General features: G+C 43.6%; 3 protein-coding genes and 3 long non-coding RNA genes across 8 annotated transcripts; 2 read left to right on the top strand and 4 right to left on the bottom strand.

Annotated features, from left to right (window-relative positions):
- Window positions 1-24,915: 24,915 nt before the first annotated feature.
- On the top strand, window positions 24,916-27,040 carry LOC127332545 (uncharacterized). Of its 2 annotated transcripts, XR_011743421.1 has the most exons (4): window positions 24,916-25,055; window positions 25,136-25,218; window positions 26,292-26,341; window positions 26,431-27,040. It is a non-coding gene; the product is annotated as an uncharacterized lncRNA (long non-coding RNA). The 2 variants fall into 2 exon arrangements; XR_007870527.2 differs by having other exon boundaries at window positions 25,136-26,341.
- A 1,091-nt stretch (window positions 27,041-28,131) lies between these two features.
- On the bottom strand, window positions 28,132-28,999 carry LOC139838935 (uncharacterized). The gene is made up of 3 exons (XR_011756740.1): window positions 28,864-28,999; window positions 28,629-28,719; window positions 28,132-28,433 (listed from the first exon to the last, which is right to left on the bottom strand). It is a non-coding gene; the product is annotated as an uncharacterized lncRNA (long non-coding RNA).
- A 2,240-nt stretch (window positions 29,000-31,239) lies between these two features.
- Window positions 31,240-34,111, bottom strand: LOC139838936 (uncharacterized). Of its 2 annotated transcripts, none has more exons than XR_011756742.1 (11): window positions 33,932-34,111; window positions 33,665-33,790; window positions 33,525-33,585; window positions 32,989-33,052; window positions 32,730-32,866; window positions 32,520-32,552; window positions 32,345-32,438; window positions 32,091-32,124; window positions 31,947-31,991; window positions 31,712-31,802; window positions 31,240-31,516 (listed from the first exon to the last, which is right to left on the bottom strand). It is a non-coding gene; the product is annotated as an uncharacterized lncRNA (long non-coding RNA). The 2 variants fall into 2 exon arrangements; XR_011756741.1 differs by having other exon boundaries at window positions 32,520-32,643.
- Window positions 34,112-35,022: 911 nt separating this feature from the next.
- LOC127332539 (fruit bromelain-like) lies at window positions 35,023-36,432 on the bottom strand. The gene is made up of 2 exons (XM_051358849.2): window positions 35,875-36,432; window positions 35,023-35,767 (listed from the first exon to the last, which is right to left on the bottom strand). The coding sequence occupies exons 1-2, from the start codon at window positions 36,392-36,394 to the stop codon at window positions 35,187-35,189; spliced, it is 1,101 nt and encodes a 366-aa protein (XP_051214809.2). The 5' UTR covers window positions 36,395-36,432; the 3' UTR covers window positions 35,023-35,186.
- Window positions 36,433-52,957: 16,525 nt separating this feature from the next.
- LOC127332544 (uncharacterized) lies at window positions 52,958-54,268 on the top strand. The gene is made up of 2 exons (XM_051358854.2): window positions 52,958-53,223; window positions 53,813-54,268. Exons 1-2 carry the CDS (start codon window positions 52,965-52,967, stop codon window positions 53,890-53,892), a joined length of 339 nt encoding a protein of 112 aa, XP_051214814.2. The 5' UTR covers window positions 52,958-52,964; the 3' UTR covers window positions 53,893-54,268.
- A 594-nt stretch (window positions 54,269-54,862) lies between these two features.
- LOC139838937 (uncharacterized) lies at window positions 54,863-60,344 on the bottom strand. The gene is made up of 7 exons (XM_071828950.1): window positions 60,325-60,344; window positions 60,208-60,293; window positions 59,906-60,121; window positions 59,397-59,797; window positions 59,072-59,293; window positions 58,587-58,980; window positions 54,863-56,187 (listed from the first exon to the last, which is right to left on the bottom strand). Exons 1-7 carry the CDS (start codon window positions 60,342-60,344, stop codon window positions 54,863-54,865), a joined length of 2,664 nt encoding a protein of 887 aa, XP_071685051.1.
- Window positions 60,345-72,089: the final 11,745 nt, after the last annotated feature.

The raw sequence follows: 72,089 nt of genomic DNA on the forward strand, positions 1-72,089 counted from the left end.
AGATTTAACGAAAAACCAGCTCATAAATTCCTTAAAATGAAATCCAAATCCATGCTACAGTGCAACCTCTGAAAAACATAAACGATGGTGCACCCCACCGCACACGGCTCGCTGGGAAACGATCTCCACAATGAAACGAAAGAGAAGGAATCTAGGGTGCGTTTGATTTGGGAACCAAGTACAATGTAATATCATGTTCGTTCCAGAGGAACATGTTGATTCCATCTTCGTGTTTTGTTTGAGCTGAAATATATAATGGGTTGGTTCCATTTACGTGTTTGGTTGGAGAGTGCACATGCGACCGGTATTAGTAGTCGGGTGCAAAAAACACGCACGGCACGGGTACACGCATAATAATATGGTAGCGAAGGGTAGCGCACGCGACTAGTATGTGAGGTTCGGCTGTACTCAGGTCCAGAAAGTACTTGCGGCGTGCTCCCACGGGTGCACGCGACTGCTATCTCCATACCGATCGTGTGTGCCTTTGTCCGCTCGCTGACAAGATATCGACTTGTCAATACCTACAGATTGTAGACTAGTGTTTTCGTAGAAGTAGAGGGCAAGTAGATCTCGAGGGTTCAGCTGGAAAAGTATTCGACTACTAGAAAACTAGGGTTATATTGACAATGAAATCGATCCTCTCTTCGTCCATCGACTCCCCCTTATATAGGAGGCGGAGCCGAGGGTTTCGTATTACACAAGTTTACAGATTCCGGGAGAATCTTTGAGTTCGACCCGTAAAGTTACAAATCTCTTTATTCCTAATACAATTCTATTTTTCCATATCATCAGCTAATTGGGCTTCCGAACTTCATAGTCGTAGACTCATGGGCCTTCAGTAAACTCCGGGTACCATCTTCGGCAGGCCCATTGAGAATGCCTATATCACTCGCTGCCAATATATTAGACCGACAGGCGCGAATCAGGTAAAATACTAGTCGCGTGCCTTATTTTGGACACGTTGCTACTATCAACTTAGTGATTGGGTGCCCTATTTTGGGCACCATGCTAGTAATCTCAGGATTTGCACCCTCTGCATCGATATTGCCTTTTCAGTTTTCAAAAAAAAATCATAGAAAATGGTAGAAAATAAAAAAAATATGTTATGTCATCTGGTTTTAAGAAAAATTAACAAACGTGAATTTTAATATATTATGCAAAATAGGATCATGTCTCGGTAAAACGGTTTTTCTAATCGCATACGATCACTTATGAAAATCTTTAATATATGAAAATGTATCTACACCCAAAATTTTACATCCAATTTCAACCCTCTTTGGGTGTTTCGCAATATTTTAGATTCCCAAAAATTGAAAAGGAAAACAGAGTTTTTTTAGGTTTTAGATTTCGGTGCAAAAAAATTTCAAATCTGAAAACTTCCAAAAAAATCCCCACTCTCTAGTTTATACTTTTCCCTCCTCATCTACCCCTTCTCCACCTTATCCCCTCCTACTCTTCTACTTCTCCACTGTCTCCTCCCTCCTCTCCTCCTCTTCCACTTCTTCACCTTCTCTTCTCCTCCTCTTCCACCTTCTCCTCTCCGCCTCTTCCACTTCTCCTCCTTCTCCTCAAAGACGAGCACCACAACCGGCCTCCTCCGCCCACATCCGGCGCCCTGCTCCGCCTCCTCCTCCGGACGACCTCCCGCGATGCCGACCGCCTCATTCTCTGCACCACCTCCCGCGGTAGCGACCACCTCCTCCTCCGCACCACCTCCAACGACGACAACCACCTCCTCAACCGCACAACCTACGACGACGGCAATCGCCTCCTCCGCACCATCTCCTCTCGTTAATGCCACAAGAATACGACATTGACTCGATTGCTTTTTTTTAGTTTTTAGGGTGCTTTGTGTAAAATCACGTGGACAGCTGGGCAATGGTCCTAGATTTTTTAAAATAGCAAAAAATGACATTAGCAACAGACCTAACTAGCGCACGTGACTAGTACTTTAGTGGCAGCGTGCCAGGCCCACACGCGACTAGTACCTGCCATACAAGTCGCGTGTTAGGTTCATACATGACTAGTAAGACTTACCAGTGGTGAGGTACCCGTGGCAGGCCAGCACACGCAACTAGTAGCAAAAATGACACGCGACTGGTAGGCTTTTTCCTACTAGTGGTGGAATGGGACAGATTCTAGGAATAGAATATGTGAGCATCAGAGAAAGTTGTAAGATAAGAGAGGTGGTGGGTGATCATGGGGTGACTTTAGCATAGAGGAACAAAGAGAGATTCCACCAATTTTAAGGTATGGGTACATCCCGGATCTAGAGGGTATATTCTCTTTGACTCTTTGAGGAACCACCTCGTTTCCATTCCATTTCTCAACTAAACACTGAAACGAGCGGTAGGTGTGGAACCATTCCATTACATTCCACTTCGCGACTTAACCAGACACACCCCTAATAAATATGGCAATCATCCGGAAAATAGAAGGGAGATATATTAAGATTTTTCACGTAGGATAACCCAATGGCCAGGCCCATTAGCTACTCGCTAGCTATTTTTCCTTTTCGCCCGATTTAACCGAATTGGCACATATGAACAGAAAAACAATAATGTAGTTTACAAGAAAATTAATTTAAATAGTTTACAACCAAATAAATAACATTGTTCAGAAATAAATGTAGTTTAGAATCAAATTAAAATATGATATTAGATGGCTACGGGCTCCTAGTGAGTCCACATATTCCCAGTCAAATCCACTTGAAGTTGAGCGTGAGCACGGCGATCAAGCATCTGATGATGCATATGGTGGAACTGTGCAAATGTTGTTGCCCCAGACTTCGGCTCCACCAATTCACCATGAAATTACCACCTTGATCATGGAGGCTATCATCACACTCATCATGATCTTGTTGTGCACGATCACACAATTAGTCATCATCTCCCACATGGTCTCAGGCTCCATATTGTAGCAGGGTGCCAAACAATAGCCAACCGAGATTACAGCACACCAAATGTTCGCTCCACATCCTCTTGTCGTTTGGAAAACCTTTGACATTTCTCTTCTGTAGGGTTGTGGATTGTCCTCGCAATTGTTGACCAGTTAGGATTGATGCCACCAGCTAGCTAGTACTCCTTGTTGTATGCATGATCATTGATCTCATATTTGAACATTGGACCATTGCCTTTCGCAATCGTAGAGAACACCGGAGAGTGCTAGAAGACGTTGATGGCATTGTGAGAATCTGCTATATGCCGAAGAAAGAGTGAAAAGTCCAAAGATCTTGTGACGAAATGGCCTCAAGAAAGATAATGCAACCATCCACATGCCCTCTATGTTGCCTTGCAAGCAAAAGAACGATTCCCCAACAGCCAGACACTGTTGATAACATTTGTCTCTGTAAGGTAAACATCATCGAACGATGCAAACACTTCTATGCAGGACCTGTAGATCGATTCAAGGCATGTGGTCTCACAAATGTGCATGTACTCATCAGTAATATCACCAATAACTCCATATTTGATCATGTTAAATAGTTGCAGAACATTTTTGGTATAAAGTTGCAGAACATTTCGGTCTTAATTTGTAAAAACAACTTTCGTGAAATTCGAAAGCGGTGCCAAAATATGTGCCCGGGAAGAGTGGGTTAGTAAAATGGAAGTAGTTTTTGAAGAGATGGTTCCGGCTGGCTTCTCGATTAGGCTTGATATTTCCCCTGGGTGGCCTCGTCGAGCTCCTGAACTGTGTAAATTTTCTCTCGTTGTGCTCATGGATAAGGGTTGCCATGATCATCATCAGTTCGGTATCACCATCAAAGTCATTGTCCAATGATGTATCGATGATATTCTTGTAGAAAAACTCATTCGGTCTACTTTTCATCTATCTACAACGTGACACAATGGTCATATAATGACCACTATGTCAATGTCTATGTCGGCTCATTTCGGCATATATGAAATATAGGTTGAGTTTGTACCTCAAATTTGCCCTAGCAAATATGTATGATAGGTCCCCGGCGACCCGGTAGGTTGGCTGCTCTTAGCTGACGGACAACATAGTGGACCTGTCTAGTGACGTAAAGTTCGTACTATAACAGCGAGCAACGGCCGAATACATGGCACCCAACAAACACAACGGACGACGCAGACGGCAACATTTAGGTAATTTCCCGATACACATCATCAAATCTTCAGATGTACCCGGGTCGTCTCCTCTAGGCGACTCAGGGGCGGAACCCTAACCCCCGCCGCCACCTTCCCCACCCCTCTCCCCTCTCCTCGCCGTCCCCTGAGGCTGCCGCAGGCGAAGCCTGGCACAATCGATGACGGGGGTGGCGGGGATCTGCGCGCGGTCCCCTGGGGCGGCGGTATGGAGGCATGCCTCCGCGATGGGGGATGGCCCCGACACCTAGCGCTGGCGGTGCGGCCCTCTCCTCCCTTCGTCGCCTCGGCCTCGCCGGGCGGGCGGTGATGGGGGCCGATCTCGTGCTCCTCCTCCTCCAGGTCTGGGACCACGGCACCAAGGGCGGCGGCCCTGGATTGCTGTGATGGCGTCGACCTGGTGGCAGGTGGCGGGTGTCCGGTGCTACTGACCGTGGCACCACAGCGGTGGTCTTCTGTAATATCCCAGAACATATGAACAACGAAGGGTAGATTTAGAAATGGGATGTACATTTCATCGCAAAACGAGGGAAATTTCCGCACTTGTTGCATAAAAACCTAAGAGGGGTCAAGGTTTGTCTCTCGTTGCTATTAGGGTTAGAGCAATGTGAGTGTTATGAATTTCGACATGACCTCTTTTGGAACTTAGAGATTTTGGGGGAATATTTGATTTGGCATTTCATAATTGATTTCAAACAAAAGAAGTAATAAGTAAACAATATATAAATGAATTATGAATTCATAATTCAAATCACATCACACATGCACACATAATGAAAAAGTGAATATTAAATTTACACAAAAGCTCACAATCAAAACCTTGAGCTTTATTGATCATACACACAAATTTACATTATATTTACAATATTCATCATACAAGAATGGATAGAATAATAAATAAAAGGAAATAAAAATTACAAGAATTGTATCATATACAAAAGTCCTAAACTATTTGTCCTAGAATCTTTGTCTCTGGATGCAATGAAGCTTGACACCTGCAAATAGAAGCACTGTTCAAAAAATCGGCCGAGATACCGATTTATCAGCCGATTTATCGTGAATCGGGTGGTAACCGATAAGATTTCATCATATTGGCTAATTTATCGCTGCACCGATATTTCGGCCGATTTTCCGTCTGAGGGCCGATATTTCGCACGATTTTCACTCTAGTGACAGATATTTTGGCTGATTGTCCGTGAAATTTCACTGAAATTTTGTATGGCAGTCGTTAATTTCTTCCTATGGTCTTGTACAACTTTGCATTAGCTCAAAATTTTCATTTTGATTGATTCAAATGCAAATAATCAAGGTAATACTTCTGCTTAATGCTCCAATATTATTTTTACATAGCATATTATACAAAATTGAGTGCTGCAAATTAGAATATACAAAAAATTAAGCTGATAAATGGGCAGCCGATAAAATCGATTAATCGTACGATAAGCGATTTATCTTCATTTTGAGGCTGGCCGATAAGTTAAGATTAACGATTTCTTGAACATTGAATAGAAGAGAAACTAGCCAGGGGTAATACAAGTGTCAAAGACACTTCTCATTGTCCAAAAATCTTGCCAGAAGCAAGATAGACATCAACAGACCAAGAATTTAAGCAATCATGAGCTCAAGTTCCACCACAAGCACACACACAGCTGACCAGCTGCTGTGCATGCTCAACAACAAGCCAACCATTGCATAGTCACCAAAAGGGCACAGGTTGTGTGTCACAACCAGAGAGAACTACCAGATAGTATAAAAGGGTAGAACCAGCTGAAATAATTCACCAAGTTGACCAGATAAGCATCCATCAGCAACCAACAATGAATAGTAACTAGTTCATCCATGTTCTTGCTCAAGAACACCAAGATCAACCACAGAAACCATTCAAACCAACCAACCAAAACAGCCAGAAACATGGGAACTTAAGGAAGATCATCCAGGAGCTAGGAGGAGTAGGGCAAGTGATCAAAACCATCAAGCAGAAGCTCAACAACAAATAAGCATAACCATCTAGGAGCTGGAACAAGGTATAACTGATACCTGGAGTGGATCCAATGGATCCAATCCATATCATAGCATGACACAAGGCATAAGCAGGAGCAGATGCTCATGGGGGTTATCATTACTTGGTGTTGACCAAGTATTACTGGCAGAAATGGAGCAGCTAGATCCCAATATCATTTCGACGCTATTCATGTGCAAATAGACAAGTATAGATGCACAAATAGCAACCAGTAGAGTGATACATAGGTGCTAGAAGCTACAAAGACCACCCAGCAAGATCTTAGCCAAGAAACCATCAGATTATACATTTCATTTCTTCACAGGCAAACACAGTGGCATTCATATTAATTATGATTCCCTACTGTGCAAGCAAAGATGAGTAGCCAACAAGAGTTAAGCCAACAATGAGAGCAACCCAAGCAGTAGCAAGGCTACTGTGGTCACATCAACCAAAATCCATCCAATAAGCCAAATTTATAAGTCAACATTATCCAGAAATGGATTCAGACTTCATTTATCTTCCAAATTGATCATGAAGATATCATTTCATACAAATCAATACATATAATCAACACTTCATAAGCAGTTCATATATTAATAATTCACCAAGGCATGAATACAAAGTAATCCATCCATTAACAAGCAATATCATCACTAAGAGGCAACCAGTAGCATGACCAATTGCATCCTAGCCATTGGATCTTGTACAATGTGCTATGGACAACAACAACATCACACCCACACACATCACAACCATAGCAGTAGCTAGGGCAAGCACACCAATTAGACAAGAATTAACCTAGTAACCTAACCGCTAGCATATGTTGATCAAATGGATCAATTAGATCAAGCACAAGACACAAAAAAGCACCACAAGCAGGTATTGAACCAAATTGATCGAGCACAGGGCACAAGAGAGCATCACTGGCACCACAAGTGTCAGCAATGCTAGTCTCTGTCAACAGCAAGGCCACCAATAAACATTTGGGATAGCACAGAAGCATGAATAGATACAATAGGATGAATACAAGCACCAGTAAGCATATGAACAACACAAGGGCATGAACATATAGGGCAATTCTAGCATAATTGACTAGTAGGAATCACATAGGCATCAGCATAGCATCAGTAGGTATAGATATGCAAGAGCAAAGCACCAGTAGGCATAGGCAGAGCATCAAGCAAGCACAACAAGCACAACAGCAGCAGCATACGCATGAGAGGATCCAGTAGACAGAGCTCGAGCAGATGGAGCAGATGGAGTAGAGAGAGGTAGAAGAGGGGAGCAGAGTTACCTGGCGATGTCCATGGCGGCGTCTGATACGCGTACAGCACGCGTCCGTTGGGAACCCCAAGAGGAAGGTGTGATGTGTACAGCGGCAAGGTTTCCCTTAGTATGAAACCAAGGTTTATCGAGACAGTAGGAGCCAAGAAGCACGTTGAAGATTGATGGCGGCGAGATGTAGTGCGGCGCAACACCAGGGATTCCGGCGCCAACGTGGAACCTGCACAACACAAACCAAGTACTTTGCCCCAACGAAACAGTGAGGTTGTCAATCTCACAGGCTTGCTGTAACAAAGGATTAGATGTATAGTGTGGATGATGATTGTTTGCAGAAAACAGTAGAACAAGTATTGCAGTAGATTGTATTTCAGTATAGAGAATTGGACCGGGGTCCACAGTTCACTAGAGGTGTCTCTCCCATAAGATAAACAGCATGTTGGGTGAACAAATTACAGTTGGGCAATTGACAAATAGAGAGGGCATGACCATGCACATACATATTATGATGAGTATAGTGAGATTTAATTGGGCATTACGACAAAGTACATAGACCGCTATCCAGCATGCATCTATGCCTAAAAAGTCCACCTTCAGGTTATCATCCGAACCCCTTCCAGTATTAAGTTGAAAACAACAGACAATTGCATTAAGTATTGTGCGTAATGTAATCAATAACTACATCCTCGGACATAGCATCAATGTTTTATCCCTAGTGGCAACAGCACATCCATAACCTTAGAGGTTTCTCTCACTCCCCCAGATTCACGGAGACATGAACCCACTATCGAGCATAAATACTCCCTCTTGGAGTTACTAGCATCAACTTGGCCAGAGCATCTACTAATAACGGAGAGCATGCAAGATCATAAACAACACATAGATATAAATTGATAATCAACATAACATAGTATTCTCTATTCATCGGATCCCAACAAACACAACATATAGAATTACAGATAGATGATCTTGATCATGTTCGGAAGCTCACAAGACCCGACAATTAAGCACAATGAGGAGAAGACAACCATCTAGCTACTGCTATGGACCCATAGTCCAGGGGTATACTACTCACTCATCACTCCGGAGGCGACCATGGCGGCGTAGAGTCCTCCGGGAGATGATTCCCCTCTCCGGCAGGGTGCCGGAGGCGATCTCCTGAATCCCCCGAGATGGGATTGGCGGCGGCGGCGTCTCTGGAAGGTTTTCCGTATCGTGGTTCTCGGTACTGGGGGTTTCGCGACGAAGGCTATTTGTAGGCGGAATGGTAGGTCAGGGGGCGTCGCGAGGGGCCCAGGAGACAGGTCGGCGCGGCCAAGGGTGGGGCCGCGCCGCCCTACCCCCTGGCCACCTCGTGGCCCCACTTCGTTGACTCTTCGGTCTTCTGGAAGCTTTGTGGCAAAATAGGCCCCTGGGCGTTGATTTCGTCCAATTCCGAGAATATTTCCTTACTAGGATTTCTGAAACCAAAAACAGCAGAAAACAACAACTGGCACTTCGGCATCTTGTTAATAGGTTAGTTCCAGAAAATGCATAAATATGACATAAAGTATGCATAAAACATGTAGATATCATCAATAATGTGGCATGGAACATAAGAAATTATCGATACGTCGGAGACGTATCAGCATCCCCAAGCTTAGTTTCTGCTCGTCCCGAGCAGGTAAACGATAAACAAAGATAATTTCTGGAGTGACATGCCATCATAACCTTGATCATACTATTGTAAGCATATGTAATGAATGCAGCGATCAAAACAATGTAAATGACATGAGTAAACAACTGAATCATATAGCAAAGACTTTTCATGAATAGTACTTTCAAGACAAGCATCAATAAGTCTTGCATAAGATTTAACTCATAAAGCAATAATTCATAGTAGAGGTATTGAAGCAACACAAAGGAAGATGAAGTTTCAGCGGTTGCTTTCAACTTATAACATGTATATCTCATGGGTATTGTCAATGTAAAGTAATATAACAAGTGCAATATGCAAGTATGTAGGAATCAATGCACAGTTCACACAAGTGTTTGCTTCTTGAGGTGGAGAGAAATAGGTGAACTGACTCAACAATAAAAGTAAAAGAATGGTCCTTCAAAGAGGAAAGCATCGATTGCTATATTTGTGCTAGAGCTTTGGTTTTGAAAACAAGAAACAATTTTGTCAACGGTAGTAATAAAGCATATGTGTTATGTAAATTATATCTTACAAGTTGCAAGCCTCATGCATAGTATACTAATAGTGCCCGCACCTTGTCCTAATTAGCTCGGATTACCTGGATTATCATCGCAATGCACATGTTTTAACCAAGTGTCACAAAGGGGTACCTCTATGCCGCCTGTACAAAGGTCTAAGGAGAAAGCTCGCATCGGATTTCTCGCTATTGATTATTCTCAACTTAGACATCCATACCGGGACAACATAGACAACAGATAATGGACTCCTCTTTTATGCACAAGCATTCAACAACAATTAATTTTCTCATATGAGATTGAGGATATATGTCCAAAACTGAAACTTCCACCATGGATCATGGCTTTAGTTAGCGGCCCAATGTTCTTCTCTAACATTATGCAATGCTCTAACCATTTTAGCGGTAAATCTCCCTTACTTCAGACAAGACGAACATGCATAGCAACTCACATGATATTCAACAAAGAGTAGTTGATGGCGTCCCCAGGAACATGGTTATCGCACAACAAGCAACTTAATAAGAGATAAAGTGCATAAGTACATATTCAATACCACAATAGTTTTTAGGCTATTTGTCCCATGAGCTATATATTGTAAAGGTAGAGGATAGAAATTTAAAGGTAGCACTCAAGCAATTTACTTTGGAATGGCGTAGAAATACCATGTAGTAGGTAGGTATGGTGGACACAAATGGCATAGTGGTTGGCTCAAGTATTTGGATGCATGAGAAGTATTCCCTCTCGATACAAGGTTTAGGCTAGCAAGGCTATTTGAAACAAACACAAGGATGAACCGGTGCAGCAAAACTCACATAAAAGACATATTGAAAACATTATAAGACTCTACACCGTCTTCCTTGTTGTTCGAACTCAATACTAGAAATTATCTAGACCTTAGAGAGACCAATTATGCAAACCAAATTTTAGCATGCTCTATGTATTTCTTCATTAATAGGTGAAAAGTATATGATGCAAGAGCTTAAACATGAGCACAACAATTGCCAAGTATCACATTTATCCAAGACATTATAGCAATTACTACATGTATCATTTTCCAATTCCAACCATATAACAATTTAACGAAGAAGAAACTTCGCTATGAATATTATGAGTAAAGCCTAAGGACATACTTGTCCATATGCAACAGCGGAGCGTGTCTCTCTCCCACACAAAGAATGCTAGGATCCATTTTATTCAAACAAAACAAAAACAAAAACAAACAGACGCTCCAAGCAAAGCACATAAGATGTGACGGAATAAAAATATAGTTTCAGGGGAGGAACCTGATAATGTTGTCGATGAAGAAGGGGATGCCTTGGGCATTCCCAAGATTAGACGCTTGAGTCTTCTTGATATATGCAGGGGTGAACCACCGGGGCATCCCCAAGCTTAGAGCTTTCACTCTCCTTGATCATGGTGTATCATCTCCCTCTCTTGATCCTTGAAAACTTCCTCCACACCAAACTCGAAACAACTCATTAGAGAGTTAGTGCACAATCAAAATATACATGTTCAGAGGTGACATAATCATTCTTAACACTTCTGGACATTGCACAAAGCTACTAAAAGTCAATGGAATCGAAATATCCATCGAACATAACAAAACAGGCAATGCGAAATAAAAGGCAGAATCTGTCAAAACAGAACAGTTCGTAATGACGAATTTTATTGAGGCACCAGACTTGCTCAAATGAAAATGCTCAAATTGAATGAAAGTTGCGTACATATCTGAGGATCACTCACGTAAATTGGCATAATTTTCTGAGTTGCCTACAGAGAATTTTGCCCAGATTCGTGACAGCAAAGAAATCTGTTTCTGCGCAGTAATCCAAATCTAGTATGAACCTTACTATCAGCGACTTTACTTGACACAACAAAACACTAAACTAAGATAAGGAGAGGTTGCTACAGTAGTAAACAACTTCCAAGACTCAAAATAAAAACAAAGTACTGTAGTAAAAAACATGGGTTGTCTCCCGTAAGCGCTTTTCTTTAACGCCTTTCAGCTAGGCGCAGAAAGTGTGCATCAAGTGTTATCAAAAGATGGTGCATCTACAGCGGGGTGTGGAGTTTTCTCAACCATGCATAGTATGTTGGATACATAAGTTTTAGCGGCTCCCTTTTCATTAGTCTTGGGCTTGCTACTCTCATCAAACAAATTTTCAGGAACAAGCCAAGCATAGTTATTTTCTAGCGCGTCATTCATCGCTAGGAGCTTACATGGTATTGGTGCTTTGATCTCCCCACCGTCATTAATATTATTAGTGTACCTTATTCTCTCCATGTCCATCTTTTCAAGGAGACTAACAAAATTGGTATAAGAACCAAGCATCTTATATTTAATAAAGACCTTTCTAGCCTCTCTTGCTATACCACCAAATTCTCTAAGAAGGGTTTCTAAAACAAAATCTTTCTTTTCCCCTTCTTCCATATCACCGAGTGTAAGAAACATGTGTTGGATTATAGGATTGAGATTAACAAATTTAGTTTCCAACATGCGAACTAAAGCAGCAACAGCAATTTCATAAGTAGGAGCAAGGTCTACCAAGTGTCTATCTTCAAAATCTTCAACGGTAATAACATGATTGAAAAATTCTTCTATATTATTTCTTCCAATTATAGACCCACGTCCTACCGGCATGTCTTTTACGGTAAAATTAAAAGGAAACATGTTGAAACAAGTAAAGCAAATATAAGTAACTAATTTTTTTTTGTGTTTTTAATATAGCAAACAAGATAGCAAATAAAGTAAAACTAGCAACTAATTTTTTTGTATTTTGATTTAGTGCAGCAAACAAAGTAGTAGATAAAACTAAGCAAGACAAAAACAAAGTAAAGAGATTGGGATGTGGAGACTCCCCTTGCAGCGTGTCTTGATCTCCCCGGCAACGGCGCCAGAAAAAGAGCTTGATACGCGTACAGCACGCGTCCGTTGGGAACCCCAAGAGGAAGGTGTGATGCGTACAGCGGCAAGTTTTCCCTCAGTATGAAACCAAGGTTTATCGAACCAGTAGGAGCCAAGAAGCACGTTGAAGGTTGATGGCGGCGAGATGTAGTGCGGCGCAACACCAGGGATTCCGGCGCCAACGTGGAACCTGCACAACACAAAACAAGTACTTTGCCCCAACGAAACAGTGAGGTTGTCAATCTCACAGGCTTGCTGTAACAAAGGATTAGATGTATAGTGTGGATGATGATTGTTTACAGAAAACAGTAGAACAAGTATTGCAGTAGATTGTATTTCAGTATAGAGAATTGGACCGGGGTCCACAGTTCACTAGAGGTGTCTCTCCCATAAGATAAACAGCATGTTGGGTGAACAAATTACAGTTGGGCAATTGACAAATAGAGAGGGCATGACCATGCACATACATATTATGATGAGTATAGTGAGATTTAATTGGGCATTACGACAAAGTACATAGACCGCTATCCAGCATGCATCTATGACTAAAAAGTCCACCTTCAGGTTATCATCCGAACCCCTTCCAGTATTAAGTTGAAAACAACAGACAATTGCATTAAGTATTGCGCGTAATGTAATCAATAACCACATCCTCGGACATAGCATCAATGTTTTATCCCTAGTGGCAACAGCACATCCATAACCTTAGAGGTTTCTCTCACTCCCCCGGATTCACGGAGACATGAACCCACTATCGAGCATAAATACTCCCTCTTGGAGTTACTAGCATCAACTTGGCCAGAGCATCTACTAATAACGGAGAGCATGCAAGATCATAAACAACACATAGATATAAATTGATAATCAACATAACATAGTATTCTCTATTCATCGGATCCCAACAAACACAACATATAGAATTACAGATAGATGATCTTGATCATGTTCGGCAGCTCACAAGACCCGACAATTAAGCACAATGAGGAGAAGACAACCATCTAGCTACTGCTATGGACCCATAGTCCAGGGGTAGACTACTCACTCATCACTCCGGAGGCGACCATGGCGGCGTAGAGTCCTCCGGGAGATGATTCCCCTCTCCGGCAGGGTGCCGGAGGCGATCTCCTGAATCCCCCGAGATGGGATTGGCGGCGGCAGTGTCTCTGGAAGGTTTTCCGTATCGTGGTTCTCGGTACTGGGGGTTTCGCGACGAAGGCTATTTGTAGGCGGAAAGGTAGGTCAGGGGGCGTCGCGAGGGGCCCAGGAGACAGGTCGGCGTGGCCAAGGGTGGGGCCGCGCCGCCCTACCCCCTGGCCACCTCGTGGCCCCACTTCGTTGACTCTTCGGTCTTCTGGAAGCTTCGTGGCAAAATAGGCCCCTGGGCGTTGATTTCGTCCAATTCCGAGAATATTTCCTTACTAGGATTTCTGAAACCAAAAACAGCAGAAAACAGCAACTGGCACTTCGGCATCTTGTTAATAGGTTAGTTCCAGAAAATGCATAAATATGACATAAAGTATGCATAAAACATGTAGATATCATCAATAATGTGGCATGGAACATAAGAAATTATCGATACGTCGGAGACGTATCAGCGTCCATGGCGGCACGGTGGCACAGGCCGGCCATGGCGGCGCCAAACTGTGGCCAGGCCGGTTCCAAGCCACGTACCTCCAGCGTAGGAGGCGGCGAACACACGGTCGTGTCCAGGAGGTGCAAATCGACGGAGTTCATCGATGAACTTGTTGGCGTCTGGCACGAGCGAGCCGCGCACGTCCAACAGAGGAGGAGAAGACCCGATCAACGCGAATGGAGATAGGCCCCATCGCGCGCTGCGTCGAACGCGCTCAACGGTGAGCCCTAGGACCGTCGGAGACGACCGGAGTATGGCGGCGACCGTGGCGGCGACGCCATCTCCACGACAATCGCCAAGGGTTAGCGTTAGCGTTGCGAGAGAGAGAGAGAGAGAGAGAGAGAGAGAGAGAGAGGAGCGAGTGGGGTGAGCCGACTTGGTAGGATCTCACCGAACGGGTTTGGTTCGACCCAAGTGGGCTGACCAAGTAGGCCGACCAAGTGGGTTGCCCAAGTGGGCTGGCCAAATGGGCCAGGGGCATTTTAGTCTTGTCAAATTTTAAAATAACCCTTGGACTTCACAAAATTCCAAATAATTATAAATACCTCTAAAAATTCAAGAAAAATTAGATTAGTGTATTAAAAATAATTCTTAACCAAAATAAAATAAGAAATTGAATTTACAACAAAAGTTCAAATTTTGGAATTTAATTATGATCTTGGATTAAATTTGCAATTTTCCTTTGATATGAAAATCAAGGAAATTTCCAAATGAACTCAAATATTTGTTTATCAAATATTTTCAAAAGAAATTCTATTATTCCAAGTCTTTTCTTTTAAAGGATTGATATTTTCCAAAAAGGAAATATTCTTATATTCCAAAATTTCTTTTATTTCCAAAAAGTGGAAAACTCTATTATTTCAAATTCTTTATTTGAAGTAAATATTTTGCAAAGGAAAATTCTATTACTCTTAAATCCTTTTCTTTTTAGAAAAGAAAACCATGCTAAAGGATTTAAAGAACTTATAAATTATTGCCAAAGGCATAAATATTTAACTGAAACCTAAATCTTAATAACTATTCCAGGGTAAGGGATTCAACATGAAATAATACACCCATGCATGCATCATTTGGATTTTATAACATTTTCCTTATGGAACAATGATGCTTGTTTACAGAACCCGAGGTCCAGGTTCCATCCAAAACATCGAACTGCATTATCTCGCAGTCACCAGGCAAGTTCACCCTTGCTCATATCATCTTGATTATTTTCTATCAATTTACCCGCAAAAGTAATATACTTATCATTTCTGCATTCAAAATAAAATGTTACTTTTCCAATTATGAATATGACTATGTGGTGGGGAATGGAACAATGGTATGTGTTGATATGGTGGAGGTTCCATTGCAAGGGTTCTACTAATATAGGACTAATCACCAATGCTGTCTAGTGATTCTAGTGCCGTACATTTCACGTTAACCATGAGATCTATATTGGCTCTGGGGAAGTCAGTTGTATCTTTTCCCTTCTGCATATCAACGAACTTGATAGAGCCTGGCTGGGTGTTGCGATAACACTGCAGCGGTTGGGAAATCCCTTTAAATTCCCATCCTTGTGGATGAGAGCGCTCTACCGTCTATGATGGATTGTCCATAGCATATCGTGGGTAAAGCCGTATGAACGGAATATGTCTACCGGGGATATGTGAGTGGGACAAAAGGGTGGATATGCAGGGTCGCGGAGAAGGCAGTGATTGGCTTGGATCTTACACCTGGCCCTATACCAAGAAAGTGTGGACGAGAAACGCGTCTCGGTTGATATCAATGATACGTTATCTTATGGGAAAAGTAACGTACCTCTGCAGAGTGTATCAAATTGTGGCTGCCACTCCCTGTTCCGGGAAGGAAACTACGAACGCGGCAGGAAAGGAACTCCGTGAAGTTCTGGTCAACCTGTGAAGACTGACGGGCATAGTTTTTAGAATAAAATAAACCTTTTGAAGAAATGTTTTCGAAACATGCATTGACCTGAGATTTTCTGATCAATGGTCGTAGCTAGTGCATCAAACACCTTTTCTCTTTTGAACTTGTGAGTACCTCTGTACTCACTTTCTTTCGACACCCTTGCTAGACTGTGACAATGAAGTGGAGGCCAACGACGGAGCACCAGAAGGGGAGTACAAGCTGGTCTAGGAGGAACCTGATCTGTCCGGAGGAGTGGAAGGCGTGGACTACGAAATAATCTACGGAGCTGACAACAATGAGATGGAGGAGTAGTCTCTTACCTTAGACATCTTAGAGCCGAGCAGCGTAGTAGCTTACCTAAATAAGTTGATGAGCTCTGTTTGATCTTAAGTTGAGTTGTAAGAGTACTTTAGTATAGTATCTTAGGGTGTTCTCATCGGACCTGTGAGAATACCAAGATTATGTTTGTAATATAATCTCGAGTGTTATGACCTGCAATGTTTCTGTTGTACCACTCTGAGGGATGTGATATTTGTGAAGAAGTCCCTTCACGAAGATCATATCAACGACTTGTATACTACAGCATGCAGTGGTATACTGGGTCACCGTATCTTCTCTTTCGCCGGAGGAGATCGGCTAGTTGTGTGGCTAGCCTTGGTGAATCTCGCGATCCGTCGCCTAGCTCCCAATGGCGAGGTGCAGCTGCATGTGAAATCCGGCCTGGACTTCGGTCATGGCGGATGATGGCGTTGTTCGTCGTTACATTGTTGAAGGCATTGTCTCTGCAGTCTGCGTTCTTCGCCTGGGCTGCTCCAAGGGAAACCCTAGACCCAGGTCTCCCGGATCGGACAATGGCGGCGCGCAACACCGTTCTACCTGTTGGGGCATCAGTTTTGGAGCAGACAACAGATGGTGGTGGTGCTGAGGTGGAGCGGTGTGCTTGTGCTGTGTCGGCGTCGTCGAGTCGCCGCGGCATGGTGCAGTGTTGTCTCGGAGACGGATGCAGTGTGATGGACACGCGCAGGATGGGGGAGTCGTCTGGCGCCGTGGCGGCATCGATGGCAGGCCTGACATGGTCAATGCGATGATCTCTCTTGAAGATGGAGTCGAGGAAGACGGCGGTAGCAACTTCTATGGCGTGTGCGTTGGCGTGCGTTGAGAGTCTTCTTGACTGGATGTGCTTCTCATCTTCTATTGGGCGGCATGGGAAGACATTTGTTTTTTTGGATGATGTGAGTTGGTGAATTGTCACCTCCCTTTATCCCTCTGTAGGTTTAGCGAGGTGGTTTCGAGTTTGATCTTTTGTATTGCTCTTGTAAGGTGTTGTGAATAATCTAATAAAAACAAGCCGTGTGCATCTCTTGGATGCAGAAGCTGGGGTGATATTTCCCCTATTTCAAAATAAAGTACCACTGGAGCTGCAAGGCGTCGACGGCAAAGCTACAAAGGAGCCTCGCGAATGTCGGGAGCGCCTACCACACCGAAGCTGCAACCGGTCAAAATGGGAGTTGCAAGGCGTCCGCGGTGGAGTTGCAAAGGAGCCTCGCAGATGCTGGGAGCGCCTATTACCGGAGCTGCAACCGGTCAACGCAGGAGCTGCAAGCCTCTGCCAGCGGAGCTGCAAGGAGCATCGCCATGAGTGCCTACCGCGTGATTTGCAAGGGGCCGGCTTGAGCCTTCGGAGGATTATGAGCACCACCCTTTTTTAACGAGATAACATGGTACACACACCACGACGATGTAGGTAGGACGTTTACAATTGACTAGATGACTCGTTGCGCTGTCGCGCAAATGGCATAATTAAATCAGAATTTAAACCATAAATTTTAACTTAATAATTAGCATGAAATTTAGCTGCTTTAGTATATTATAGACACACCATTTCATAGAGACATTGCACTAAGATATGCTAATTTAGTACGATTTCACATTATTATTTTTTTAGCTTTTACGCTTTTGGATAAGCTTCTCCACCAAATTTTGGTTATTGTATCGAAAAGAGGTAGCATCATAAAAAAAGAATAAAAGGATAATTACTGATTTAAAAAAGAATATTTCTTCTTATTGTGAGTAGAAGAAAAAATGTTTGGTTCGAGATCTTGAGCCCCTTTACCGATGGCACGGAACCATAAACTATTTCCACCACTTTTCTCGGCTGATACCGTCCATCCCATTGTGATTTGCGCTCCTCCGCCTTGAATTTCTACACCTCCCTCCCTTCCCTCCACCTCATCTAATCCACTGACCAAGTACTCTGTCGTGGCCATCCACGCCATCAGCTAAAACCATCCACGCCATTCGCTGCTCACCCCAAGATTTAACAAATTAAGCATTTCAGAATCCTAAGACAATATGTTGTCAATTAAGAATCCGAACACATTACATTTAGAGAAATAGTTGAAAATCTTAAAGAATGTATTTCTAAAATAATGACAATGCAATCTGCTGAAAGCCACCAATACCATTAGGAAACAAAATGTACACTTTGCAGATTAAGGTAAGGTAACTTCATGATGTATCTCATGATGTATCTGGTGCCCATGATAGTACCAGAATCACACCAGACTTGGTTTTCATGTCAAGCATAGATTTAATAACACTAAGTAGTATATGATTGTTTTTTGCAGCTGTAAGTTCTATCTATTATTCAAGTGACCAAAACATGAGACTGTCACAATTTACCGTTAATCAAAAAACACACACTTAGTCGGCAAGCGTTTGTATACTGATTCCTCAAAGAAAAAGAGTTTCTATACCGATACCGATATAACAATAACTATAAACTATGTCAACTCCATGTGACTTAAACACATGCTTTAGTCAATGATGTGCAACTCACTAAAAGAAATATGGACACGTCACTGAAAGATCCATTAGTTTGTTGGAGTGTTTTTGGTCACATATTAGTCGAGTATTAACTTTCTTGACAGAGTACAATAAGAACACATAACAATCGTATTTTTATTCGAAGTAAGACATACAATCATTAACCCAACATAATGGCTGAGTATTCAGTTTTTTGTGCGAGTACCTCAAATTAGTTTCGCAGGTAACACATACTCCTATTGATGAGTATTCACTTCTATGCAAATTGAGAATTTCTAAATTGTGTAAACTACATTGTTTTTTTTAACATGACAAGATCCTGAAAATAAACTCCATTGAAATATTTGGAAAACCTCTAAATAGGGGTATAAGGAACCAGTAGAGTATTAATACATCAATTATAGAGGGCAAAGGAAAAAAGAAGGCATCACAAAGAGGCCATAAACTGGAAGAACGTGACAAACAGGGCCTATGTAATATACCAAATCATCAATCGGTTTCCCGACCAAAACTGTTTTGACACTTATTCTCCAGTTTCCATAGTAGATATAATCTTATTGTGTACAAACTCTGAGTGTGAAGAGATCATTCATGATCTCACAATAGTAGCCTCAGCAAGACAACAATAGTTGATCAAACCACAACCTTTTTCTCTGGAACAGGAGTATCAAGTCTGTAACATACAATACATCTGTGACTACAAAAACATACAGTAAAGGCTAAGATCAAATAGTTTAGAAAATATCATGTTTTTTCAAGATAAAATAAGAACAGAAAATAGTAAGTGCAATTTAGTCTTCCTACTGAATGTTAAAAAAATATAAGCAACTTGCATTGAATTACATTGGCTTAGAAATCTTATATCTGCAACCACCTAGGAACTTTTCCTTTATAATCAGAAATTACAGCTTCATTTGGGATGATATAAAGCAAGAAAACCATATCAATTATGCTTATAACTTTTCTTACGTCATTATATAGGCTCAGTATGAAGCCTATTCAGAACCACTTTGCACTACTGAATTTTGGGAGCATATGCCATTAAGATCTCATAACTAATATTGCTAATAACATATTCAACACACTAAAATCTTGGCACTAACATGTAATATCAGAATGCTGATGGAAGTGGAAAGAAAATATTATCTGAGCATACTTCGCATCCTAATAATATTTGAAAGATCTCAACACTAACTTGTATTTTCAAATACTGATGGAGGTGGAAAGGAAAATATTATATGAACACGCTGGTTACCCTAATAATATTGATTTTGAAAAAAATACTTGAAGCATTCCTTCTTGGTAATAATTTCTAGTACTTTAGCACTGCAAGTACGTATTAACAAAATAAAATTCCGTACATAATAAGAAAACTTTTCTTGAGATTTTCCCTTATTCGCTAATCCACTATAGGTATAGTTTATAATCAAGAGATTCAACCTTTCCTTTCAGAGAACTAAAGCAAATCCGTTAAACTGTTCAATAATGGTTCAAAGTAGTATTACTTTAGGAGGTAGATCTAGGAGGATTTTTCTAATGATGGTTCAATAAATCCATGTAGTACATATGAGTATCACAAAACAAATAGTTCAAAATATTACATCACGAAGAATAAAAGGTTTATCCTCATTGACCGGCCTTAATTTGATCTTCAGTTTTGCCCCTTAGGTACAGGTGGAAGTCAATGGCAGCAATAGCAATGTAGAACATAACATACAGTTTTGTCAAGCGGGTATACGTAAGTAGACGGTACAACAGATGACTAAAATAACAATTAAAAGCACACACAAAAATAAATTGCCTCAAAATAAGGGGAAATGGTTCTCCTGGACAACTGCAATCCAAATAACATGAGTCACAAAACCATGAACCGATGCGCAGTGCAAACTATACTCCTAGCTAGATGAACAAACAATTCTAAATCCAGCTAATTAAGTTAGAAATTGAGTAACGAAAAACAACAAGGTTTCCCTCTACCATAAAAAGAGTGTGGTCAGTATGATGACAGCTCAACTCCTTTTATACCTTACTAAAGACTGAAGCTAAAGGTTCCCTGCATCCAGTTCTTTGTTTAGCTATATATGGTAAGAAAATGCTAGTACAATCTAATATTGGTGTCTTAGTAGTTGTTGTGGCTTCAACTAAAGAACCAATCTCGTTTCTAATACAAAAGTATAAATATACATATAATGTAGAAGCGAGCTTAGAACTGGACTGTTTTGATAAATAAAGTAAAAAAACAGATTGCCATTAATTCACCGCTATTGATATTTACATGATCATTCTATCTATAAATGTTCCTAGCATACCCGGCCAACCAGGCCATCTAAAGGGGCAAAACGATCTGTGCCACTCATTTCACCCTACACAGTAAATGCTCAGTTCCACTTTTCACTGCAGCCGTCCGATTGGTGAACATTTTTCTCACTTCCTTATCTTCCAGCGAGTCGATGACGTCTGGGGCCAACTATGTGCAGGATCCAATGGTCAGAGGGAGCTACGGGTGTTCTTTCACGTCGACTTTCGTCTCCAGCGGCTGGACGGTGAAAACCTAGATCGGGGCACACCCAATCCACTCCCCAATCCCCACCCCTCCTCTCCTCTCCAATCCCCGTCTCTTCTCCTTCCCCAATCACCGGCCGATCTCTCTCCCCAGCTGCAGCCGCGCGTGAGGCCGGAGAGGCCACACCCCGAGCCGCAGAAGGCGCTGTAGAAGTGCGAGAGGGCACTCTCCCAGCCACAGAAGGCGCTGGAGAAGCGCATCTCGGAGGTGGATGGAGGCGAGCGCCGCGCCGCCTCTCCCCCGGGATGGAGCCAGATGGCCACGAGCGTTGGCCGGAGGAGGCGACGCAGGAGCACGCACCAGGGGGGGGTGCCGGGGACGCCTCGCTCTCTCCTCTTCCCCGTCCGCTCCTTTTCCTCCATGGTCGAGCTCGAGCTCGTCTTCCCGTCGCCCTACACCACTGCAGGAGGCGTCCGCCTCCGTCTTGGTCAGTCCCAGCCTCCGTTGTTCCCCGCGCTGGACAGAGCTAGGTGCAGCAGCGTTGGGCTAAGAAGAGCAAGGAACTGGATGACTCTGCTGCCATGGAGGCGACGGAGTAGGTGGTCAAGGGGGAGGCTCGTGGTGCGGCAACGGAGGAGGTGGCCGAGCTGGTCCTGCTGTTTCAGGTACAAGGCTGAATTTGTTCAGGCTTGGTTCTCCCTTCTCTCCATGTCTTTTCCTTTCTATCTCTCTGATCTCACTCTTGTTTCGCCTCTCTGTCTTGTGAACGTGGGTGCAGGTTGCAAGGAATGGAGGAGGACAGGGTGTGAGCCAAGGAGGGTGTCCGTTGTAGCTGTCACGGTCCACCCATGGATGCCGCTCTGATGCCGCTGAGCAGAGGAGGGGGTATGAGCCGAGGAGGGTGTCTGTCGCAGCCGTCAGCACCCTGAATCCACGTTTTTGTTACTCAATGACCTTTTAATAAGTGCATTGTTGGTTTGATTCTTGAAATCAGGTGGAAATAAATACCAGGAGTGAATTCAGTGAGCCATGGGGTGTGGTCTCACACCATGTGGCATCGACACCTTGGTGTTTTGCATCTTTTACCTCTCACTCTTTGGTGGGTGCTTCTGTAGGATAGGGACGACGAAGAGGGGCTAGATGTTGCAGTGATACATAATAGCAGAACCCCTGTATGGGGTGACCATTGCTATCTTTGTCATGAACTTGGATGGGCAGTCTGAGCTTACTCTATTTGAGGTGAGAATTCTGCTACGAATGGCACTGCCAGATCTAAATCTTGTTTTACTCCAAGAATGTAGGCTATAGCAAAAAGTGGCTTAATTGCTTAGATTTTGTGTAGAGGCTTAATTGCTGGTGTTGTATTTGCGCAAAAATATATGTAATATGAATATTTTATAATTTTCCTTGTAGAGATCATATGCTTGCTATTGCTACCGGTGATGAGCCTGATGGCATCGTATGCTATCAAATAAAGCTGTTTCAGATTGAAATCTTCAGGTTTGTTCTCTTCTCTTTATCGGGTTTAGAATTGCTTATCTCTCTTGCCATGCGATAGTTTCAATATTTATAGCAGCGGACGGAGGAAGAGGTGGAGCGGTGGCTGCAGGAAAGATGTCTTCAAGTTCAACTCTTGTGATTATCTATATGTGACGTGCATAGTAAGGTTTTTTCACACTGTACAGAGCCACTAGAGAACATTAGGAGCTTATGCTTTCCAATTCTGAGTTGTGTGCTCTCTCACTGTTATGTTATGGATATCAGGAGGCTTACCTACCAAAGGTAGTTCTTCTTGCTATTAGCTGTTTTAATCTTCTTTTCACCAGTTTGGACATGATTTTACAGTATTACAAATGCATTTTCATCTATACTTGTTATGACAACAGTTCATATTTTATAGGCTGCTGGTACCGTTCCCGGCAATGACACCATTAGAATGGATCAGTTGTCTTGTCTAGGCAGTATTTGCAGAAAAGCCTAATTTTGATGGTTTCAGTTCTTACCTTGGGATTATTTAAATCAGTATATTTCAGAGTTGCTTGAAAAGATTTTATCCATATTATTTTTCTTCTTTGGATTATCACAAAAATAGTGTGGTTTTCTCTCCTATCTGTCACTCGCACATTTCTTTCTCTTATATTATATTAGATAACACACATACCGATCAATTTGTTTTTGGTTAATATTGTTTTTGTGTGTGTTGGTTTCAAGCTAAAAGTGAGGAAGTGATGAGGTGACATGCATAAGGGCCACCCTTTTTTTAGAACTCCAAATGAACTCTATTATATGGTAGTCGGATATTGTTATATTAGTTGTATAAATAATCCTCTTAGTGTTCATTTTTATTTTGCCTATTTTCCAAGTAATCAGATGCAGCTTGTTTTGAGAAGGCACTCAATCATGCTGGTCTGTTTTGTTATGGCACCAACATCCAAATAGTACGAGTACCAATGCAGCTTATAAGATTTTATCATGTTTCCTTCAGGTTGTTGTTAATCTGAATTTTGAAGATCTGTTGTTTTCACATAAAGCACACATATGTCTGATTTGTAATGCTTAAATATGGCACTACAGGCTGTGGTTGAGCATCAGCCTGTGTATTCACACATTTTGTTTCATCCTGTACACAATTCATACTCTGAGCCGTACGTTTTCGTCATGTTTCCTTCGGGTTTGTAGTATTGTTGGGTCATGTACAGCCTTCTTTACAAGCAGCTCAAGATCCCCTTCGTTGGGTAAAACTGTGATTTCTTGATTTTTTGACATATTTTGTTGTGGATTTTTATGAAGAAATTACCTATCTTTATACTATTTGGAATGTCTAATATATACTGAAGATTGGTAAGCCTACCACTAAGATAATGCGCAGCTGTGTTTTTCCTGGTGGGTTTTCTTGGTTACATGACTGTATCGTGCCTCATATTATCTAAGAGGATATGTTGGAAAATCATTGGCATAAATTCTAGCAATTTTGCGTGCTATGTTAGATTATTGATGTCTTCCTCGAGGAAGAAGGTGTCGCGTATCACCGGACGTTGTAGCTTGGGTTTAAGCTAGGGATTGGGTCATGTATCACCAGTATCAGGTTATTATTACCGCATAATAGTTGCATCTGCTCCTATTTTATTTTGCATATTTAAAACAAGCAATGATCCATTTCTGTGAAGCTTTAAAACAAGCTGGACGGCCGATCGCGGTGGTCAGGTGCAGCAGTTGGGCTAGGGAGTGGTGTTCAGGTCCACACGTGAGGAGCAGGGAGTGGCACTCCGCGTACCAGCGTGTGCAGCTGATAGCAAGTTTAGTGAGGTGATTTTCTCCCCATCTTTTTCCCCTCTGCTCGTGGTCTCTCTATTGCTAGACATTCTTTTGTTGGGAGATGCAGAGGTGGCAGCCCATGAGGCGAAATCATGGATGTTATGGATGCAGCGCTCGTGCCATGGCTGCCTGGAGCATTGGCTATTTTTTCTCACATGAGAGGCTCCTGTTTTTCCAGTTAATTTTGCATGTTCCTTACTTTTCTTATCGTTTAACACAAGCAAATCGTTTGATGCAGCGTTGCCGGACGTCGAGGTGGTCTGGGTGAGGCTGACTGATATCCGAAACCCTTTGTCGATGTTTGAGAAGTATCACTGTGGAGAAAGATCGTGGTGAGATTCATATTGGTGTGTTTTTGTTGCGTGCTTCCAACATGTGTGCAGGTTGAGCTGCTACTTCCCCCTCCCCATATTTTCATTTCAATTTTACTTGCTATAGGGTGTCTGATATTGTGTAGAACTAGAGCTCTCGTCATTTTTACATGAGGATTTTGCTGCTAGGATTTGGGTGTTCAGAAGATTCAGAGACAGCGACGGCCATCTGCAGGTATGGTTATCCTACTGACCTCTCTTCTTCTCTATCTTCCATACGCACTAGCATTATTCCCTCTTTTTGCTTGTATTTTTTCATGGGTGGAGGTGATTGTATAATTTTTTATCATGTCTTAATGCCTTTAACTTGGTCTAATTTGGTTCATCTTACAACCTCAAATTCCGAAATTCATTCGAAAATACCCCTTTCTCCAACTTTATTGATTTTGACCTTTTTATTTTGCCATGTCACCGGTTTTTTAGTAAGTGCATGCACTACGGCTTCACAGTACACATTGTTTGTACTACATACATGTGTATTCTTCCCTGATACAAGCTAGAAAACCAGATATGGCAATCAGCGAGGACCGCCTCCACCGCTGCATGGACCCTGCTTGGATGCTGTTCTCTCCCCGCTGGCGAGCCAGCTACTGTAATTTTTAGAAATATATTTGCAAGCATGTTGTTGAAGCCCTGATGGATATATTATACATTAATGTATGACTTGGCATTCACATATATGCTTGTATTTTTGGAATGGTCATGAATGAAAAGGTTGCTCAAATTTTTGATGGATATTTCCCCCTTGCTTTTTTACCTGTAACCCTATTTTTGGTCAGTATAAATATATTGGAAGTTACAGTCTTGGTGGTGGCCTGGTTGCAGGTCTAATATCTTGTGTGAACAAATAAGTCACATGATTTCTCTGTTTGTGTAATTCCATTTTCTCATGGCTTCTCCCATTCAACAGGTAACTAGCATTGAATCTTTACATTGTTTGGCCAAATTGAGAAGTGAACTTGGACTAATAGCTTTCATGTATATGTGTATTTTTTATATATTTTTTTGCCTTCATTTCCTGTCTGTTAGAACATGTTATTCTGAGTAAACTTACGAAAACTATATAGCTTCTGTTGGATATAGCATTCAGAACGTCACCACTTACCTTGGATTTCTGAATCTTTTCAGAGGACATGTTTTTGAAAAATATATGCAATGCTTTTGTCATAGAATTGGTGAGCAATTTAGATAGATATGTCGATCCTGCTGTTACTAGCCTTTCTTACAATGTTGTCGATTCTCTTGCAGATCTAGCTATGATGTTGCTGTCAAGGGCCCAAAGAAGTAGTGAATCAGAGGTATGGTATGGGGCATCTAATATTTTATCCAGTATTAACATGGTTTATCACTGTTAGTTATGTCTTGATTGCGCGATATTCATATGTAGAGGGACAAGAGGGCGAGGATGTTATTAACACAGAAAACAAAGAGGAATATCAGTGTCTGGAGGAAGCTTCATCGCCACCGTCCCTTGCTTCTTGCCGTCTTCCAACGCCAGGGATGATACATATATCTCTACAAATGTTGTGCAGATGTTTTAGTGTCTATACAAGAGTACCCAACTTATATATTGTTAACTGTCGAGAGACTGATATTGATATTATATTTATGAAGTAAATTCAATGCAGTTTTACATATCGAATATGTGAAATGACACATTATTTACATATTTTATCCAAGTATATGCTTGTGTTTATGAAATTCACCATGGTCACCATGAGTATGAGTAGTGGGCCATATTGTAGTCCATGGACATATACATAGTAGTGCGAGACAATATTGCTTGCGTAATTAGCACAAGTAGTTATTTCACTAAGTCTAAAAACCTCAATAGCCATAATGTGATCACATTGCTTGAGTATTGTTGTTCTTTTCCCATTTGTGTCGGGGCGCAACTGGTCATCTCTTTTTGTATTTGTTTGATAGGCTTAATATCGGAGGAACCGACGGTAATTACTTATAGTGGTAATTATTTATAGTGGTAATTATTTATAGTGATCTTGGTATGCAAGTATGATGACTATTTGGCGTGGCCTGTGTGCATTTATTCTTTGATTCTTAGTGAGGATCCTGGTGTATTCTTATTGAAGGAAATGTCACTACTTTAATTGTGCTTATTTTATGTGTTAATGATACCCAAAAAAATATGATATTTATACACATTTATTTCTCTTTTCTATGAATAAATTGTTGGATGCAACAAATGTTGCTCATGTGTTGTACATGTGTTAGTGTTTGAACTTTTTTTATTTTGTTTTAAAGGATTGCTTATACAAGCTTAAGGGACATATTGAATTCTTGAAAAAATAAGTGAACTAAAACTTATGTTTCTATGCTCTTTATAAAAGATTGTCTATATAGGCTTAAGGGCTCTCAAAGAGTAATGATTCTTGGACAACTAAACAAACATAAGTATCATAAAACATATGGTTATAGCATCGTCTTGTGTTTGCCTGTGCGCCGGGGCGCACCGGGTCATCTAGTTTCTTTAAAAATGCAATGTTGTACTTATCTTTCCCATAGTTTAATAAACATCATTACACAAGCACCAAGAACAAATTTTGCACGACCAATGAAATTGCTACATTTGCCAAATTTCACCCATCGAGAGATATACTGCTCATGGTTTCATTTTCATACCAAACAAGTAGTTTTTTATGGTGGAAATGAAGCTTACTTGTAACAAAGAAATGGTATGTTTTGGCCATAACAGAACTGTGGCTATAACAGAACCAAAGCAATATTATGTGTTTTTTTTCATAAGGAGCGTTATTACCTTGTTCCCATTCTGAAACGGCCAGGTCTATGGAGACCTAGTACCATGAGCGCCTCCTAAATAGAAGCCTCCCATCCTGACTGGAAGCAAGAAGGAAGCGAGATGCTGGTGCAGAGAGGGTGACAAGGACGAGCGGCGAAGAGGCCCACAGGGCTCCGAAACCTAGCAAGATGACCATCTCGTCCTGGAACTGCAGCAACACGAGGTGTGATCAGAATCTGCAAGCCATATTTTCTTTGATGCCCAAGTCTTGGAGCAGATTTGATGATTTCGCATACAAAAATAAGAGGCTGCGCTGCTACCAACCAGAAGAACCAACAGGTCACGAAAGGACTAATGACAGGGGCAGGCTGCTAACGGCAAGGGTGCTGAAGGCCGTGGTGCTGCGCCATCCCGTCGCGTCGTCTTCCTAAGCTGGGAGCTCTGGCGCTCAGCCACCTTCGGCTCAATGGCCGCGGCGTTGCCCAGCCGCTAGTCACCTGCGTGGGAGAAATCGTGTCGGTGACTTGGCAGGACCCACCATGCACCACCTGAGGCCGCCGTTGTCCACCAACAGCGGCTGCCGAATAGATGAAGAGAAAAAGCTGAACAGAGGCCACTAATGCTCTTCAGACCTGGAGAATTTAACATCTGAATCAGAGACATCACTAAACCCTATAAGTGCAGCAATGGATAAATGTTGCATAAAGTACCGTCTGAAACAACGGGGAACCTGACAATTTATTCTTCCTCGAATTGATATACGCTGTATAGTAAGGAGGAGTAGGAATGAAGTAAACTGGCTAGTTCACAGGGTGTATAGTTCTTACATTGTTTTCCTGCAAAATCCCCACCCTGAATCATGAAATCCTTTGATGATTCGGTGGAAGAAGCAGCCCTTGTATACATCCCCTTTTTCTCCTGCCCCAACCAAAACAGAGAGAAACGATGCATGAGTCCAGATACATACTACTGGACACACTTACTGACATAAGGAATGGATTTGCTCTCAAAATTGGGGCATGGGGAGAGCTAATTTGCATAGTATTGATTAGCCTGATATACCAGTGCACAGGGCACGGAAGTTGTCAATCATCTTTGGGACGACCTCGCTGAAGAGACCGATGACCACCTTGCCCACGCGCTTCCCGCCGATCTCAACCTCGAAGAAGAATTTGCTCGTTACCTTCGCCTGGAGCTCCACGTCACCCTGCAGCAGCAGACCAAGGCAAATTCAACCACCACGCAAAGGCTAGCGCCGAGCACAGAACTGCAACAGCTGGTACACGGCCTCATGGAGGGCGAACAGGTGCGCATACCGAGCCTGAGCGACCCCGCGGAGCTGATAAAAGAAGAGATAAAATTAACCTGGAGTCATTGACCATGTTTCTTGCCATGGAAGCTCCCCTGGTCTTGCCGGAGAAGCTCTCGAGGCCCAGGATGCGGTGGAGTCGATTGGCGTGCCACCGCTGACGCCCTCTTCTGGGACATGCTCCTTGAGCTCCTCCTTCGCCCGCGTGCCACGGTGGCCACCCCATCCGGCTCGATCCGCACGCCTCCACTTCTTCCAAGATGCGCTCCACAAAGGCAATTCTATGTAAGGATGAATGAAAGGAACCAAGCATCAAAGTGCAGAATCGAAGTATCCAAGTATTAGAAGTAATGAGCAGAGGGAGCATAGCTTAAAACAAACTGAGTTCAAATCAAACAAACCAAGTATCGAAGTGCAGAATCAAAGAAAGGATGAGCTGAGTTTCATAGTCATGAAAATTAAACACACACATAGCACTCGTCCTCTCCCTATGCTTTTAGTTCAGGATAATATCAGCATGCTATTTCTCTCGCGTGGAACATTATTCAGTCCAAATGGTCTTGCTAATCATTTAGGTGCAACGGTAGAAAACAGAAATGGCACAATCAACACAGCTAAAACTAAAGAATAATAATGCTTATAGAGCTAAGAACAGGTCTATACAGTCCCTCTAATTATTCAGCTACAAAGAGAGAAAATAACAGTGGCACAATACTCAGAACTAACCACATTCTGAAACTCATCATCTTTAGAACCAAAATGACAAGAATCCAAATTGATCATGTACATGAAAATATTAAAGCACGCAAAATTTAGCAAATAAAAAATGCAGCTGACTGAAGATACATGATAAAATAAAAAATAATTCTCTAATTCATTTTATAGAGTAAACAATCAAACAGACTTGATCGAAGATTCCTTTAATCTTTTCAGTTTGGTTACACAGTATAAATGAGCACGGTGATGGTGATATTAACAAATGAAGCTTGCATGCCCACACCAATAGAGTATTATGAATGGAACTCCAAATACTTCAGGACAATACAATACAAAAATAAGTAGGTCATGCAGTATAGTAAAGTTAATTATAACAGTAATACCTTTGTTTCACTCCTAGCTAGATGAACAAACAATTCTAAATCCAGCAAATTAAGTTAGAAATTGAGTAACGAAAAACAAAAAGGTTTCCCTCTACCATAAAAAGAGTGTGGTCGGTATGATGACAGCTCAACTCCTTTTACCTTACGAAAGACTGAAGCCAATGGTTCCCTGCATCCAGTTCTTTGTTTAGCTATATATGGTAAGAAAATGCTAGTACAATCTAATATTGGTGTCTTAGTAGTTGTTGTGGCTTCAACTAAAGAATCAATGTCGTTTCTAATACAAAAGTATAAATATACATATAATGTAGAAGTGAGCTTAGAACTGGGCTGTTTTGATAAATAAAGTACAAAAACAGATTGCCATTAATTCACCGCTATTGATATTTACATGATCATTTCTTTAAAAATGCAATGTTGTATTTATCTTTCCCATAGTTTAATAAACATCATTACACAAGCACCAAGAACGAATTTTGCACGACCAAGGAAATTGCTACATTTGCCAAATTTCACCCATCGAGAGATATACTGCTCATGGTTTCATTTTCATACCAAACAAGTAGTTTTTTATGGTGGAAATGAAGCTTACTTGTAACAAAGAAATGGTATGTTTTGGCCATAACACAAATGTGGCTATAAGAGGACCCAAAGCAATATTATGTGTTTTTTATCATAAGGAGCGTTATTACCTTGTTCCCATTCTGAAACGGCTAGGTCTATGGAGACCTAGTACCATGAGCGCCTCCTAAATAGAAGCCTCCCATCCTGACTGGAAGCAAGAAGGAAGCGAGATGCTGGTGCAGAGAGGGTGACGAGGACGAGCGGCGAAGAGGCCCACAGGGCTCCGAAACCTAGCAAGATGACCATCTCGTCCTGGAGATGCAGCAACACGATGTGTGATCAGAATCTGCAAGCCATATTTTCTTTGATGCCCAAGTCTTGGAGCAGATTTGATGATTTCGCATACAAAAATAAGAGGCTGCGCTGCTACCAACCAGAAGAACCAACAAGTCGCGAGAGGACTTATGACAGGGGCAGGCTGCTAACGGCAAGGGTGCTGAAGGCCGTGGTGCTGCGCCATCCCGTCGCGTCGTCTTCCTAAGCTGGGAGCTCTGGCGCTCAGCCACCTTCGGCTCAATGGCCGCGGCGTTGCCCAGCTGCCAGTCACCTGCGTGGGAGAAATCGTGTCGGTGACTTGGCAGGACCCACCATGCACCACCTGAGGCCGCCGTTGTCCACCAACAGCGGCTGCCGAATAGATGAAGAGAAAAAGCTGAACAGAGGCCACTAATGCTCTTCAGACCTGGAGAATTTAACATCTGAATCAGAGACATCACTAAACCCTATAAGTGCAGCAATGGATAAATGTTGCATAAAGTACCATCTGAAACAACTGGGAACCTGACAATTTATTCTTCCTCGAATTAATATACGTTGTATAGTATGGAGGAGTAGGAATGAAGTAAACTGGCTAGTTCACAGGGTGTATAGTTCTTACATTGTTTTCCTGCAAAATCCCCACCCTAAATCATGAAATCCTTTGATGATTCGGTGGAAGAAGCAGCCCTTGTATACATCCCCTTTTTCTCCTGCCCCAACCAAAACAGAGAGAAACGATGCATGAGTCCAGATACATACTACTGGACACAATTACTGACATAAGGAATGGATTTGCTCTCAAAATTGGGGCGTGGGGAGAGCTAATTTGCATAGTATTGATTAGCCTGATATACCAGTGCACAGGAAATGGAAGTTGTCAATCATCTTTGGGACGACCTCTGAGCGCAATCCAAAAATGCATTTAGCATCAGCACAAGATTCAGTCCGAACAGTAAATATCATTTGTCTAGCAATAATTGAGAAATCCTTCTTATTACCTGAACAACTTAAAATAGTCACGAAGATATAAACCTAACACATAGGTATAAGCAATTAATATTCCGCCATGTAAAGGTTTCACCAAGGACATATACAAAATATGTAGAAAACTACATAGTTTGCCACAGAAGGTACCAACATCAGTAGAAGCTAATATCATCTTTACAGTGTTATGTTTTTCTAGCTCTTAATGCTTATGACATAGATTTCAGATCTAGAATATGAAGAAGAGAGGCAAAGGAAGGATAACTACCTGAACAAGTGAGAGGAGGGCAGGGAGGAGTATTGCTAGGATACATCAGAATCCAATCGTGTTCAGTATAGAGAGGTGGCATATATTATGATCCCTGGCCGATATAGTTGAAGTTCAAAGACGATTCAAACTCAGGAAAACATTTATCATAAACCGTGACTTCTGGCCAATATACCTTCACAAGCTGATGGTCGGATACGAGCATACTCTGCAACAAAAGGTTCCCCATGAACAAATACAAATGATAGCTTGTATGGCACCATCTGGATTATACACCATATTACCATGTACAATTTTACCTACACGAGAACCACCAATAGGTTGTACTAAAGCAGTAGTAACGCACTAAGAGCTAATTCATCAATACTGCAGTGATTCTAGGTACCTTGCAGAAGATGCATGGACTGAACCTCTGCAGCTGCACATCGCATACAACATCAAGGGACATCAACTCTTTGCTCAAATCACCCTCATGTGACTCTTATCTAATGAGATCGGAAATCAAGATGGGATCCTGCAAGCCTTCACGAGAGAATAAATCAGGTGAAGGAGGAGCTCAATGACAACCAGCCAGCCCATATAACTCAACACAATAGGGAAGAATCAATAAAAAACTGGAAATAGGAGGAGGCAGAGGAACTCACAGGAGAACAGCGAGGAAGTAGGTAGACAGGTGGAGCTAGGCACTGCGATGCGCCCGGAACAAACCTGTGTGTATTGTTCTCAGCTTATTCTTACAGTGAACATAAACAAAATATACACTGCTAGGACATCAAGCTACTACATCATCAATCATCGAAGCGTCAGAAATATGAATAAAAGCCAAATATGCTTGATGGTTCCTCATGAACCAACAAACTATAAATAATCATCTGGGAGGCAACACCAACAACTATTTTAAGCAGTTACTCAAGCATGCAACTAAACTCCTGATCTCAACTAATCCCTCTGGTCTGATATATTATTTCATTGTTAGCAAAAGAGAAGATATAGGTTAAAGTAAAATCCTATATCATCTCCTTTGTACAGCAAAAAATGTGTTAATATCCTAAAAGAAATCTAAAGAATGCTGCAGATTGGCACACTGGCCAAGATTAATATCTTTCAAGATTTACAATTAACGTGTAACAGATTCTAACACTTCAAAATTACCAAGGATGCTGCAGATTGGCACACTCACCAAAGATGAACGGGAGCATCCCGACCTGTGCTCCATGCAAATCTTTCAAAGCCTGCAGTGTCTACACAAACAAAGAGGAAAAGCCCCAAATCAGCTCACCTGATTCACCAAAGAAACAAAAAAAATCGAAGTACACAAACCTGGACTGTAGTTTCCACTCCATATTTTGCCTCTCTTGTGGATCCGACACAATCTTCAAACTAATATAGTACCAAATCTACAGGTTGATAATGGCAAACATGTGTTGCTGTTGCCTCTGCACAAACCTGTGAATTTCCACAAAACTATTAGAGATCAGAGCTCGTCAGCAGCAAGACACAAAAATCTGAATCGCGGCGGACGGACCCATCCATCTCTGGCCAGAGATACAAAGAGAAGAATGGAGGCAAGGAAGGGACGAGCCTTACCTGAAGGTGGATCTGGCTTGGTCATCCCTCGCTTGCTTGTCCTGACGCCACACGTACCTCCGCGGTCGTCGCTCGCCGTCCTCTATCTACCGGCTCTTCTCCACGAGCTGGAGCCCCGGCGTCGTGCTGCTCCACCTGCCCCATGAGACGGAGCCGGAGCTCGCCGCGCCCAACCAAGCCCGCCCGCCCGCCTGGGCCCGTCCTTCCCGAGCTCGCGCCGGCCTCCCCTTCCCTGAGCCAGAGCACGCCGCGGCCGCTCACGGCCGCCCCCGCTCGATCTGGAGCTCGCTCGCGCCATGACGGAGAGATTCAGGAGGCGGCTGGAGCGACGACGGTGAGAGCATGGGATAAGTAAGCCGTCGATCTACAAACTTCAGAGAAAAAAAAAGGAATAAGGGGGATTCGATCGATCTAAATTAACACCAAACACATGAAAGACAGGATCAAAAAGATTACCTCAACCATCAATCCCTGCCTCCTGATTCGTTTTCTCTCTCCTGCACCTCTTCCTGTCCTCCCCGAGCCGCCGCCTCGATCTCCACCATGCCGTCGTCGCACCTCCTCCTCTCCTGCCCAGGACCGCCGTCGTCGCGCCTCCCGGCACTGCGCCGGCCTGGTCGCCGCGCCGCTCCGTCCCGAGCGTCCGGTGTCGCCGCGCCGCTCCGTCCCGAGTGTCCGGTGGTCAGACCGGGGTGGCTCAGCGGTCGTCGCCCTCGACGCGCCAAACGGGGACCGGAGTCGGAGCACATGGCCTCCATGGCGCTGGCCGGGAGGAGGAGGAGAGGATTGGGGAAGGAGGAAGGAGGTGCTGATTGGGGATGGGAGAGGAGGAGGAGGCGTGCATTGGGGGCTAGGATTTTCACCCGGTCCAAAACAAGGTGAAAGAAGGCGACCTGAGCCAGCCCCGTTCCGTGTCTCTGGCGGGAGGCCCCACGCGCAAGATGGCCCAGCGGTCATGTACCCAGCAGCAGGCAGCAGGTAACAAAAGTAATAACCGGATCGGATGGCTGTGGGTGAAAGTGGGATCGATTTTTTTACTGTTCGGGAGGATCGAACGGCCAACGAAGAGTGCCCCCTGAGGACCATCTGGCTGGGCGGGTAGTGTTGTAACATTTATAGGAGAAATTCACATGGTGAGGCAGGCGACGTAGAGCGTGATGCCGCAGAGTCCCCGCGGGTTCACGGTAGATAGGCGGTACGTTACAAGTGCACGATGCCACGATGGAGTATATATATAGATGCCGCATGCAGTAAGCTAGTACGGGTAGGCGACGTCGAGCGTGATGCCGCAGATCCCGGGTCCTCCGACGTCGCGGCGCATCCGGATGTATCCACCCTCGCCCCACGTCTGCCCCCACGAGTTCTTGACGATCCAGTACTTGGCCCCCGTGGAGGGGTCGGTGCCGTAGCCGACGACGGTGACGGCGTGCGCCAGCCGCGTCCCGCAGGGTCCCGAGTAGACGCCGCTCTTGTAGAACTGCATGCCGCTGCCGACCTCGATTGCCACCCCCACCGGCTGCCCCGCCACCGCCTTCTGCATCACCAGCTCGTTCCTCGGCCCGATGGCCCCTTGCCCGGTGATCTTGGCGGCGATGCGCGCGGACTTGGCGCGGTTGCAGGGGCCTCGCACCGCCCTGTACGGGTACTCCGCCTCTGTGGTGAGCCCGCCGTTCTCGACCACCCACTTGTAGCCCCTGTGGTAGGACCCCAGGTTGCACCCGCCGTCGTACTGGTCGCAGTCCACCAGCTGCTGCTCCGACAGGGACACCAGCTTCCCCGTCTTGATCCAGTGTAGAGTCTCGATCGTCGCCACCGTCACGAACGCCCAGCAGCTGGCTGCATGCGTGCATCCGGAAACAAAATCATGCATGGTTAAAGGAGAGCTCATATATAGTGCTCCACAAGGTAGAAATTTGGGGACCAGGTCATCACAATTTACGTACAGCATGACGAGCTTTGGGACTTGGGTGGCACCACGGCGCCTTTGGCCCTCCAATCCACGCTGGGCGGAGGCGGTGGCGACGATACCTCCAACGAGTCGTCGCCGCTGCCAGAAGACCTCAGGTCGTCGTCGTCGCCGCCGCCGCCGGCGGTCGTCTTGATGTCCGAGGCGTCATCGTGACTACTGCGATGCTCGGCGTCGTAGGACGTGTACCTTGCCAGGAACTCATCCTGGGTAAGGTCGGCGAACTGGTTCTCGCCGAGTTCGTAGCTGAGGTCGCCGCGCCGGTTGGTGGCGTCGATGTACTCCACGTTATCGCGGTACACCTCGAAGCGATGCAGCCTCTCCTCCGCGCTCAGGTACGTGCGGTTGTGCGTGGCCTGCCACCCGAGGAACCTGTCCATCATCAGCATGTCTCCTGCGTCCACCCGGCCGCTCGACGCCGCAGGGAAGGCGGCGAACAGGCCGCGGATGAGCAGAATTGCAGTGATCAACGGCCATGTGCCAGGGGAGAGAGCCATGTCGATCGATCTGCACACTTGCTGTCTGCTTAAACATGCCATGCCTTTATATAGTGCTCGATCGCCTGGAGCGCGGGAACATGGCTTTAGGCAGTACCGGGTTGGCTGTCGGCCGGTGCGGATCGACGAGATCGGCCGGCGACGAATGCATGCATGTATGCTGGTGCTGGCGATGCACGCAGTTGAGGAATGGTAACGATCTACATTTCCTCTTGGTGTCTCGAAGCGGTGTAGATATATGAGCCATGGCGCACGAAAGAGTTGGTTAGGTTGCGTTGCCGTGCACACTAAATTAGGGCGACCTCAATGTACATCGGCCGAACACCGGTTTGTCTACTAACTTGTGCACCTTGTGGCCTTCCATTTCTGTCAACATTTCGTCTTGTAGCACAGTGTACACACATCAAGTTTCAATTTAGCTGTGTTTCAGCTACTAGAGTGGAACCTAAATGCAGATTATTATTATTATTATTATTATTATTATTATTAATGAAGTGTGTGTTCTCCCTGCTAATAAGTATTTAGTATCTTATTGAGTTGTTTAATAGGAAATAATAATAGTAATAATGATAGTAAAATAATTAAACTTGTCAGCTGATACATGTAAAATATATCCATAAACACTACAGTTTATTGTGTCATATTTCTACATATTTGCACCATAACAAATGTTCCTACCATGGGTACGTTTACATGGATTTTCCACCAAGACCCATTTTATTTTGGTTTTAGCTCTAAAGAATAGGAACCTTGTTGTGTTTATTTTTGCCTTTCAAGATTTTTGCGGACCTCAAAGGGAGTTAGAATTTTTTTTTTTTGCCACTACAATATTTTGGAAGATAAAAGATTCTGCGTGAAGGGTGAGGAAGCAAAGGCCATGTGTGGCCCAAGCACCATGATGGTCCACTAGAGCATCACATCTCCTTTGCATCAAACTTTGTGCCACCGGCTTCATCTTGGCCTAAACTCATCTATATATACAACCCCTTTCGCAATCTCGCAAGGAGACATCGCAAGGTGGACGCCGTTTGCTCTTCCATTATACAGAATTCTTATAAAGAAAAACTAGGCATTACAAAGAACAGTGTCATGCATTTCCAACTTGGTGACATTTTTCAATCATATGATTTAAGTCAACTAGATGACCCTTTCGTTATTAAGGAAATTGAAGCAGTTGTGACTTCCTCCCGGTCCTAATGGTTTCGATGGGATGTTCATGAAGAAATGGTGGTATATAATTAAAGAGGATTTCATCAAACTAGTCAACGATTTTTATTCTAGAAATCTACATTCGGAAAGCATCAATACTTCCTTGATTACACTTATTCAAGTAAATGATCCAGAAAATATGAATGATTACAACCCCATTTCTCTTGTTAGCCTGCCTCTGAAATTCCTCACAAAATTAATGGCCAATAGGCTTCAGAAAGAAATTATCCCTATTGTCCATCAAAACCAATATTTCTTTATTAAAGGTAAAAGTATCCAAGATTGTCTTGGATGAAATTTTAAGTACTTACATATCCCCCATAAATCTAAGAAGCCTAGCTATTCTCATCCTTTAAATTGATTTTGGTAAAGCATTTGATAAGTTGAATATAGTGGCATTATTGAAATGCTCAAAGTTAAAGGATTTGGACCCATACTGCTATTCCCAGCTGTGCATGAACATGTGTGCTTCTCAATGGAAATCCTGGAAAATATTGTATACAAATCAACTTTTCTTGTCAATACAGGTGATCTCCTACAAGCAGCTATAAATGATGAATGGATAAGAGGTGAATTAAATCTCCCAACTGACAATGATTTTGGACAAAAATATCCTATTGTTCAATATATGGATGACACATTAATGATTATGCCTATAAATGCACAACAACTAATGTATCTCAAGGAGATTCTTGCTATGTTCAGTGCTTCCACTGGTCTCAAGGTCAATTATAATAAAACATCACTGATACCCATCAATATCAGTGAAGATCATTGATGCATGTAAAATGCATATATGAACTTTGTACTTTATTGACACATATTTCACATATTTGCAACATATATGATGTTATATCTATGTGTTATATTGATTTGTGGGGATTTACCAATGATCCCCTTTATTTGTGTTATAACTCGCAGAACAGAAAACCCAGTTTTGTGTATTTTTCACTTTCACGGACCTGTACATAGTCAAATTTAGCTAGAATTTCGGGACATCAATATTTCACCACGAGAAGCATATGGAACACTTGGACCTCACGAGGGAGGGGGAAACTCCGCCGGAGCAGCCGCCGGAGGGATCTCCACCTTATCCAACATCTTCCACATCAACACCATTATGAAGAGGGAGTAGTCCACTTCTAGACTATAGGTTTGTGGCGGTACCTTGATCTATTTCTCTCTTGTTCTTTATAGATCTTAGTATCATATGAGCTACCCAACATGATTATGGTCATATATGTAATTCCTATGTGGTGGATCTTTTTTCTATTTGATATTGATATGTGAGATTGGAATCTATTATGTGCGAGATGTATTGGTAGATGCATATTATGTACCCTATTCTTAAGTGCTTGTTCTTATCCAACTTGTATGCAAAAACATGTGTGCGGAGATGTGTATATTAGATGTAGTAGCATTGTTATAGTGATTGAACAGTGACCCAAAATTCATCATTTATTATGCTTTTTACCTTTACCTTTGCTGCCTCACTAGGGATAAAGTGAATGCATGTGCTATGTTTATCATGTGACAACCGTGATAATCTTATTGAGTCAAGGTAGCATATTTGATATTCAAACATCATGTCAAAACACTTAAAGCTATGCCATGTTAGTTCTTAATACAAGATTGCTTGGAGTTTTCCCTTTCTTGTGGACTATAAGAGAGATGTGTTGCATCATCTCTATGTTAAGACGTGACACCCATATGAATGCTTATCAATCACATATTTAAGTCCCGTTAATATTATGTCATCGGTGAATTGTTAGTGTCCACTACAACTTAAAAAGAGAGTAGACAAGTGAAACCATGAACCCCGGTCCAATTTTAATCATAAGAAACACCTTAATTTCCAACACTTTTATCACACATTATATTTTCAGCAATTATTAAATCCTAAAGTACAAAAATACTTTATTTGCTTAGTTACACACAAACCGAAAAACAACTATATCTTTACCATTTTTATCTAGTCTACATAGTTTATTTACTTTGCATTACTTTACATACCTCTTTTATTTACAATTACTAATACTAAACCTTGTGCTTGACAACCACATGATGGAGTTGAGGGTACAAAGAAAAAACCTTGTTATACATGATTTCTGGAAGAACAAAAAGAGGAGATGACTCTTTACTCAATTCTCCGAGAGTTCTATATAAACCCTCGAGTCATCCTTGTGGGGAAAACTTCTCTCGGTACGAAAATATACGCTTGGAGTCCCAAAATTGATGGTATACGTGAGCATCATCAATCATGCAAAAATCCCTTCCAGATACTTTTGGATCAAAATTAGAGGGTTGACATTTGCATATCTAGGCCTTTCGTTGGGCACAACAAGACCCATGTCTCGGATTTAATGTCTCTAGTGTCAAACACTAGATAAGAGGTTGTTAGGAATATCCTCACTTATGTCATACAATGGAAAATTAACAATGTTAAATTAAGTTATCCAGTTGATGCCTATGTATGCAATGTGCTCATTCAGATTAGCAATCACTGGGCAAGGACATTCAGAAACATGGCAAATGCCTTGCAAGTTGGGAGATGGTTTGTCGATCAAAGGACACCGAGGCCTTGGAATCCTAAATCTATGGACTCAAAATAAGGCTCTATTAATGAAAAAATTGCATAAGTTCTACAATCACCAAGACATACCCTAGGTTCGTCTAGTTTGGCAAGCCTATTACAATGATAATATTGTTCCTCATATTTCTAGCAACAGAGGCTCTTTCTGGAAGGTGCACGGCGACGCGCTTGGCCGGGGAGACACTGGTGCGACCTCAGATGCGCAAGGTGAAGGGCGGAGAGGTAGTGGCCGTTAGTGAGTGACCGTTAGTGCCCATTAGTGAGTATCAGAATCCAACAGTGGTGGACCAAATCCAACGGTGATAACCGGGTGCTCACGTATCCCCCTGATCACCAAATTCACTCTCTTCGGTGGTTCTAGGCAATTTTGTAGAAGGAGAGGGAACTTTTCCTACACCAATTGTTTACCATTAATAGTAGGAGGGTGTCTAGCATTTGAAACTTCATTAATACTGGTGGTGGTGATGGTACAAATTTTAGTCAAATTATTATTTCTAGCAATTTCATCTTCTCTTTCCCATCTAGCATGCAATTCCGTCAACAAATGCTAAACTCTTTAAAGAGAAAGTTAAAAAATGGCATGATAGAAGAATTATCAAAAGAGAATTTAATATTGGGGATAAAGTCCTATTGTATCGGTCTCGTCTTAGATTCTTTGCAGGGAAATTACTCTCAAAATGGGAAGGACCATATGTCGTTGAGGAGGTATATCGTTCAGGGGCGGTTAAAATTAGTTCTCTCCAAGGCGATGCCACACAAGTGGTGAATGGACAAAGACTCAAGCATTATATCTCAGGTGATTTTTATAATGAAGATGTTGATGTTATTCGAGTGGAAACTCCGGAAGCTTTCATCAAAGGTCAAATTGACAGTCCGGCAGAATTCGAGTTTGAATAGGTAACAGTACTGGTAATAAAAAGTTCGCGTTTTACTTTCCGAACAATGTTTTTGCTGTTTTTGGGAAATATGAAAAATTACGAGATCGAAACGGAGTGGAGGAGACGCACGAGGGCGTGCCCTCATAGGCCGGTGCGGGCCCCAGCCTGGCCGCGCCGCCCTATGAGGAGAGCCCCTCGCTGCTCCTTTCCGACTCTGGTTCGACCTGGTACTTTCCTTATGTCGTAAAAATTCCTGCTATATAATCTCCCGGACCCCTGGAGGTCCGTATATCGTTTTCTCGACGTGTTTTGTTTCGAGCTGTTTCTGCCAGGATCTGTTTTTGATTTAGAAGCACCATGGCCTCCAACAACAAGGACAAGGGGCTTTCGGAGGAAGAAGTGAAGAGGTTGACTTCAAAACAAGAGCAACAAGCCGTTGGGAGTAAGCAAATCTTGGTGGGATCTGTTGACACTCGACGTTCTTTCTCTCATAACTTGCAGGGACCCTTACCACCTGCTCCTAGCCTCGACTCTTTCCCTGTGTTGGAAGAAGCTCTACGGGTTACCGATGAGTTTTGTGATCAATACCGTGCTCTGAGAAGGGAAGTGGAGATACTTCAGGAGGAGAATTATCGACTTCGAAGAATGCTAGAGCGGTTCTTCACCCCCATCAAGGTTGTCCCATCATCACCACCACCGCCGAAGGAGTAATTCATCATCGGTATTGGCATCCCCTTGGTTTGTTCCAAGCTTGGGGGAGTGCCGCGGTATCACATCATCACTATCTTTTACTTTTTACTATCAAGTAGTGTCATATCATGAGTAGGGAAGTTATCATATAAGATGGGTTGCAGTGTGGAAGTATCTCTCTTTAGTTGGTTGTCTATGTATCCCTTGGTGTGAGTTATCGTTATGGAATATTAATGAGAAGTTTTATCATTTACATATTGCACATCTTATTTTAGTTTGCAATCTCTAATATATGATTGATCTTGTTATTAGTATTGGTATCACTTTGGGAGCATTGAATAAATCTATTTGGTTTTGGCAAACTTAGCATTGGTCAATAGCAACAACACTTTGAGGTTTAAGTAGAAAAGAGAAATAGATGTAGATATGTTGTTTCATTGTGTTTCTTTCTTCATTAGCTCTTAAGTTTATTATTCTGAAGTTAAAATTGTTTGTGCTTACAAGGAAGATGCATGATTGTTTCTATCACATGTATATTTGTTTGTTTCCCTCAACTCTTATGCTTGCTAATCAACCTTGCTAGCCAAAAACCTGTACTGAGAGGGAATGCTTCTAGTGCATCCAAACTTTAACCCAAACCTATGCCATTTGTGTCCACCATAACTACCTACTACATGGTATTTTCTACCATTCCAAGTAAATACTTCGTGTGCTACCTTTAAACAATTCAAAATTTACTATCTCTTATTTGTGTCAATGTTTTATAGCTCATGAGGAAGTATGTGGTGTTTTATCTTTCAATCTTGTTGAGCAACTTTCACCAATGGACTAGTGGCTTCATCCGCTTATCCAATAATTTTGCAAAAAGAGCTGGCAATAGGGTTCCCAGCCCCGATTAATTAACTTTCATAATTTTACAAATAGACACTCCTCCATGGTATGTGATTGTTGGACGGCACCCGAGGATTCGGTTAGCCATGGCTTGAGAAAGCAAAGGTGGGGAGGAGTGTCATCTAAATAAAACTAAAATAAAAAGGCACTCCTTCATGGTATGAGATTGTTGGCAGGCACCCGAGGATTCGGTTAGCCATGGTTTGTGAAAGCAAAGGTTGGAAGGAGTGTCAACTAAGAATAAATTTTATGAGAGCCGCTCTTCGAGAGTTTGTCTGGCAAGGGGGTTAGAGAACCCGCTACCAGTCGTTGACAACAACAAACACCTCTCAAAATGTTACTTTTATTCTCTTTATATGATTTCAAAACTTAAAAAGCTCTAGCACATGATTTAATCCCTGCTTCCCTCTGCGAAGGGCCTGTCTTTTATTTTATGTTAAGTCAGTAAACCTATTTCCCTCCATCTTAAGCAAGCATTTGAGTTGTTGTGATCAAACCATCTATATTGTGATTTACTTCATCATCTCTTTTACTCTTCCTTGTTTAGTACAAGTTTTATCTGAATGAATATAGCTTTGAAAGTTATCAATGATTATGAGAGATTATTATGATTGAGTATGCAAGTTATGCCATGTAAACTTTAACATGAGAGCGCTGCTCGATAGATAAGTATAACCTGTTAATTGTTCTCTGACCAAGAACGAAGTTTTCCATCACCAATTATGATTTCTTATGCACCTTTATTTGTGATTACCTTATACTTGTTTCAAGTTGAATTATATGAGGAAGTTGTTCACTGGAATTTCTTGTGTGAATGAATATGATGCTTCTTGTACGTATTTTATTTATCGACTCTTCACTCCATAAACATGTGGTCCTGTTTACCGAGTTCAGTTTCGCTTGGGGACAAGCGAAGTCTAAGCTTGGGGGGAGTTGATACGTCCATTTTTGCATCACTATTTTGTATCATAATTTGCTGTTATTCATTGATATATTTCATATTTAGAGGTGATACTTATGTTATTTCATCTATTTTGCATGTTTCATGATTATTGGAGGATCGCGCACCGGAGTCAGGATTCTGCTGGAAAAAGCGCCGTCAGAATGCAATATTTTGGAAGATCAACAATTGACGGAAATTATATGAAAAATCCTATTTTTCCAGAAGACGAATGGAGCCAGAAGGGGGAGCCGAGGAGGGCCGCCATGGGCCCACCTCATAGGCCGGCGCGGGCCAAGGCCTGGCCGCGCCGCCTTGTGAGGAGGGGGCACACAGCCCCCTCTGGCCTCCTCTCCTTCGCGTACATCTTCGTCCCGACAACCTAAACTCCAGAGGATAGTCGCGAAGAGTCACAGCCGCCTCTGCGGGGCGGAAAACACCAGAGAGAAAAGAGCTCTCCGGCAGGCTGAAATCTGCCAGGGAAATTCCCTCCTGGAGGGGGAAATCGACGCCATCGTCACCGTCATCGAGCTGGAGATCATCTCCGTCACCATCACCATCATCTCCATCGTCATCACCGCCGTCTCCACCGCTGCACCTTGTCACCGCTGTAAACAATTTGGGTTGGATCTTGATTGTTTGATAGGGGAAACTCTCCCGGTATTGATTTCTACTTGTTATTGATGCTATTGAGTGAAACCATTGAACCAAGGTTTATATTCAGATTGTTATTCATCATCATATCACCTCTGATCATGTTCCATATGATGTCTCGTGAGTAGTTCGTTTAGTTCTTGAGGACATGGGTGAAGTCTAAATGTTAGTAGTGAATTATGGTTGAGTAATATTCAATGTTATGATATTTAAGTTGTGGTGTTATTCTTCTAGTGGTGTCATGTGAACGTCGACTACATGATACTTCACCTTTATGGGCCTAGGGGAATACATCTTGTACTCGTTTGCCAATTGCGGGGTTACCGGAGTGACAGAAACCTAAACCCCCGTTGGTATATCGATGCAGGAGGGATAGCAGGATCTCAGAGTTTAAGGCTGTGGTTAGATTTATCTTAATTACTTTCTTGTAGTTGCGGATGCTTGCAAGGGGTATAATCACAAGTATGCATTAGTCCTAGGAAGGGCGGTGCATTAGCATAGGTTCACCCACACAACACTTATCAAAACAATGAAGATTAATCAGCTGTATGAAGCGAAAGCACTAGACTAAATTCCCGTGTGTCCTCAAGAACGTTTGGTCATTATAAGTAAACAAACTGGCTTGTCCTTTGTGCTAAAAAGGATTGGGCCACTCGCTGCAATTATTTCTCTCACACTTTACTTACTCGTACTTTATTCATCTGCTACATCAAAACCCCCTGAATACTTGTCTGTGAGCATTTACAGTGAATTCTTCATCGAAACTGCTTGTCAACACCTTCTGCTCCTCGTTGGGATCGACATTCTTACTTATCGAAAATACTACGATACACCCCCTATACTTGTGGGTCATGAATATTCATTATCAAATTGTCTAAATTTCATTATGTCACTTCTCAAAGATATAATCTTAGTAGGAGGATAGTATTTTCCAATAAAAACATCTTTGAATTTTACCCAAGAATCAATACTATTTCTAGGCAAAGATAGCAACCAATCTTTAGCTCTTCGTCTCAAAGGGAAAAGGAAACAATTTCAGTTTTATAATGTCACCATCTACATCCTTATACTTTTTCATCTCACAAAGTTCAACAAAATTATTAAGGTGAGAAGCGGCATCATCAGTACTAACACCAGAAAATAGTTCTTTCATAACAAGATTTAACAAAGCAGGTTTAATTTCATAGAAAACTGCTTCAGGAGCAGGTGGAGCAATAGGTGTATAAATAAAATCATTGTTGTTTGTGCTAGTAAAGTCACACAACTTAGTATTTTCAGTACAACCCATTTAAGCAAAATTAAAACTAAGCAACAGAAATAACAGCTATAATAAAAACTATTTTTGTCTTTTTTTGATATAAAGAAGCAAACAAGAAAAAATAAAGTAAACTAAGAAAATAATAACAAAGTAAACAGACTGGATGAGAGACTCCCCTTGCAGAAATCCTCTTTCTCCCCGGTAACGGCGCTTGAAAACAGTCTTGATGCTGCTTATCGTAACGCAGACTTCACACTGTTGGGGAACCCAAAGAGGAAGGTATGATGAGCACAACAATAAGTTTTTCCTCAATAAGAAATCAAGGTTTAATCGACCCGTAGGAGAAAGACGTGACTTATGAAGGTGTTGCTAGCTAACTATTGGCAGGACGCACTACCGGCGTCAGCAACAACGTGGAACCTGAACACAACACAACCAAAGTACTTTGCCCCAACTTACAGTGAGGTTGTTAATCTCACCGGTTTTGCTGAACACAAAGGATTAAACGTATCAAGTGGAAAGAGATATTTGCAGTAATTAAAGAGAGCAAAGCTTGCGGAAAGTAAACAGAACATGATTGCAGTGGATCAATTTATAAGTGTAAAGAAAAGGACCGAGGTCCACAGTTCACTAGAGGTGTCTCTCCATAAAGATAGATAACATGCTAGGCGAACAAATTACAGCTGGGCAATTGACAGAATAAAGACCATACATGACAAGATGATTACTGTGAGTTTCGTTTGGGCATTACAACATAATACATAGACCGTAATCCAACTGCGTCTATAACTAATAATCTACCTTCCGGTTATCGTTCGAACCCCTTACAGTATTAAGTTGCAAGCAACAAATTATCGCATTAAGAAATGTGTGTAAAGTAAACGATAGAATTACCCTCGGATAAAACGTTGTTATTTTCTCCCTAGTAGCAACAACACATCTACAATCTTAGAAGTTATTGTCACTCTTCCAGAAAACTAGAGGCATGAACCTACTATCGAGCATAAATACCCCCTCTTGGAGTCACAAACATCTACTTGGCCAGAGTATCTACTAGCAACAGAGAGCATGCAAAATCACAAAAAACATATGATAAGAATATATAATCGATCTCAACATAGTATTCAATATTCATCGGATCCCAGCAAAAACAACATGTAGCATTACATAAGGATGATCTTGATCATGTAGGGCAGCTCACAAGATCTAAACATGAGGCACAAATTGGAGAAGACAACCATCTAGCTACTTCTATGGACCCATAGTCCAGGGATGAACTACTCACGCATCACTTCGGAGATGGGCATGACGATGTAGATGCCTTCGGCGATGATCCCCCCCTCCGGCAGGGTGCCGGGAAGAGCTTTAGAACCCTCCCGAGTTAGGGTCTGCAATGGCAGCCGCGACAGAACTTTTCATGGATGGAGGCTCTGGTGTTTAGGTTTCCCCCGAGATCGTGAATAAATAGGCGGAAGGGCGAGGTCGGTGGAGGCCAGGGGGCCCACACCACCCCTTGGCGTTGGCCCAGGCCTGGCCGCCCTGTGGCTCCTCTTCGACCCCCCCCCCCCCCTCTGGACCCTGTCTTCGTTACGGAAAAGTATTGCATTCGGCTTTTGTTTCGTCTAATTATGAGAATATTTCCTGTACAACTTTTCTAAAATACAAAATAGCAGAAAATAGGGAATTGACACTGTGGCATCTTATTTATAGGTTAGTGCCGGAAAATGTATAAAAGTGTAACGAAGTATGGAGAAAATATATATAAATTGGTGTAAAACAAGAATGGATCATCAAAATTATAGATACGTTTGTGACATATCAACAAGAGAAGAGTACAAACGACCTAAGGAATGATATTCGTAGATTCTAATACACACTAAATCATAAGCAATTTCTTGAAGCATATATGGAATGGAATATTATGTGGCAGATGACATGCCAAATATCAATTGTGCCCAACGGTCCTAACCAAACCAAAAAACATTCGTTTGGGGTAGTATCAAATATGCTCCTTCTAAGTTTTATAACTTCTTATTTGGCCAGCTTCCAGAGGACAATGCATTGAAGGAAATTTAGAAATCCAAGGCTTTGCCTAAATTCATTGCTTTTGAGTGTTGCTCATGCATGACGGTTTGAAACTTTGAATACCATGCTTAGGAAGCATTGGAAACTAGAATCAAATCAATTCCTTGTTCTTTGTCATCTACAGATGCTTGAAACAAGAGGTGCTAAGAGGAGCTGGATATTTCTTGGGACATGTCCCTCCTGCTTTATGAAAGTGTTGGCATGCGGCAACTTGGAACAAATGGAAGAAACATAAGAGCATCTCCAGTCGCGTCCTCCAAAGCGGCCCTCAAAGGTTTTTGAGGCGTGTCAGACATTTAATCGGCCCCATTCGCACGTCCTAAAGGCCTTTTCCACCCGACGCGGCCCAATACGCTGTCTGGTGCCCAAGGCTGTTCCCGCTCCATAGGGGAGGCTCCGGGCGCGTCAGACATAGCGAGAAAATAGGTGGGTACCCACCTGTCAGCGACCACATCCAGAACAGTTGGTTCCCACCTTTTATTTCTCATCGCGCCTCCCGTCCCGCCTCCCACCCTCCACCGTCGCTCGATTTGCCGGCCGTCTCGACAACCAATATTGCCTGAGTCGGGCACAGCCATGAAGGATGGCTCCCTCATCGTCCTTTTCGCCGCCGCCACTTCGCCAACGCGTCCTAGAACGGACCAGCAAATCCCCCTCCTTCGCGCATAGAAGGTGTTCGGCGGCTTGTGTAGTAGGCAAGACAGGTTGTTGTTCGTTGCCTCCTCTGCCGCAGATGAATTTTAACTATTTGTTTTGCTTCAGAAATGGATAGTGAGGATGAGATGATCGTGCAAATGATGGAGGACGAGCAAGCCTTCGATGATGACCTTCGGGAGCATTTGTCGATCATCGTGTCCCTCCAAACATGCTTGACGCCGACACGGAGAAGAAGAAGAGGCCACGCCGTGGAGTTTCAAAGCCGGGAAGAAAGAGTCGAAGCCCCTGCACAGGATGGAGGGCATACCATGCCGCACAACGACTACTTCGCAAATGGCGCAACATAGGCTGACATTTTTTTGGCGTCGATATAGGATGAGCAAGGGTTTGTTCATGAATATCCTCCACGGCGTTCGAGAGTTCGGCCCATACTTCAAGCTGAAGAACGAAGTTGTTGGCACAGTCGGGTTCTCGTCGATTCAGAAGTGCACCGCCGCCATGATGATGCTTGCATACGGAGCACCTGCCGATACACATGATGACTACCTCCACATGAGTGAGTCTACTGCCATTGCATGTATAAGTTTTGTCGAGTTGTGGTGGGAAAGTTTGACAAGTACTACTTGACTACTTGAGAGGGCCAACTAAAGAAGAGACTGCAAGGATCATGGTCCAAAATGCAACGAGAGGATTCTCTGGGATGCTTGAAAGCATCGATTGTATGCACTGTCATGGAAGAACTTCCCGTTTGGTTGGCAAGATATATACAAAGGACTTCATGGATATTGCAGTGTGGTGCTTGAAGTTGTGACAAATTATGACCTATGGGTTTGGCATTCTTTCTTTGGCACGACGGGATCACACAATACATAAACGTGTTGCAACGGTCTCCAGTGTTTAGCAAACTAGTGGAAGGTCATGATCCACCATGCAATTATGAGATCAATGGCCACCAATATACCAAAGGCTATTATCTAGCTGACGATATATATCCAAAATGGGCGACTTTTGTTAAAACAATCCCGGTGCCATCGGTTAGAAGAATTTCCACTTTGCTTTGCGACATGAGGCTTGCAGAAGGATGCCGAGCGGGTATTTGGTGTGCTTCAAGATCAATTTGCTATTGTTTGGTACCCTGCTCTAAGCTAGTCTCACGACCAAATGTGGGAGGTGATGCAGGCTTGTGTGATCATGCACAACATGATCATCGAGGATGACCGCAAGAATCGGGTCAGGAAAAAATGTTGGTCCCCATGAGTGTCAGGACCCTCTTGCGGAGGTTGATCATGAGGTGTCTGCAGATTTAGCTGATTTCCTCGCCATGCACGCAGAGATCCATGACAACAATGTTCACGAGAAACTTCAACATTATCTCGTTGAGCTATGTTTTATAAATTGGTTGTGTTTTTTTGAATACTCTAACAAAAAAATTAGGGCCTCGTTTGGGGGTGCGACTGGGCAGTGACACCCCCAAACACGGCACCAAACATTAACTTATTCGAAAAACTGCGTGATTTAGGAGCCGGGGGACGCGACTGAAGATGCTCTAATGAATTTATTTTCTAGCATCAGCACACTCCTTTGGACGGTGGAGAGTTAGGTTCCAAAGTGATCAGTCTTACATAGGTTCAAGGTTAAGGCCACCTTAGTTCAACTCTTTATCTGGGTGTTTCATTTTTGTTGTTTAGTTCTATGTCTCCTTCTGACTTTTTCCCTCCCGAAGACATAAGTGTACTTTGTGGCATGTGTTTTTTTGTTTTAATATAAAATATACATGTAGAGACTTTCTGTACGGTAAAGTGGTAAAAAGAACCCAGTCCCAGCACCCTAAAACATCAACCATAATCCGAGCAATTCGGCGCGTATCAAGTTGCTGATGGACCATGCATCGGGGAGGGCAGAGGAATGAACCAGTCCAGTAATCCACCATAGAACATAATTTTATAGTGTATTTATTCAATATTATAATTATTGATTTTCTCATTGGTTGGTCATGATTAGTAAGATTTGGCTTCTATTTTGAATTCTGAATTTGCAAAAATATTGATGATGTCATCACTTTGTATTTGCATGCATACGAATAATCGTCACATGATCCTATTGTTGTATTATGTGACTATTATTTCTATGCATCATATTTTATCATTTTCGTGTAGCTTGAAACACAAAGAATTATGCATTGAGATTTTGTGCACTTGGAGGATACATGATCACACTTTTTTTCAAGAATTTTTTGAAATTTGTACATATAATTTTCAATTTTTAAACTTGTAAATATACTTTCCAATTTTTTAAAATTAAAGCAACCTATATAATTGTTCTTAGTGAAAATTCTGTGGTGCACCAACACAATTTAATACCAACTTTAGATTTTTTTCGGAGGACAAATTATAAAGTTAGAGAGTAGAGAGGCCGCACTTCAAAGAAGTATGATATTTCCTCTGTCTGGAAAAAGATGTAATACATTTGAATTTGGACAAATTTGCTATATCATTTTCGGGATGGAGCGAGGATCTTTGTTGTTCCTGTCCGTTTCAGATGTTTCGATCAAAAATCAGGTCATTCACTTATAAACCTACTAGGTAGAAATGTCTTTTTTTCTTATAATTGCAAATGCCCATTTTCCTCCAAATTTGCTTCGTAAAATGTTCGACTGAAGAATGACCAACTGGTGATCTTCGTAGTGTGTCTTGAATTATTCGAGAGATTTTATAATTTATCATACTTTTTTACGTCTCTATTATTTGCCACGTAACCACCGCTCATTGTGTGGTGACCATGTAGAAAATGATAGAGGTTCGGTGAAAAAATGTGTCAAATTATAAAATATTTCGAATTATCCCAACGACAGCTAAAAAATCCCAACAATCCATTTCCCCCTATACTGTAGCAGTCTGCAAAGTCTTACCCCTCCTTTGAATCGATCGATCCGTTGGTCGATGCTCCCTTTCGATCGTCGATCGTCGCTGGAAGATCCCACTCAATCCCAACGCCCTCCATCCAGTTCGCTCGCCCCGACGCCCCCCTGGTCGGGTAGGGCTACTGGCATCCGGGCGCCGGCAGCGCAGGTAAGGCTCCCTTCGTTCCATTCCCTTTCACTTTTCTCCCCAGATTCTTCTCTTAGTAAACCCTAGGTTTGATATGGTGGAATTATCTTTGACCCTACGTTCTGTATCTGAGAGCCCAATTTGTTTTGTCAAAAAATGGATGTACCAATTGATTAGCTCACAAAATCATTCTCGTGAAAAAGATTTGAGGTACATTTGTTTGCGAGAGAGTATTTGAGATAAAGAAAGAGAGGATAGAACTGTGTCTACTCTTTTCATGGAGAGGCCAGCCGGGCTCAGGAACGGAGCTGTGTTTTCATCTTTTGATGTATTTCTGTTGCAATAGACCAATAGTCGGCCTGTGTCGTAAAGTTACAAATGATAAACTAGGACATCTTTTGATGTACTTCCAGGGCAACTTAAAAGATGCTTGCAAACTAGGGAAACTACAAATGTCTGTCAAGTTTGGGAAAATTTCGCCTCCAGATTGTATCAATGCAATGGCTGTGCAAGTCTTTTGTGTAGTACTGAAGAGAAAAACATTGTATGATTCTTAAAATCCAAACACTAGGTAACTTAAAATTCATACACTAGACCACATGGAATATTATGGCGTGGAGGTCTTACTGAACATAGGTACATATATACTCACAGCTAGGTAACTTAAAATGGAGATGTGAATTTTAAGCATGTTTTTTACCATCCACATCTGTATAATGATGCATCATACCATATGATTATGTCACGCTTTCATAAGACAAGAGGTTATGTGAACGGAAACCATGATACTTCGTCCACTCATAACCCCTAGAATCGATGCAGTCAAATCATTCTAATTCAACCAACGATACCATTATGAGTATGTGGATTACATATATGGAAAGGAAAATGGTATGCTTGTATTTGAGTAATCCTTTCATAAATCATAACTTCTTTTTATAACTTATGCAAAATATAGAGCAGAAAACTTAGTGGTTCAAACTGCGTCTCCTTGACTTTGAAATGTAAATACATTTCGTTTATTGATATAGATCGTGTACAAGAGATCTCAAAGAAAAATCTATTAGGAACAATTGGAGTAAATGCAAATGCATTTAGATGTTGAATTTACTGGAATCTGCGTTGTGATGCATAAGGTTACAAAAACCCAAATTTATTAACTATTTTTTCATTGTGTTTTTTACCTGTTCTTGCTGCTAATTTCAAATTACATGTAGAATTGAACTCCTGATGAGCTTCACTGAAAAACCTTGATATACGTTTTCTTAGTTATATGATGAGAATTGAGCCTGTTCCCATGGAAGATTGCACATGAAATGCTTAATGTCCGTTGCCTGGCATTAATGTACTGTAACATATTTTAGATGGCTTCCGATTTGGATAACTTCAGTTTTCTAAACCGACACCATCAATATGTCATATGTAATGTCATTATCTTGCCTGCTTAAATGTTTAATGCAACCTATATTGGCAAAACAGGTACTTTCAGTTATTTGTATTCCGAAAAGTGTACTTTTGAGTTATCTTCATTCATTGGTGGTGCTTTCACATTTTTTTATTTCAAATTTCATATTAAAAGTCAATCATACTCTTTCGTCTTATGTTTATTACTTTGGTAAATTGTCTACATGTATTCACCGTTTGTGTTCCCACTGTAGATACTGCATTATGATGGCCAGACGCAACGTTCCTTATTCTGTTCTTCCCACAGAGGACAAGGATGAAGACAATGTTGATCGTCGGTTCACATACACTCCAAAATCCTTGAGGAGGATCCCCTGGAAGTCAATTGCCATAGCATTGTTCCTCCTCCTCCTAGGAAGCTCTCTTCTGTTCCTTTCATATTTTATATCCACAGGTCACATGGAAGGTGACAGCTCTCAGGTGTATGGTTTACTGTTCCTGGGTATCCTGGCCTTTCTTCCTGGTACGCTAATGTCTATCGCTTCAGTTACCGTAATGAGATTGATATGTGACTATTTCATATTCCAGTATGAGTATTCTTCCTCAAATTATTCCATGAAAATTTAGACATGCTACCTTCAAACGTGTGCCTTCTCATTATGTACACTTCCTATAAAAACAATGGCCACTTGTAAAGAATGGCCACTTCCATCACTTGGAATAAGTTATGTAATATAAGATACATTGTTGATATGTAACCATTACTGGTAGTACACTCTTACATTGAGATTCACTGTTTATGGTGATAGGAAATTGACAGATACCCTTACCGTCAAGGGTTTTGATAGGCAGTTGACAGGTCTACTTATAACGTAAGATGAAGCGTGTCCACATCTCAATTATTATGCTGATAACAGAAGTTTCCTTACTCTTCTGAATCATAACTATTACGTGGAAAAGAAATATTTTCTTGCTCCTTAGCATCTCAATTAACAGATTGTCCGTGGAAAATTATGTCCTTTGGTTTGGTTGCAGAAAAACATTTGTAGAACTGATCTGTTTTCCATAAGAGCCAGCAATTTTGACATGTACATATTTACATTATTCTGCAGGATTTTATGAGACTCGAGTTGCTTATTATTCATGGAGAGAAGCACCAGGGTACACATTTGCATCCATTCCAGATTATTAAGCCTTCGATTTTAACTCATCAACTGGGCCGTAAAGATATTGAACACCAAGGACAAAAACATGAAACTTCATGGAGAACCAGATGAGCACTTAGTGTTAGTACTGTAAACAGTTAACATGTAGATGAATTCACCTTATGATTACTGTGTCACATAATGTCTTGCTTCATCAGGGAAGCAAGACAAGAATAATTTACATTTGCTGCAGATCTAAAGCTACTTTCTTGTCTTTGTTTGTTGCTATTTAGACTTCTGCTTCTTAGCTACCTCATTTATTAGTTTCATGGTTCTGGTATGTTAATCAACACATATATTCTTAAGAGTTTTCTTCTGTTTTCCTTGCTGTAGTTACTATATACTTATCTGCTTTTTCTGTCACTTGCACAAGCATTGTGTAGTTCCTCTCAATGCTGATACGTGAATTGTATGTAAGTATGCTCTCACCATTATTCTTATGCGTTTTAGTCTGTGACAAAAGATGTGATGCATTCTTTGGTTTCAAATGACCATACTGCTAGTCCGGTACAACAGAATTTCCTTGTAAGATTGATATGCATACATATTCTGCTAAAAGAATAACCAGTTCATCCTTAATCCTGAATATGTGACACTGAACACCAAGGTTGTCTACGGAATCCTAATTGTGAGAATGAGCATGAGACATGCTATCAGTTTTGGTCGTTTTTTGGGGCTCAGGACAACACAAGTTATGGCCCTGTGTTTTTTATGCATCTCAGATATATCTTGACAAATTTGACTCCTGTACATGAGCTAAAACGCACCAATTGTTCATTGTAACTAGCAAACAAGTCAATTCAAGATCACGAGCTAACCAAAGGAATCACAAGCCATGAAGCTGTTCCAGTTATCAACACCCCCCAACAGTCTCCATGCTCAACAGCTCAGTGTTTGTTGTTAGGGAACTGAGGTACTATGTGACATTGTGATTACAAATACATTACGGAGCAGAACTCAGGAACTTAATCTTGTTGGCCTTGCTGGTGCAGCTCCAGTTCTGTTATTGTCTTTGGAGCTGGAATGGGTAACTGTGCTCTTTGTTGATGGATGTGTTCTTGTTGATTTTGGCGATAGAGGGGACAAACTTCTGGCACTGGCTCTGGATGGTTCTGGATGGTTCTGGATCACTCTAGATGTTTTTGGCGATGGGGAGTGTCCATCGCTCGCTCTAGGGGTTGATAGAGATTTGGATAACTCGCTGAGTGATGCACGGCGAGGCAACCTGACTGGAGCTGATGTTCCCTGCTGCATATCTGGCCGAGCAACTGGCACTGCTCTGTGGGCTTTGGAACCAGCCAGTGGCGATCTTCCTGGAGAAGAAGGCGGTGATATGCCATGTTTATTTGCTCGGGGTGACGACGAAGAAGCAGCTATGTGAAATCCGGAGCTAGGACGAGATGTGTTGACACCAGGGAGTGAAGTCATAGTCCTGATCTTTCCTGAGGAAGCAATAGTTGCCGTTTCTGAGATTACTGGCAACGACAGGGATTTCTTCATAACGGCTGTTCGACGAGGAGTGTCTACGACTGATGATACTGTTGCCTCTTGTTTTTGTGTTTTCCCAGTCATAGGGTTCTCAGAGGGACGAGTAACTGGTTTCTTATTTTTATCCAATGGACTATGGCTGCCTTTGCTGTCTTGTTGATTTAGCTCTCGGCCTAGAGGACTCGGTGCAAAAGATGGAGTTGTGTGCCGGGTGAAAACTATTTGTTTTACCTCTGACCTTGTGGCAGTGCCATTTGCAAAATTCTTTTGAGCCGTTGGATCTCCCCTTGCTTGTTGTTGAGAACTATGCTTCAAGTGTTCCTTAGAAAGGTTAGATGTTCGTCTTGCTTGAGCTGCCCCTTGCTTCAACCTGTTAGCAATGTCATATTCTTTGGGAGGAGATGAAGTTGTCTTTGCTTGAGGCGTACTGCCCCTGGAGCTAGAAGTAGCAACAAGTGCCCCCTGTTGTGAGGCTACTCTATTTGATATTGCAGGATTCTTATCATCTGATCCGGTATCTTTCCTGATTTTCTTTCTAATGATGGGAACTGGTGAGATAATGGCAGCTTGTTTCTGTCTAGTTTTTCTCATAGGCTGGTGGTTTAGGTCTCCATATGCTGCCTCATTGCTTTGGCTGACTTCATTGCCGCCTTCTTGCATTGGAATCTGTCCTTCAGGGACTGCTCCATGTGCACTTGTGTTAATTTGAGAACTAATTGGCATCTCTTCATCCATATTACCTGTGGGGACAATTGGCGGAATAGAACTGCTGCTTCCAACTTCCAGTAGATCAGCTTGTTTCTGCCTAGTTTTTCTCAAAGGCTGGGGGTTAAGGGCTCCATATGCTGCTTCCTTACTTTGGCTGACTTCATTGACACTACTTGTACTACCGCCATCTTGCATGGGAATTAGTCCTTCTGGGATTGCTCCTTCTTGCGCACTTTTGTTATTTTGGCAACTAGTTGACATCTCTTGATCCATACTTCTTGTGGGAACAATTGGTGGAATAGAACTGCTTTTTGAGGGAAAGGCAGCACGGCTGCTTTCATTACGTAAAGATAGGGGCCATACAATGGAAGTAGAACTTCCAAGAGTACAGGAAAAAGAAAAGGGAAAAACTAGCTATGAAAAAGGAGAGAAAAGAAAGAAAGGTGTGGGCTTTGCACAAACACACCGAGATACAACCGAGAGGACCCTAATCTGGTTCCAGCGGTCTGTGTAGCAGTCCCTGGACAGAGCGTCTACCAGCTTGAACCCATTCAGCGCCCTCGGCGATGATCTTATGAAAAACAGCCTCCGCCGTGGTTTGTCGTTGTCTGAAGATACGATCATTGCGCTCGATCCAAACATTCCACCAGACCAGCGGGACGGTGGCTCTCCAAAGTTTGGACTTCGTCTTGTCGAGGCGCTGCCCTGAGGAACATAACCAGTCGCTCGGGTGGGCGTCAGATGGAGGGCGAAAGCTTAGGGGCAGCGTCGCTGCCCCAAGGACTCTGGTCCAGATATCTTGAGCGAAGGGGCAGGTCATCAGAAGATGGGAAGCAGTTTCAGGGCTGGAACGGCAGAGCGGACAGAGGGGATCATGAGGGCAACCACGCCTAGCCAGAACGTCTGCCGTGAGGCACTTCCCCTGCACCGCGAGCCAGGTGAAGAATTTGCACTTTGGAGGCACATCTGCCCTCCAGATGATCGACGGAAAAGCAGGTCTGATGGTGCCGATGTATTGCATGGCGTAAGCCGAGCTCGCCGAATATGCGCCATCTGCGGTCCACCGCCAGGTTAGAGTATCAGGCGTCCCCGGCGTGAGTCTAACAGGTCTCAGCATGGCCCATAACTCTGTGAATTGTCGGACCGCGGCCGATGGGAGGGGGGCCTTGAAGTGCCTGATCCACTTATCGTTCTCCAGCGCGCGCTTGATGGAGATGCGGCGGAGCGTGCAGTGAAGGTACAGGTCCGGAAACAAAGTGCACAGTTTGCCTTCTTGCCGCCAGCCATCCGTCCAGAACTGTGTTTTCTCACCGTCGCCAATGTGGATGATGACAGATGCATCAAAGATGGCCCTGACCTTGTTATCGATTGGGAGCGACAGCCCGACCCATGGTTTATCTGGGCACATCCAAGTTTGCCAGAGCCACCGGCAACGCAATGCGATACTCCGGGCTGCGAGGTCTGGTATGCCTAACCCACCGTACATCTTGGGTTTGCAGACCTGCTTCCAACCGACCAGGCACTTCGCCCCCGGCGCTGACTCCTTGTTTGCCCAAAGGAAACCTCTGGCCGCTTTGTCGATCCTCTTGATGAACCAAGCCGGAGGGTGCACCGCAAGAATCTGGAAGATTGGCATGGCATACACAACCGAGAGCAACAGCGTGAGTCTGCCCGCCGCGGAGCTGATCGTGTTCCAGGAGGCCATCTTGTTCAGGATCTTGTCGATGGCCGGCTGCAGTTGAGCTCTCGTCAGGCGTGTTACCGACAGAGGCAGCCCGAGATAGGTGCATGGCAGTTCGGCGATCTGGCAATTGGATTCCAACACAAGGGGCTGCAGGGGTGTGTCTTGGCAGCGGATCGGGGAGATGGTGCTCTTGGCGAATTTTGTTCTCAGGCCACTTGCCTCCCCAAAAGCATCAAGGATACGGCGTGTCGCAGTGACTTCGTCATGGCAGGGGTTTATGAACATAATCACATCATCGGCATACAGGGAGGCTCGAAAGCGGGGTAGTTGCGATCCGATCGGCTTGAGGGCTCCCACTGTATCGGCAGCAGTTAAAAGCGCAGGCAGCACGTCCATGACGAGGACAAACAACAGCGGAGAAAGCGGATCTCCCTGTCGCAAACCACGTCGGTGCCAGATCCTGTCGGAGAGCTCGCCATTGATGAGGATGCGCGTGGAGGCCGTGGCTAGGATGGCTGAAATCCAGTTCCTCCACTTTTGTCCAAACCCCCTGGCCTCCAAAACCTCGAGGAGGAAGTCCCAAGAGACGGAGTCGAAAGCCTTCTCGATGTCGAGCTTAAGCAGCAGGGCTGGAATTTTCCTTACAAAATATGATCTGGCCAGACCCTGGACATAGTTGAAGTTGTCGTGTATGACCCTGCCCTTGATGAAAGCACTCTGCGCTGGATTGACTAATGTTTCCATCTTCGGTTGCACTCTGCGCTGGAATAGAACTGCTGCTTCCAACTTCCAGTAGATAACTTGTTTTCCCTAATCTAGGATCTTTGCTTTGTCTAGTAACATTCGCTCCATGGATCAGCCCAGCCTCATCATCAGTGCTAATACCTCCTTTCTCTTCGGAACTATTACTTGCGCTATCTGATGCCCCGATATCATCATCATCTTCTCTCTCTTCTGAACTACCGCTTGCACTGTCTGAAGCTCCGGTTTCACTCCCCTCTGTGTGGAGATCTGCCTCTTGACTGTAACCTTGTCGTGAAGTTTCGCCATGCCATTCATGATCCTTTAGATCAAAATCCGAGTCGATCAAGATCTCGTCAAAGTCATAGAACTCGTCTTCATTTCCAAGTGATGAAAGTTCACACTCGTCATGGCTCTCATCAATGTCTGATAGTTCCACCTCTGAGAAGAACACCTAGTACAAGGAATCAAGATATTCATCAGACGGGACACGAATAAACAGTATCGATTCAAGGGAGCAGCAAGGGTTGAGAGAATATATATACCTCAATCTTAAAGTCCTGTTGAAACTTCTCCTTGCTGCCATTCCATGGCAGATCAATGTCGTCCAGAGTGAAAATCATCATGTTAGACCGTAGAAAACAAGTGTTGAACATGACCCTGAACATTATATCCTCATGGTTTTCATCAGCAACATGGATGCACTCGATGACCACATCACCTTGTATGTCACAGCCAATGTCAGCCTTGATCACTGTGCTATCTGCCTGTAATTGAGACAGGAAGGATTATATCATGACATTCATATTCCTGAGACGAAGTAGAAGATTATATCAAGCCATCATTTCTGAGACCATTGTTAGACATCACCTGCTTATAGTGCTTGAATTGGTGCTTGATCCTTGGTGTGCTAAACAGAACCTTGGGCGACGCATCGGTGTGCGGCTGACGCGGCTCGCCGTGGACACGAACAACCGGCCTACAGCCACCGCCGCCGTCAAAATCCGGAACAGCTCTGAAGATCAGGCAGTCCAGGACGAAGCGCTCCTGCTTGGCGATGCCAATCAGGGAGCCCTTGTCCCTGAGCCTTGCCACATACTGCAGATACCTCAGATGAGACGGCCGCGGATCCAGCGGCGAGCCGGCACTGAGCATCTCCACCGGTGCTCTCCCGTACACCGCATCCAGAGTCCTCTGCTCCGGCGCGGCCTCCTCGATATACACCAGTAGGCTAGCCATGGTGAAGGCGAGGACAGGCCACGCCGCGCCGTTGCGGCCATCGCAGTGCATGAGCAGGATATTGCGCTGGTGTCCGGACACGAGCCAGTCCACGCACGAGCCGAGGAACGTGCGTATCATCGGGAGGGAGAGCAGCGGGCAGCCGGCGTACCGGGACGGGTAGTCGGTGACGACGGCGGTGGTGCCCTGCCGGAGGAGGGAGTGGACGGCATCGGTTCCGGTCGGTGCCGCGGCGAAGTTGATGACCATGAGCGAGGCGTACGGGTTGGAGCCCTTGAGCTGGATGATGGTGCTGGTCAGGTAATCTTTGTGCGTGTCCTCGTCAAGTGCTTCGGTCGACATGCAAGAGTTGAACACTGCAAAGAGAGGGGGAAAACAAGAGGCATATGAGCCGAGGGACACTAGATTTTGCTTGTGTTCTCCGTTCGACGAGGGTGCGTACCGAAGACCCGCTCAGAGACAGGCGACAGTCCATCCATGGCCTTCCGAGCGAAGAGCTTCCTCATCAGCGCCATGGTGGCTGAATGTACCTGCAAAGGGGAAAATGAAGAAGAGAAGAGAAGGGAGATGAGTTGACATGGAAAGGGGCAACTGAGATCCCTGTGGTTAATTGGTTATCGATCGGAAGGGGGAGGAAAGCTACGTGCGAGGATGGAAGACGCTGAGACGAGTTCATGCTGCGCAGCGCGGGGCGGGCGCTCTGAGCTGTTTCTTCTCCGCATGTGTGATGTTTTTATTGATCACCAAATAGTGTCCACGTGTGTAAGAGCATCTCCACTCGTCTCCCCGACGACGCCCCCGAGGGACGTTTTTTTCCATCTGGACGGCGAAATTCGGTCCAGTCGCGCCCCCGGTTCCTCGTTTTCGTCCGGATTTGGCCTTTCATCCATCCGGCGAGCCCACGCCATCCCCAGTCCCCTGGGTCGCGCTCGGGGACTCCGGACGAAAGAATCTGGCGCGAAACGTCGTGTGGACCCTCCTAGTCGGCGACAGGAAAACCAAATCCTGTCGATTTTCCCTCCAATTTGCTTGCATATCCCCATTCTCTCCCGCCGAATTTGTCCATTCTCCTCCTCGTCTTCCAGTTCCAGTTCCCGGCCTCGTCTTCTCGTCCACCACCGCTCTCCTCCTCGTCTTCTCATCCACCACAATGCCACCGAAGGCGACGGCGAGGAAGCCGCGGGCGAAGAAGGAGCGGCCGCCGGGTATGACGAACGCAGAGTGGGCGGCGGACGAGATCTGGCGCAAAGTCGAAACAAGCGGCAGGGCGGAGAGGGTGAAAAAAGCCGCCGCCAAGAGGGCGGAGGCGGCCCAGGACGAACAAGCGAGGAAGATCAGCATGGCCATGAGCATGGGCCATGTTCACGGCGGCGGCAGCGGCGCCATGTTCCCCGGCCAATGGCCGACGCAAGGTACCAGCAGTTTCCCGTCGTCTTTCTCCCCTTCGATGTACTCGCCGTCGCCGCCTACCATGTTCCAAGAGGGCGCCTACGTCCAACCGTCTAGGTTCACGCCGTCGCCGCCCGAGCTCGACGTCGGCAGCGGTGGCCAGTTCGAGGGCACCTCGCCGGCCCTGCGACGAGGGCCGCTCCCGTTCGGTGCGATGGCGGCGCCGAACGACGAGGAGATCCACGAGATGATCACCTCCGGCTCCATGGCCGCCGCTGCGAGCCCGGGGTTCTTCATGGCCGCCGCCGCTGCGAGCCCGGGGTTCTTCACGCAAGAGGAGGCGAGGGCGACGGCAGCTGTCGCGGCGCGCAACGAGTATGGGGAGGATGTGGCCAACGGAAGCCAAGCCGTCGAAGAAGAAGACGAAGAAGAAGAGCAGCCAACTCAAGCCGCCGCCAACCTGTCGAAGGGGAAGAAGAAGAGGAAGAAGGACTCCCCGCCTGCCGAACCGCGTATCAAATGGACGCCGAAGGAAGAGGAGTGCCTCGCCGAAGCTTGGATGACCGTGTCCATGAACGGCATAACCGGGGCCAATCAGTCGTTCGACACATATTGGCTTCGAGTGAAGCAGACGTTCGACGAACGCAAACTCGTCGATCCCTACTTCAGCAAGACGAACATGAACATGAACCGGGGAGACAAGGCAATGGCCACCCATTGGGGGATCATGCAGACGGCGTGCAGCAAATGGCACGGCATACAGGAGGAGGTCAAAGAACGGCCGATAAGCGGCCACGACTTGGAGCAAAAGGTATGCTCCGTCGGCCCTGCATCACCGAGGTTAGCTGTGCACCGTGTACATCGTCGTGAGCTAACCCGTATCGCCGTACTCTTTTTCCCCAGCTGCGCCGTGCTTTGGACATGTACATGGATGACACTGGCATGCAGTTCAAGTTCCTGAACGTCTACGCCCGCATCGAGAACTGCGAGAAGTGGGCGGAAACCCGCAAGACCCTCTCGAAGAGCAAGACCGAGCAGTACAACCCCGACGCTCCGGCGGCTGGCTCGTCTGATGGGCGCCCGGAACTCGGCCAGAAGAAGCTCAAAGAGCTCAAAAAGACGGGCAATCCCGCCGACAGGATGCAGGCGTCGATCGACAAGTGCTGGGCCGACTTGAGGACGCACGCCGACGGGAGGAACGACAAGTTCGACGGCAGGTGGCGGGAGATGCTCGCCAACCAAGGCGTCCGGATCGCCCTGCTGAAGACAACGGCGGCGGCGAAGAAGCGGAACACAGACTTGGCGTTCCTGATGGGAGGCGGCAACATGGACCTGATGGACGAGGAGACGAGGAATTGGTACCAGGGCCACCGTAGCGACATCCTCCGAGCCACTCCGGCCAGTTCTTCGTCGTCTCCGCCGGCTCCTACCTCGTCTTCCTCACCGTCTACCTCGTCGACTGCCGCTGCTTCGACGTCGACTGCCGCTGCTTCGTTGTCGACTGCCGCAGTCGCTTCGACCACGGCGTGTGAGGAAACTGGTCCGTCGAACACCGCCGTGCCGGCCGGGACTGCCGATGAGCCTGTTTCCGTGTAATTTCCCTCCTATCGCCGATCTGTGGCTGATCCTTTTGCTCCTTTTGCCGATCAACTGGCCGTACTTGTAGCGCGGGACGACGGTTTGTTTGAATTTAAACTATGTCCGCCGAACTCCGGGTGGACGACTGGAAATACGGTACTCCCCATGACTTTATTTCGTCCAATCCGGCGGTTGTTTCGTCCGGATTTTGTCGTGGGCAGGCCAAACGAGTGGAGATGCTCTAATGTGAGTGGACAATCACAATAACTAGTCGTTTCTGCGGTTATCCACGATTTTGGCCTTAGTTTGTCCAAAACGACAAAAACAACCCTTTATCCAACTATTTCAAAAAAATAAATATTGGGTGAACTATTTCAAAAAGTAGAGCCTGCCTATGGGGCGCTACCCTCAACCTGGTAGTGCCGAGCTATTGGGCGCTATGGAACTACAGGCGCGACAAATCCGGACCCAACAATTAATATGGTAGCGTCATTGTCCGGGCCGCTACCCTATACACTATGCTCGCTGAGATTCTGGAGAATATATTAGGCTTAGATTGGTGAAATTTTCTAAGTCAAAGATCTTTTTAAATTCGGAGTGGGGTGGCAAGGCAATCGGAACAATCTCACACATCACGGCAAGAGCCCGGCAAGGTTGTTCGAGGACCGGAAGGGCTGTGATGAGAAGACTCTCTTTGTAACCCTCTGGTATCACTGGAATCCAACCCCCTTCTTTGTTGGGACCCCTCTCCTTTTATACACGTGGAGAGATCTTGATAACCCACATGCGTAGGAGATCAATTGTAGTACCTTCCGAATAAAAAAGATTATAGAACCCATGAGAAGCTGAAGGTATTGGCTAGTAAATTCAACAAATTAACAATAAAAGATGCGGGAAAGTAAAAACACGTTGAGTAACATGCTAGTAAAGTAAATCAATGCTATTTTCAGAGAAAGCTCAATCCTCTCTTCAACAAGAGGAGAAGTTTGGTTATGTTTTTATATGAGACAAGTGTTCCCAAGGATGACATAGACTTCATACCATAAGGATTTATAGTCCAGTATCTTAAATACTTTGGCATGTTTTATTCTAATTAGATGGAGCCTAAAATAGGTGCATCCACAAGCGTAAGAAAACACACCCCTAATGATTAGTCTATAAGCCATTTACATGTGTCAACTAGGTATTTATTAAGACATAAATGTTCAACCATTGCCTTAAGTTCTTAAGTCTTCTATCATCTCCTGCTATCCATACTATATTTCATTACATTACGGTGCATCCATATGGACCCATATAGGTGAAGTAACACACAGTCGATGTTTGCATGTTGCCATCATAGAACCACATAAAAGTATAAAACTTGAGAAAACACTCATGACATACTATATATAAATCATAGCCAATCCATCGTATGCTCTCGGGAACATGGGGAACTAGTCACAACGGTGAAACATGGTGATAATCAGTGGCAAATGGTATACAACCAATCTGAAAGTATAATTTCACCACCAAATAACAACAAGTTACCATGCACAATTATGCACACATCACTAGAAACTTATTCGGGGTTTCGATCTATCACAAACTATGAGGGGAATGAAGTGGAACTTCGAGATGGAGTTGGTGCTGATGTTGGGGATGGTGGAGATGCTGATGGGGAGACTCTCCCCTACGCTATAGAGGAGTTGGTGATGACGATGGCATCGATTCCCCCACGGTAGAGGTCTCGAAGCAGCACGAAGACTCTTGCCTCTCCTGCCGCCTCTGTAAATCTTGGGAAAATTATGGTGTAGGTTTTTCCGCAATGTGGAGCTGCTGGTAAAAAGACGAAGGGGACATGGCGCACGAGGACCAAGTAAGCCCCCACGACGCGGCATGGGTATCGATCCGCGCCATGGGGCCCACTTTGGGCCTCTCGTGGTCTTCCTGTTGAGTTCTTGTGCCCATGGTATTTGTTCCTATGAAAAGATTTCATGGTATTTTTCCTTGATTTATTTGAGTCCGTGAAGGTCCCTGAAACATAAAAATATGAAAAAAGAGGTTTTACATCCGAGGAATTAAATACCAAAAGGACGGACTTTGTAAAAAAACTCCCGTAAATTATCTAAATAGTTGGAAATAGTGCAATATCAATGCAAATAGCAATAAAAACTATCCCTATATGATGCATATATGATGGTAAAAATGCATGAATTAGCAGGCCCTTGACATAGAGATGAAAAACATCACACCCCTCGATCCCTAGGACGTACGACCATGAGAAGAAGGTGTGTTTGCACACATCAACCTCTAGAAGCGGTACCGGGCCAGGATATTCGAACCACCGCTGGATCACAGAAGCCACTCCACACGATGCCTCCTCGAGCCCTTCACTACGCATTCACCATTGCAGGAATAAAAAACAGCGGTGCAAAAAAACATGAGAGAAACATACACACCACGGCTAAGATCAGCACGGCCACCGTACCAGCCACACACCGGCGGCAACCGCATGCCAATGCAGCAACGGAAGAAACACACCCACGCAAAATCATCAACTCGCGCCTTCCAGATCTTCCATTGGCTGCAACGAGTCGAGGAACCAAACCGATAACCGGTTAACACATAAAGATCAAGCCCAAAAAATGACTGAAACGCAGGCTCGCTGTAGATCACGGCCGCCCGTGCATAAACAACACCTTTAAAGCAACCAAGAGATCACAAAAACAAAAATGCCTAGCATAAACATACCTCCTATAGAGATATCACCGCAAATAAACAAGAGAGAACCACATGTTCCGCAGGAAACGAACACCAACGCAGACCAAGCTTGCACGAACAAGAGACATGCATGAAAATATAACCGGCCGAACGCATCACCATGGTGAAGAGCGGCGGGGTTAGCAACGGCGAGCAACACATGTTGAAGCAACAACGGTGGAACCACACCCATGCAAAATGCATACATGTTCTTTGTACTCCCTTCGATTCAAATTAATTATCCACTTTGTCTAGATACGAATGTACCTAGATGTGTTTGTTAACGAGATACATCCATATCTAGATAAAATGGAGCCTATTATTGAACCGGAGGGAGTAGTTTATTGTGTTAAAATCCTTAATATTTAGGAACTTCATTATTGGTACCAACCTACTAATAGTTCTAAAAGTGCCAACTTTTTGTATTACACTTTGTTGTGTAGAAATTGCACAAATTTGAAAGGAGATCCCTCATTATGGTGAAATTCAGAGTTTTTCAAAATCTGTCAGAACAATTTTTAAAGATCGCCCTCTCCTTGAAGATGACGTCAAATGAAAAAAAAAACTACAAATTAGTTGCAAATTTCATGGGCTTCGTTATAGACATAACCGAGTTCGAATGCGACTAATGGTCCAAGATTACGGAGGAATCTGAAAGTTTGTGACGGGATTGATCATAACTCTTTGCATACTTGATGGATTCAACCCATGGTCAGTTTTTTGGACTACTTGGGACATAAGGAAGGCCTAGAAACATTTTAGAGGTTCCCAAGAGCCCATGGATCGAAGGGGCATCAATGGCATGGCCTAGATTGCATCTCCACCTCTACCTATTGAAGGGAAACCTTATATTTTGGAACACCAAGCCAAATCCACAAAAATTCCTCTCTTGGTAGACTCCAAGGAGAGGGATGTAGTGACCCTGCATACCACTGCATGTTGTAGTATGTTGGCCGTGGATATAACATGTGCGAAGTACCAATCCGCAAATATCACATCCCTCGGAGTGGTACAACATAAACATAGCTCGTCCAAACTTGCTCACTTAATATTATTACAAGCCATAAATGTACATCATAATGGAGCTCCTCTTGGGTCCGCACAGGATAACTCGGGAGTTCCAGTCGAACTCTACAAAGTCTATGAACTATAGGTAGGACTAGACTTAGAACCATCACTACTCGAGTAGCTTATTCTATATTATTCGGTGATGCTCGACTACCACTACAGTACCCTATTAGTTTATGCCCCCTCCACTGTCTCGTCGGCTCCAAACTCTATCAAGTAGTCCACTCCTTCGACGCCTCCCTAGAGATCTGGCTCCTCGTAGTAGACGTCCTCCGCGTAATCTGCCTCCTCGGGATTCCCCTCAGTGTTGTTCTGGCAATCTAAGTATGGGATTTAAAGAGGGATGAGTACGAGCGCACTCAACGAGTTCATTATAGGAAAGAGGTGTTTTATGCACTAGCTACGTCCATGAACCAGAAAGTCCAAGGCAATGCAGATTTTTATAAACATTTCTTCAAAAAGTTGCTTTTATTCTGAAGAGCTATGTCCGCCAGCCTTCACCGGTTGCTACAACTTCATCGCGTTCCTTTCCAGCAGCGTTCGCAGTTCCAAACTTGGAACAGAGATAGCCGAGTCTAGTTCTAGTCCACACTTCCTTGGTGTGAGGCCAGGTATAAGTCATAGTCAATCACTGGGCCTTCCTGCAACCCTGCATACCCACCCTTTTGTAAGTATATCATGTCCTTTATCTATAGGTAGACCAACCCAGGCAATATGTCCTCCCCTATACCATAATGGTAGACCGTTCTGGACATTTTCCATGCCCTGCCATTTACACTATAGATAGACCGACCCAGACAACCCTTACAATTCCTCATAGGTACAACCCGCAGTAGAAGCAATGGGTGGATTCCCCGGGGCTTCCTCCCTTCCTACGCATGTACATGCTTGCCACCTGCAGTTGTACCCATTGGTACGCGAGAGGGAAAATAACAGTTGATTACTCCGTCCCACTTTAGATCTTATGGTAAACACGGGTATTACGGCGCAATAACCACTAAACGACATTTGATGTTATTCCTATGTGAATATAAACCTATTGCAATGGAACCTCCACCAGATTCATACCATGGTTTCATTTCCAACCACATAGTCATATTCATAGTTATGAAAATAATGCTTTTCTTTTGATGCAAGAGTGATAAGTATAATACTTTGCAAGTAATTTGATAAAAATACTCAATTGACATGAACAAGCGATGAACTTGCCTGAATACTGCAAGGTATTGCAGTTGGATGGTGTGGACTGACTCTTGTCCTCGGTTTCTGAAAGATAGCATCATTGTCTGATAAGGGCAATGGTTAAATATCCAATTGATGCATGCTTTTGGTGTTTTTAAGTTGTCCCCTCCCCCAGCTGGTGTTTTTAATTTAATTCTCAGAGTTTTGGAATAAGAAATATTTAATTTTTCCTCCTTAAGAGTAGAAATATAGTCTTGGAGTGTTTCCAAGAAGTGTTAAGTCCAATAATATTTACGGACTTGGTTATTTATTAAAAACATGATGTCTACTTTATTTTCTTTTATTATTATTTTATTCTTTGGATAATTAATTATCAATTTTCACTTTGGTTCATATATTCAAACAAGTATTTGTTTACAATAGAGAATAATTTTTAAAGTGGTTTTCATATTTTATTATATTTTTTTAGAGTTATCTATGATTTTTGGATTTAGTGCAAATTTTCAGTTAAAAAGGGTTGTGAAATTACCCTTTTGCCCATGGGCCCACCAGTCAGGCTGACCCACTGGGTTAGGCTGGACCAGCCCACCTGGTCTGGCCCAACCGGCCTCATTCGCCCCTTTCTCTCCCGCACGAGTTGAAACACTAACCCTAACTCTCTCATAGGACTCCTGCGTCACCTCCGCCGTCGCCGGTCGATTCCGGCCAACTCCGGCCGCCTCGGCCCTCGCCATGGGGCGCAATAGATGCGTCTCACGATGGTGCATCGTTATGTCTGCGTTGATCTAGAAGAAACGGCATCTCCCACTCGTCCTTGACCCCAGCTGCATCAAGGCTTACGGCCTCCTCCGGTGATGCGCGTCGGCAGGCGCCCAGGCCGTCCTGGTGCTGCTTGGTGGCGTGCTGACGGTGTGCTGGGTGCTGTGGCGCTCGGCGTGGCCTTGCCTGGCCGCGGCTTGGCGCTGCCGTGGCCTGGTATGTGCCACCGTGGCCAACATGGATGCGTCTGCAAGCTCCTGCTCCCAAGTACATGCTTCCCCTCTCTCTCCCTTACTCCTCCTCGTCTTCTTCCTCTGGATGCACTGACATCCATCTCCTTGGTGTACTGGACTTGCCAGTACACCAGCACCTGCTCCATTGCTGCTGTGTTGTGCTCATGGCTAGTCCATGCCATGGCTAGGGCTGCTGTTGTTGTGCTGTTAGCCCTGCCCTGCTACTGCTATGGTTGTTGTTGTTGTTGCTATGCTCATACCTATACTATGTTATTCTAGCTGCTGCTACTGTGATTATGCTCATGGCCATGCCATGCTACTGTTGTTGCTATTGTGCTAATGGCCATGCTATTCTGGATGCTGCTATGCTACTGTCCACTCCTGTTTATCTCTATGTGATGACCCTGGCTAATTGTTGTGAGCAATTCTTGCTTGTGCAAGTGCTAGTGGTGCTTGTTGATCACATGCTATGCCTTGTTGTGCCATCCTTGTGTTGCCTATTGTAGTAGTGCATCAATTCTTCTTTGATGTGCTTCTGGATACAATTATAAAAGGTGATATATATGTTGTATTATCTTCTGTAGTTACTTGCAGTTGATACTGCTTGTAGTTGTGGCCTTGGATGATCATGTGATTATCATGTGCTCACTGTATTCTTATACACTTGTTTATATGATGCTTTTGCTTATATTTGAAGCTTCTCACCAAGTGCTGGTGGTTGTTGTTGCTTGTAAAACCAATACTATTGGGCTGGTGCTCTATCTGATACATATTGTATCATCTGTGTAGGTTGTTGTTGATGCTTTTGCTTGTCAGTGAAGCTTTGCTTCCTAATTTCTGACAAAAGGAATGAACTGCTGATGCAGTGATGATTTCCTATTTATTTTTACAAGTTCGGATGGAAACCAACTATAGTTGTCACCTTCACTTTCTATTGAACTCTCTCGAGTGATGATATATATGTTTGGCTTGCTTGTGTGTATTGATAGGTAGTTGTTGTGACCCTAGCAGTGGATTACTTGCTAGATATGGTTTCTCCTACCACTTGTATGCTTTCTGTGTAATGATACTGGTGATCAACCATTTGATTTCAGTACCACTTGATGTTGAAAACCATATAGACACATAGATGCCTTTTTTCTGATGGTTTTTTCTAGGCTTGTGCTGCTAGGTGATTCTGGTTAGGATTTGCAGCTGATTAAGTCCAAATTGGATCCTCTTGGTTGTGCTACTGTGGTGATTCACTTGGGCATACCCAGGGTTCTCTATGGCTTGTGTCTCTGGCGTCTCCCTTATTGCCAGCATCACATGGTCTAGGACCAAGTGATGATGAACTAGGGTAGCCTTACCCTATGGTTTGGTGTGTTGGTGCATGTTGTGCAAGTATGAACAAAACCATTTTCTTGCTCATGGATTTGTGGTATACCTCACTCCAACTCCTAGACAATTTCTGATGTAGAGGTTTTGCTTCTGATGTGGTTCTGCTGGTGATGTGCTTGTGATTTTGCCCTTCTCCTCCTTTAGCTGTTCTTGAAAGTTCTCCTAGCTACCCATGTTTCTGGTTTGTGGCTAAGTGGTGTTCTTGAGGATGAACAGCTATGCTGTTTGGATGATATTGTCGATGTGTTGATCCAGTTTCCTGGAACACTTCATTTATATGGTTGTGCCCTGCTCTCCTTGGTCGACAACAAGGGCTTGGATGTGTTGACTAGCCTATTTGGTTGTGTTTGTGTTGGGCATGCACTGATCCTTATGAGTTGTGTGCTTGCTTGGGGTTGGAACTTGTTCCCTGGCTTGGATCAGCTCGGTTGTGCTATGCTTATCTTCACTGTTGAATTATTTATAACAGCCAAGTGGCTTTGCCACTTGGTTCAATGTGGTTCTTTTGTGTTTGTTGCTGTGCAGGTTTTGGAAGAGATCAAGATCATCAAGATGTTCTTCATCATCAAGATGATGAACAGTAGCTAGGGTTGTAGTTGTAGATACTTGTAATTTTCCTTTATTCATTTTTTCCTTTTATCTGATTTGTTGTAATTTTTATAAGGAATATTGTAATTGACAATGTAATATGTGTGTTAATTAATAAAGCTCAAGGTTTCTCTATATTGAGCTTTATATTATATATTTGTATTTACCTTTTATTTTTATTTGTATTTACTCAATATTATGATTATATAGTATTTAATTCATTTTGAATTGTTTGAGTTTGAATTTGAATTCAAACTCCTTTCCTTTTCATGTTTGAATTTCAACAAGTTGATGAACAACTCATATTCAACATAAATGCAGAGAGGTCATGTCAAAGTTTGTCGCACTCTTGAAACCCTAAACCCTAAGTGGTGTCGAGAGAGAAACTTGATCCCTCTTTGCTGTATTATGCAATTAAGCGCAGAATTTTCCCAGATTTTATGATGTAATGCACATCCCTTCCTAAATCTACCCCGCAATTGTCTGGAATCCTGGGATGTTACAGGCGAGAAGCTCTTCCATTGATGCACCATCACCAAGGAAGCAGGGGGCCAAGGGGCCTCTACCCCCTAGGGCCACAAGCATGGGGAGCCACCACCGGCGAGCTGCTTCACCGCCGCCTCCTTGGACGCGGGTGTCGTGGCCTTCATCACCTCGCAGTTGCACCTCTTCCTCAAACAACTTTATCAAGCCTCTCATCTTTGTAATTTCTCGGGTTGTGAGTAGTTCCCCATATTCCCGAGGGTATAAGATGGATTTGCTATGATTTCTATATAGTATGCGATGAGTATTTGGTCAAGTTTTTTTTAATTTTCATGTGGTTCTATTACAGTAACATACGAACATAGTGTAATGACAAGGAGTATGGATGGCAGGAGATGATAAAACCTAGCTTGTCCAGATCTTTAGAGTTGCATTAGGGGTTTATATGATCGGGAACCTTAGAACTTAAATAAATGGTTGGACATTTATGTCTTAATGAATCCATGTTTGGCACATGTAATTGGCTTATGGACCAATCATTAGGGGGTGTTTGCTCATGCTTGTGGCTACACCTATTTTAGGCTCCATCCGATGAGAATAAGACTTGACAAATTACCATGATGGAGTAAAAATCTTTATGCCATCAAGTATATGTCGCCCTTGGGAACGCTTCCATCATATAAGAACTCAACCAAGCTTGACCTCTTGCTGAAAGAGTACTGGGCTTTATCTTAAAAGAGCATTTACTTTCTTAAGCTTTAACTTTTAGTTATAAACCTCTCCAAAGCAATCATCCTTGTTTATTTAGTTTGTTTAGTGCATACATAATTAGAATAGTGACGTCTAATTTGAGATAATAAAATACTTAAACCTTTAACCCCTCATGGGATTTATGCTAAGACTTACACATCAAAGATTTCAA

The sequence above is a fragment of the Lolium perenne genome, chromosome 4 (genome assembly GCF_019359855.2).
Source record: "Lolium perenne isolate Kyuss_39 chromosome 4, Kyuss_2.0, whole genome shotgun sequence".
Classification (NCBI taxonomy): domain Eukaryota; kingdom Viridiplantae; phylum Streptophyta; class Magnoliopsida; order Poales; family Poaceae; genus Lolium; species Lolium perenne.

Excerpts from the sequence above, each read along its gene's own strand:
- LOC127332539 (XM_051358849.2), bottom strand. The coding sequence starts at position 36,394 with ATGGCTCTCTCCCCTGGCACATGGCCGTTGATCACTGCAATTCTGCTC. Across the intron at positions 35,768-35,874 it reads GTCCCAAAGCTCGTCATGCT|CCAGCTGCTGGGCGTTCGTG; the intron begins GTACGTAAATTG and ends GCACGCATGCAG.
- LOC127332544 (XM_051358854.2), top strand. The coding sequence starts at position 52,965 with ATGATGGCCAGACGCAACGTTCCTTATTCTGTTCTTCCCACAGAGGAC. Across the intron at positions 53,224-53,812 it reads TATCCTGGCCTTTCTTCCTG|GATTTTATGAGACTCGAGTT; the intron begins GTACGCTAATGT and ends ATTATTCTGCAG.
- LOC139838937 (XM_071828950.1), bottom strand. The coding sequence starts at position 60,344 with ATGTCAACTCATCTCCCTTC. Across the intron at positions 60,122-60,207 it reads TGTCTCTGAGCGGGTCTTCG|TGTTCAACTCTTGCATGTCG; the intron begins GTACGCACCCTC and ends CTCTCTTTGCAG. Across the intron at positions 59,294-59,396 it reads AATTCAAGCACTATAAGCAG|GCAGATAGCACAGTGATCAA; the intron begins GTGATGTCTAAC and ends TCTCAATTACAG.